General features: G+C 38.1%; 1 protein-coding gene across 1 annotated transcript; it reads right to left on the reverse strand.

Moving 5' to 3' along the window:
- Window positions 1-18,323: 18,323 nt before the first annotated feature.
- On the reverse strand, window positions 18,324-59,491 carry LOC306882152 (myomesin-2-like; the record flags this gene model as incomplete). The annotated part of the gene is made up of 35 exons (XM_079436634.1): window positions 18,324-21,774; window positions 26,421-26,476; window positions 26,572-26,594; window positions 26,745-26,781; window positions 28,760-28,923; window positions 29,680-29,785; window positions 31,030-31,068; window positions 31,173-31,260; window positions 32,330-32,443; window positions 32,544-32,611; window positions 33,117-33,179; window positions 33,295-33,439; window positions 34,696-34,832; window positions 35,628-35,672; window positions 35,992-36,098; window positions 36,254-36,416; window positions 39,951-40,065; window positions 40,194-40,372; window positions 41,891-42,017; window positions 42,118-42,305; window positions 44,976-45,097; window positions 47,937-48,111; window positions 48,371-48,554; window positions 49,812-49,939; window positions 51,248-51,301; window positions 51,395-51,594; window positions 53,586-53,727; window positions 53,900-54,061; window positions 55,597-55,761; window positions 55,850-55,900; window positions 56,031-56,119; window positions 57,531-57,617; window positions 57,784-57,938; window positions 58,171-58,228; window positions 59,406-59,491. 35 exons carry the CDS (start codon window positions 59,489-59,491, stop codon window positions 21,343-21,345), a joined length of 4,254 nt encoding a protein of 1,417 aa, XP_079292760.1. The 3' UTR covers window positions 18,324-21,342.
- Window positions 59,492-60,948: the final 1,457 nt, after the last annotated feature.

Raw genomic sequence — 60,948 nt, forward strand, 5'->3', positions numbered from 1 at the left:
AAAAAAGGATACATTGGACATTATGTAAAAACAATTCCATTTTCTACTCTTACCTGTGATGATAATCAAGACCAGAGAGGACGTCCTGCTCAGCATCCTGAAGCCCAGCCAGGCCATATATGATGGCCTATCAAAAGAAAATTGAAAATGTTAAACATTAAAAATGGATTCACATTTGATACCCACACATCCAACTTCGCTGATCCTCCAATTCGGTAGGTGGCATTGTCACTAAAAACCTAGGGTCCTAGAAATGTGGTCCTAGGACTGTGTTCCTGAAAATGCAGCCTCCGGTTTCGCAGGCATGTTACTCACTAGGTTCATGAGCACGTCACGTGACTCTCTCATATGTTCTGTGTATTTTAAATAATAAGGAACTAATTTAATATGCTATGTTCCTGTTCTCTTATTCTCATGTTTCGAAGGAACAAGATAAGGTCACCCTAATGAGATTTCACTATTAAAGCAGTTTTTTTGTTTTGTTTATTTTTTCCATCAATAATACACGAAAGGCCTGCATATTGAGATACTGCTGACCTCGAACCCAGAATTCTTCTTTAGCATCTGAGAACAATGGCTAATCGGTGACTGAATTTCCACAGTGAACCTGAACAACCTGAACTGGTTCACTGCCGAGTTATTCCTGAACAATTCTATCTGCATCTTCCCAAAACGCATAATGCGTGTGTGATGTATTTTTATGGCAGCCCACTCCCTGAGCTCAGAAACAATGTGCACACTGATCGGTGTTATATAACGCAACCTTTGTCTCCTATTTTAGTGGGGGCTTTGTTTTGGATATCTAACTGCAGATTTCACTGTCTATACCGTTTTCCTCCACTCTTTGTGTCTCTGGAGCTGTCTCTCTCCTTCGGAGGGCTCTGCAGTGCTGCCTAACTGATGGAGACGACCCACATTCCCTAATCCTCTGTATTGTTCCACTGTGCTGTGGAATTATGGCAGGAATTATGCGGAATTAAAACAATGGAGAACCAAAAGTCTCATATCCACGGGCCCAAACAACTCTGCATTTTATCTCCATGCTGACGGAAAACCTGCCCCAGATGACGTGACATAGCTCACAGGAGAACTCATTATGCATTGCTCTTCAACTCTGTATAGCTCAAACATTCCCTGTCAAGACTGCGACTCACAGTAGCATGAACATAACCCCGTGTTTCAATTTCAATTTGATTGAATTGTTTAAATTATCTGGTATTCATTTATTCTTTGCTCTTTTACCTTTCTGGGATGCTGATCTGAACATTTTATCTAATAAGTGTATGAAATGCACTAATGAACAGCAGATACATTCACAATACAAAGCATTCCTTTATACATCACAAGGGAAATAAGCTTAATGAAAGTAATAAAGCGCTCAGAGTAATAATGCAATTATTGTCTCGGGGAGGAAAATCTGTGCATGTTGTTGCTGGCATATAAAGTTGATGTCCATTTTTCAGGCCATGCACGTGCTAATATCTCTTCTCCAAATTGATTTTTGAAGCACAAAACAAATGATCAGAATATTACTTCATTATTATTATTATACTGTAAGTATACAGTATTGTGATTGTTTTCGTATAACATACAGTATGATCAAACAAATTAAATACCTTCCGTAGGGAGTGGGGTCGGAAGGTGAAGGGAATAATAAACAACATCTTCAATAATAAAGAGAATGGAGAATTAATTGGATATCACATTGAAATAATGGCATTTCCTCTCTGCCATAATTGTTAGACCCATTTATTTTTATTTATTTTTAAGTTTCCCTCCACTAGATTGAATTATTTTTGTAATTAGTTATTCATTGACTTAATAACTAATTGTGGTTAGATAAGCATAATATCCTTAAGTTACTATTACAAGCCCAAGCACTAACAGTTAATTGTTAAGGACACTTAAGCTGCACATGAAATGCATGAATGTGTCCAAATATGTTGCTTTGCATTGCATGCAAGTTACCAAGTCACAATCATTATTGACAAATCTGCCCCCCTAACTATCATCATAATTAGAAGCCTAAGAGCAATGCACAGTTTGAGAAATTCCATTTCAAAACAAGACCTTTAACATACTGACACTAGTGGGGGCAGAACTAATCTACAATGTAGCACATTTCCCAGGAACTCCATTTATCACTGACTAAATAAGAGCTTTAATATTAGGGAGTAGAGAGGCTGGCGATGCAATATTACTATGAATTACATGAAAAAGTAACCAGATTCAGTATGAGCAATGCTAAACAAGAACGATTCATGGTAATGGCATAAATGCCATGTAATATATCCAAAATAGACACATATGCTAATAGAACAATCTGCTGTTTAAAAAGTTTTCAAAGTTGCCTAACAGACAGTAGTGTCATTAGCATATGTTAAAAAGTTAATGAAAAGCTGAAAACAGGAACCCCTAATGCATCTTAAATGCATCCAAACCCAACCCCAGGTCTTAAATAGACAGATGGAGAGAGAAATGGAGAGTTTGAGAGATCAGGGATTTTTATAGAGATACCTTATTGCATAGCAGCGGGGTACAAACATTATGTTTAGATCAAACTGGGGGGAATGCAACTTCTTTTTATGCTGTGATTTCAAGAAAAATATATTGGAAAAGTGTCTGACACTCAGTTGTACCCTTGGGTGACCAAAGGCAATTATAGAAGATGATATATATCGCCTGAACTTCTTTGTAGCTTTAGAAATAATGTTTAAAGCATCTATCTAGACATCTGCACTTCAGCAACCACTTATGACCACATAGTGCCTTAGAGATAGCATAGCAGTCACTCAAAACAACTTAGCAACTGCATAGCAAGTGCCTAGCAACCACTTAAAACACCTTAGCCATAAATGCTTAGCATTGCTTGATAGCAACCACCTTTAAAAACCACTTATCAACCACCCTCCAAAAGAGTGTGAACATGTGAAACACAATAGCAAGTAGCAATGTAGCAAACATCTTTCTAGCAACCGCTTGCAACAAATTAGCAACCACATAGCAAACAATACAGCTGCTTTATTAAAACTTCACAAAGGTTTATATAACATTCAGACTTCAAATCACTCTTCAAACTGCACAAGTATTCAAACAACATCCACAATTTGTCTTAAGCTTCCCTTTTCTAGTTTTACTACACGTGCATTTCAACTGAGTTACTGACTATTAGCCGTGCTCAACAAACCAAATATCCAGAATCAAATAGCCTACTTTTTTTTGCAAGGATCATGCAAATTCTTGACAAAGTACTTGCTAGGTTTGCAAACAACTTTATCTGAAGTTAGCAAGCTAGCATGTTTTAAGCTGTCTGCTTAATACTGTAGCTGCGGCTGTCTCATTGCAAAGTAGAAGGCAACTCATAAGGGACAAATTGTGTCAGTAAGTCATCTGAGCCTTGTCTGGCAGACAAAAATCAATGATCAATTTCAGACAAGCACTACATGCACTAGTGCAGTCCAACTAAATTGTCACATTCACATGAAGCGCAAAAATGCTTTGCTAGCTGATCGAAGCCTGTCTAACATAACAGACTGACTGGCATCATCAGCCAAACCTGTCGAGAATCACTGAGAAGGACTTTTTTGAATTGCCCAACTTTTATACATTGACAAGCATAAAATTTGCTGCTGCAATTCATCATCTAAAATAAATAAATAAATCTAAATTAAAAAGGCCGCACTTGTCAGGAATAATCGATTTCTCAAAAACCCATTGTTTAATCTATTTAGTGTCTCTGCTGGTACTGCTAGGTTATGTTTTTTTTGTGTAATTGTGAATTAAGTATGAAACATAAACAAGTATGTTAAAATGGGCTTTCCAATATTACGTCAATTATAATGCTGAATATACACTACACATTTTGTTGCATTTAAATGGTCCAACATGTCAACTTCTGCTTCAAATGATGTGTAGGTTTGGGGCAGAAAAACCTGTTTGATCGACCAACATGGGAGTTCAAATAGTAACTCTTCATAAGTAACTTCTTATGGACTGAAAATGTAATACTTATTCAATGTTTATGAAAACGAGGCTGTGAGGGATATATTTGCACTCTTTACTACTGTATAGCTTCCACTGTTTAAAGGTCCTTGAATATACAGTATGTCATTTTAACAACTCATATATTTTTTGCTGTTTGATGAAGTTTTGGTCTACTGAACGTCTTTTAGAAAAATGTATTCAGCTGAACAATTGGCATGTTATTACACAACAGTACAATCCACTGATCACACTGTACTTCTATCCCTCACAGCCTCATTTTCATTCCTGTCAAAAATTAAATACAAGTAAATAGGGTGAGTGTTGCTTTCTTGTTGACTGTCACACTTCAAACTACGAAAGATTTTCTGTCATCTTTAATTGATGTTTGATGTTTCATGCACAGACCAAACACCACATGATCAACTAAAGGCAGTCATTAGGTGTAGCTCTGCAGATGGTGAGCTCTGAGCACCTAGTGTGGAGGCCCTTTGTTCCTGGATCGGGAGTGCTGTCAGATTGGAGGGGCCGTAACCATGGGAGATTGGTCGTAATGGGCGTCTAGCCAGGCCAGGCATGAGGACAGCTTTTCCACTGGCAGGTGCTATTAGAGCTCACCCAAGGTGGCCTCTCTGAGCGTGGCAGGGCTGATTGGCACACCCCAGAAGGCACAGCTGTTATCTCGCTCCACTGGGTGTGGTGGGCTCATGAAGCCGAGTGCTTTCTTCGGCAGTAAGACCCCCTATGACCAGAAGCAGCCTAAATATGGTTTGTGTCAGCCTATATTATGATTCCTTGTCAGTACAATAGACTTCTTCATACCTCACATCAGCATTACCTATTTCCCACGTCTAAATACTGTAAAGCTGATATAAAGCCACCCAGCTGTCCGTCTGTCCATCCATCCGCCCGTCCGTCCATCCATCCATCCATGTGAAGTATCCACTAAGAAAAACTTTATATAGTAACTGATTAGCAATTCAAAGTATTTATTTTTAGACCAATTCTCACTATTAACTAGTTGTTTATTAGCATGCCTATTACTAGCATATTGGCTCTTTGTTAGTACTTATAAAGAGATATTAATGCCTTATTCTGCATGACCATATTTTAGGTCCCTTAATTCTACCCCATACTTAAACATAACAACTACCCTTACTAACTATTAATAAGCAGCAAATTATGAGTTTATTGAGGGAAAATTCATAGTTAATAGGAGTTTTCATACACGGGGGAATTATACCTGTATTATATTTGGCAACCATATGGCCAATCAATTAGGAAATGCAAATTATCTTTACAAGATGCAACATGAACATTTCCTTTGGACTCTTACACACCGAGTACAACATCTAAACACGGCATGGCTTATTAAAAACCTCTTGTTTGATAAGAAACAATGGAAAACATGTTTGCATGTGATTAAATGCTTATGTAGCTTATTTTGATTGTTCACCTTTAAATGGTTTTCATCTGATGAATTCCCTTTTCCTGCAGTAATAAGATTACTCATGGGAAGTTTTCTCCATTTATATTTCAGATACAATTACTGAGTTGCTAGATTGTTTTTCCTCTTTTTTTTCTCCAGTGTACCTCATGCCATAGAGGAACCTAAATAATATGCTAACGTCATGTCATGTCACTGTCTCTCCATAGACCTATTCCGACTCTCCATAAGCCTGTCAAGAAAATGTCTTGGTCATATTTCAAAAAAGTATATAATTAGCATTAAAAGAAAATGGATTCTATTTTATTTTTAATTATAATTATTTTTTTTTTCAGTATGCTTATTTTCATTACAATTAAGTATACATATATTGTAGTACAGTTATTTAAATTTGATTTGAAATTGTTTTATGTCAAGTTTACTTAAAACACTTACAATTCTATGCAATTCTATACTATTATACAAATCTATGATTTTATGCAAGTAAATGTAAATGTATGGGAGGGGGAATGGGAAAAAATCTTAATGGTTCTAAAAATAGGCTTCATTTATATATAATTTCATCGTCTTTTTTTTTTTTTTTTTGATGTTCGAGTCACTGAGGCATTTCTTGACAGCTTTTACCCAAACACAGTTTTTTTGCGGTAATAATGAATTCATTAATTTGACAATTGTATTGAGCAGTGCTGCTGATGTAATGACATTCCTGTTTCAAATACATTCATATACATGCAGCCAAAATGCTAATTGGGGTCCTTCTAAAAACCTGTTTAATTGACAGAGGTGCTGGTCTACTTGTCTGTTTATTTGTTCGCTTATCAATCTGTCATTTTTTTGGCACAGAAAGCTTTTCTTTCTCTGTTCTGAGTGGATGTTTTATTTTTCAAGAGTAAATTGTGATGTGGGATTGCTTCTAGGTAAAAAAAAAAAAATAACTGATAAGCAAAATGCATTCATGGTGTAGACTTCTGTGTTACAAATGGAAAGGTTCGCTGAACCTAAAACTGTAATTTGCATATTACCATGGGTCCAAATGGAAATAATTATTTTAAATACTAAATGCCTATTCACAGTTCAGCTTCCCTCCTGGTTATTCTAATCAATGCTTCACAGACATTTACTTTTTTTTTTTTATCCCCCCTTTTTGCAGAATAAATAATGAATCCATCTGCTATGTTATGAGTATACTGTTTCTGTGCATAGCCACTGTACAGAGCTCAACATGTGTATAAATATATTTACTCTGATAAAAAGACCAAACACAGTTCTCCAAGCTTATGAAATTCAGCATAAATAATTAATATTCCTTCCAAGACTTTCAGTTATTCTAAAATAAGGGGACAGAAGGAGAGGAATCTTTACTCTTGTATGTTGTTTTAGTATCCCCCTGATTTTATTAATGCTGAAAGCATTCTCTGAAGCGCTGAGCAGGGGTTTCGCTTTGAGGGAACCAGCAACCAGAGGCGTGTAAGTGGAACTCAGTTTCTGGCATATTTCCAATAGAATTCTGGGATCAAATCCTCTGGATGGCATGAGTGGTGTGCACCATTGAACTACTGCTGATTCATTTCAATTGGTTTGAAATACAGTTTGAAAGCTACTTGTGCTGCTCTCAAAATACATTTGTGGACTGGTGTGAAAGATATTGATAATACATGAATTTAAGATGCTTGACCTGGTAAACATTAGCATATGCGCATATGAAGGACGGGTTGTCATGACATCATTCTCATACAGTCTCTTTTTCAAATTTTTGACTGATTTATGTTGCCAAAACACCATGAAAGTAACATAAAAGTATTTCATAAAAGCATGCACAATAGCCTTCTGAAATCATCTATGAAAAACAAAACTCTTAAACCATTCTGCCAAAGATCTTCTTTTATGTTTCACAAAAGAAAGAAAACTTTGGAAATTAGATTGAAAATTAGTTTGCAGTTCTGCATGTAGGAACACATTTTACCTTTAAAAATTTATAACATGCCATAATAGTTTTGCATATCATTTAATAAATATATTTTAAAGCTATATTCCTTTCATTATTCGTTCATAATTCTCATCATTATCTTCTCATTTTCTTAGTTTGCTTGATGGCAAGCATTGCTTGGGGCAAGAGTGGACCTTTTGAAATCAGTTCTCTTTATGTAGTTAAGAAGGAAAAGTCCATCATTTGGGGAATTGACGTGATTCGTAAAAGTTTAATGGTGTGTGGTGATAGTAGCTGAGATGCAGACAGTTGACTGTCATACACAACTGGAGTCTGCAAAAGGTCTGGGTGATTAACGAGCAGTTTTGTGAAAATAAATAAATAAAACAAAAAAATCTCAGTAAGTAGTAGCCATTCTCATTTGGGAATCTAATGCATTTTATGAATTTGTTCAAGGACAACGAGTTACAAATAAGAAAATGTCATTATATTTCAAATGTGCTGGGAAGCGTAAAACCTGAATGCTGCATAACTCTGTGAAGTCAGTCATTTGTCATGCTATGCGGTTGTTATGTGTCATTCTCTGTCATGGTGGGTGAATCTCATCATAATTTCCTTATTCGTTTAACTCAACAATAGAGAACACATTTTACATATTCTTAGTGCAGAAAGGCAAATGATCACTACAGTGTAACAGAACTGTTTGTTTAGTTTCCTTTTTGTCCTTATTTGGTTCTTCCTGTTTTAGTTTCTGACCTAGTTTTGTTAATTAGTTATATTCATCACCTCTGTTTGATTCAATTACCTTGTTTCCTCGTTTGTTCCAGCCCCTTTATAAGTCCTCAGTTTTGCCTTTGTGTTTGTCTGATCTTAAGTTAACTAATGTCTTACGTGTGTTGATGCCATTGATTAAAGAATATTCCTTTTTGTTTACTCCTTCGTATTGCGCCTCTATTGCTACAACCACCGACGCATAACAGAAGATCAGACCGACACAGAAGATGGGCGAGCTCGCGCAATTTTTTGAGCTGGCTCACGCCATCCAGGACCCCATCAGCTATGTGATGGCATTTGCGCCTCTCGCCCTCGCCAGCTCACTCGAAGATGGGACCCTCAAGATGCTGCTCCGGCTCGGGCTCACGCACCACCAGCAGCGAGAGCTCCCAGACACCTCCGACCTCACTTGGAGAGAAGCCATCATCCGGTGTTTGGAGAGTCTCCGACCCCGAGCCGGAGCCTTATCCACGGCGAAGGATGTTCCGCCCGCGGCGATGTGGAAACCGCCGCAACAGGCGATGAACGTTGCGCCGTTTACGGCGATGATGGTCCCGTCCAGCCCACCTGATTTCCCGCTGGTCCCATCCAGCCCTCCTTCGTCTCCGCTGGTTTTATCCAGCTTCGCGCCTCCCGTGCGCCCTCAAGTGTCCGCGCTGCAAGAGCGCCCTCCTGCATCTCCGCTGGTCCCGTCCAGCTCTCGTTCGTCTCCGCTGGTACTATCCAGCTTCGTGCCTCCCGTGCACCCTCAAGTGTCCGCGCTGCAAGAGCGCCCTCAAATGTCTTCGCTGCAAGAGCGCCCTCCTGCGTCTCCGCTGGTCCCATCCAGCCCTCCTTCGTCTCCGCTGGTTCTATCCAGCTTCGCGCCTCCCGTGCGCCCTCAAGAGTCCGCTCCTCCAGAGCGCCCCCAAGAGTCCGCTCCTCCAGAGCGCCCCCAAGAGTCCGCTCCTCCAGAGCGCCCTCAAGCGCCCGCTCCTCCAGAGCGCCCTCAAGCGCCCGCTCCTCCAGAGCGCCCTCAAGCGCCCGCTCCTCCAGAGCGCCCTCAAGCGCCCGCTCCTTCAGAGCGCCCTCAAGCGCCCGCTCCTCCAGAGCGCCCCCAAGAGTCCGCTCCTCCAGAGCGCCCCCAAGAGTCCGCTCCGCCAGAGCGCCCGCAAGAACCCTCTCCTCCAAGGTGGGCCCCAGAGGGGAACTTTCCCAAAGAAATTTTGGGGGGGGGCCATATAGCCGCAGTTTGTGTGGCCAGGCCAAAGGCCAAGGCCACAAAGGACCCAGATCCATCATGGCCTCCCGAGGACCCCGATCCACCATGGCCGTCCGAGGATCCCGATCCGCCAAGGCCGCCCGAGGATCCAGATCCTCCATGGTCGCCCGAGGACCCTGATCCGCCATGGTCGCCCGAGGATCCCGATCCGCCATGGTCGTCCGAGGATCCCGATCCGCCAAGGCCGCCCGAGGACCCCGATCCGCCAAGGCCGCCCGAGGACCCCGACCCGCCAAGGCCGCCCGAGGATCCAGATCCGCCATGGTCGCCCGAGGACCCTGATCCGCCATGGTCGTACGAGGACCCAGATCCGCCATGGCCGCCCGAGGATCCAGATCCGCCATGGTCGCCCGAGGACCCAGACCCATCATGGCCTTCCAAGGCCCCAGATCCGCCATGGTCTCCCGAGGACCCAGACCCATCATGGCCTTCCAAGTCTCCAGTTCCGCCATGGCCTCCCGAATTTCCAGTCCTGACATGGTCTCCAAAGGCTCCTGATCCGTCCTGGAGGCTTCACTATCCTAGCCTGGTAGTAGCTGAGATGCAGACAGTTGACTGTCATACACAACTGGAGTCTGCAAAAGGTCTGGGTGATTAACGAGCAGTTTTGTGAAAATAAATAAATAAAACAAAAAAATCTCAGTAAGTAGTAGCCATTCTCATTTGGGAATCTAATGCATTTTATGAATTTGTTCAAGGACAACGAGTTACAAATAAGAAAATGTCATTATATTTCAAATGTGCTGGGAAGCGTAAAACCTGAATGCTGCATAACTCTGTGAAGTCAGTCATTTGTCATGCTATGCGGTTGTTATGTGTCATTCTCTGTCATGGTGGGTGAATCTCATCATAATTTCCTTATTCGTTTAACTCAACAATAGAGAACACATTTTACATATTCTTAGTGCAGAAAGGCAAATGATCACTACAGTGTAACAGAACTGTTTGTTTAGTTTCCTTTTTGTCCTTATTTGGTTCTTCCTGTTTTAGTTTCTGACCTAGTTTTGTTAATTAGTTATATTCATCACCTCTGTTTGATTCAATTACCTTGTTTCCTCGTTTGTTCCAGCCCCTTTATAAGTCCTCAGTTTTGCCTTTGTGTTTGTCTGATCTTAAGTTAACTAATGTCTTACGTGTGTTGATGCCATTGATTAAAGAATATTCCTTTTTGTTTACTCCTTCGTATTGCGCCTCTATTGCTACAACCACCGACGCATAACAGAAGATCAGACCGACACAGAAGATGGGCGAGCTCGCGCAATTTTTTGAGCTGGCTCACGCCATCCAGGACCCCATCAGCTATGTGATGGCATTTGCGCCTCTCGCCCTCGCCAGCTCACTCGAAGATGGGACCCTCAAGATGCTGCTCCGGCTCGGGCTCACGCACCACCAGCAGCGAGAGCTCCCAGACACCTCCGACCTCACTTGGAGAGAAGCCATCATCCGGTGTTTGGAGAGTCTCCGACCCCGAGCCGGAGCCTTATCCACGGCGAAGGATGTTCCGCCCGCGGCGATGTGGAAACCGCCGCAACAGGCGATGAACGTTGCGCCGTTTACGGCGATGATGGTCCCGTCCAGCCCACCTGATTTCCCGCTGGTCCCGTCCAGCCCCGCACCTCCCGTGCGCCCTCTAATGTCCGCGCTGCAAGAGCGCCCTCTAATGTCCGCGCGGCAAGCGCGCCCTCCAATGTCCGCGCGGCAAGCGCGCCCTCTAATATCCGCGCTGCAAGAGCGCCCCCAAGTGTCCGTGCTGCCAGAGCACCCTCCTGCGTCTCCGCTGGTCCCATCCAGCCCTCCTTCGTCTCCGCTGGTTTTATCCAGCTTCGCGCCTCCCGTGCGCCCTCAAGTGTCCGCGCTGCAAGAGCGCCCTCCTGCATCTCCGCTGGTCCCGTCCAGCTCTCGTTCGTCTCCGCTGGTACTATCCAGCTTCGTGCCTCCCGTGCACCCTCAAGTGTCCGCGCTGCAAGAGCGCCCTCAAATGTCTTCGCTGCAAGAGCGCCCTCCTGCGTCTCCGCTGGTCCCATCCAGCCCTCCTTCGTCTCCGCTGGTTCTATCCAGCTTCGCGCCTCCCGTGCGCCCTCAAGAGTCCGCTCCTCCAGAGCGCCCCCAAGAGTCCGCTCCTCCAGAGCGCCCCCAAGAGTCCGCTCCTCCAGAGCGCCCTCAAGCGCCCGCTCCTCCAGAGCGCCCTCAAGCGCCCGCTCCTCCAGAGCGCCCTCAAGCGCCCGCTCCTCCAGAGCGCCCTCAAGCGCCCGCTCCTTCAGAGCGCCCTCAAGCGCCCGCTCCTCCAGAGCGCCCCCAAGAGTCCGCTCCTCCAGAGCGCCCCCAAGAGTCCGCTCCGCCAGAGCGCCCGCAAGAACCCTCTCCTCCAAGGTGGGCCCCAGAGGGGAACTTTCCCAAAGAAATTTTGGGGGGGGGCCATATAGCCGCAGTTTGTGTGGCCAGGCCAAAGGCCAAGGCCACAAAGGACCCAGATCCATCATGGCCTCCCGAGGACCCCGATCCACCATGGCCGTCCGAGGATCCCGATCCGCCAAGGCCGCCCGAGGATCCAGATCCTCCATGGTCGCCCGAGGACCCTGATCCGCCATGGTCGCCCGAGGATCCCGATCCGCCATGGTCGTCCGAGGATCCCGATCCGCCAAGGCCGCCCGAGGACCCCGATCCGCCAAGGCCGCCCGAGGACCCCGACCCGCCAAGGCCGCCCGAGGATCCAGATCCGCCATGGTCGCCCGAGGACCCTGATCCGCCATGGTCGTACGAGGACCCAGATCCGCCATGGCCGCCCGAGGATCCAGATCCGCCATGGTCGCCCGAGGACCCAGACCCATCATGGCCTTCCAAGGCCCCAGATCCGCCATGGTCTCCCGAGGACCCAGACCCATCATGGCCTTCCAAGTCTCCAGTTCCGCCATGGCCTCCCGAATTTCCAGTCCTGACATGGTCTCCAAAGGCTCCTGATCCGTCCTGGAGGCTTCACTATCCTAGCCTGGTTCTGCTCCAGCCTCCAGGACGCCCGCCCCCCCCCTCCCCGATGTTACTGTTACGGTGCGGGACGCACCTTCCGGGAGGGGGGCGATATCTGTAACAGAACTGTTTGTTTAGTTTCCTTTTTGTCCTTATTTGGTTCTTCCTGTTTTAGTTTCTGACCTAGTTTTGTTAATTAGTTATATTCATCACCTCTGTTTGATTCAATTACCTTGTTTCCTCGTTTGTTCCAGCCCCTTTATAAGTCCTCAGTTTTGCCTTTGTGTTTGTCTGATCTTAAGTTAACTAATGTCTTACGTGTGTTGATGCCATTGATTAAAGAATATTCCTTTTTGTTTACTCCTTCGTATTGCGCCTCTATTGCTACAACCACCGACGCATAACATACAGTGAGACGATCTATTCCTTTCAAACACAAATGCACACATAGACACCTTAGAAGACTTTTATATTTTTAAGTGAGCAGCTCTTAAACCATCAGGTTTGTTTTTGCTAAATGAAGACAATGATTGGATGTCAGTATCTTTGTGGTCTCTGAATAAAATGAATTTGAATTCCATGTTGATCAAGTGATTTGAGTCATAAGTTTTTTCATAAAGTGACACTAAAGCTTGAGTTTTTGTACAAATCGTGGATTTTTAAAAAGCAACAATAATGATGGTTTTAGTCCATGCTGGCTAGCCTTGAGGCTAACGTTTTATATATTCTTAAACGCTGCCAATATTGATTTTTTACACTTTTTATTGACCAAATACCAATTTTGTCCAAGAAAATACTGTCTAGATTGAGAAGGTTTCTCCCTGTAATTCCATCTGCCTCCAACTAGCAATTTCTTTTCAGTTTGTCTTCAGTTCTGCTCATAATTTTATTTTTTTAATCAATAGTGAAAAACCTGGGTCAAAAAGGGACAACAGTGTTGTTTTGCCTAGGTGGGTTGGGTTGAATGTGTATACATAACTATTGTTAAACGTTTTAAATGAGTTGGTAATTAAAGTTGCTAAATTACAAAGCTGCTTTTTAAAATCTTCCCTTGATCAAATTGAACCAGTTATTTCATTTATATTCTCTTCCACCAACAGTACAGTCCCAAACACTTCAGCCTTGAGTGCAGCTGAGAATCACACAGACTGAAAGCCTGTTATAAACACTGACAGTCAGAAGTAAAGTGTGTATTATATAGAATCGACAGGATTAAAGCATTTTAATCACTCCTCTCAAACACTATTTTGGCTTTCTCGGTTCCTGCTCACCAGTCACTGGTCACCGAGTGAGTGAAAGCACTCCGACAAAGCCCTCAAGTTTTAAAAGAACACAGTCCTCACTGCAGGCAGTTTCAAAGTTCTCTCCTCTCTCAATTTCGATTAGTTTTCTCTGACTTTTCACATGTTGCTGTCACGAAAACCGATAGACAAAGTGATATCGGCATTCAGAGAATGGTTGGATCTCGCTTAACTTGTTCTTTCATATCCACATTCCCAACTCCCAACACTGTTCGGTTACTGATTATGAAATATAATCAACCAAACTGGGTCAAATCAACCCATCATCTTTACCTATCGCTCTCAACTCAGCGTTCAGATTTTTTTAGCATGTGGTGAAAAGTTTAGGACAACCAATCAGAGCTGTAATATTAGTCATATGATATTCATGGCTCAGGTGATTAGTTAATCTAACTGAGTTCCCATGAGGAAAGATAAAACAATTTGAGATGAATGAGAATGCTAAAAAAAATATAGCTTTTTCCATATGGTCAACAAAGAAGAAAAAAAAAATAATAATTTCATGGAGAGTTCATGAGTCTTCTGTATAGGTTTTCTTACAACAAGACAACAAAGAAATAAGAACATATAATAAAACATGTTTTTATACTGTATAACATCTTGAAACTCCTTCATGTTAGCGATGATGAAAGCCACGACTGCAACAGTACGTCAGATTCACCAATGGTGTAGGACGTGGTTGTAAGACAGTGTTTTCAGTGTTTTTTGTTCCCTCAGATGTCCATGCTAAAATGCACATAAATAAGTCCCTTCCATTTGATAGTATAAATGGTTCGTACAATAGGAACGACAGACAAGTGAATACAGGCCGTAAAAGATAAGAGAGAAAGTTTGAGAGGAACTTTTAATTTTTGTTAATGAAACGTGGTGTAGTGTGATCAGCTGACAAGCCTCACAGCGCTACCACTCTCATTTTAGGCAGCCGTTCGTGTTTATAAGAATCTAGACATTTTCTGTTGGCATGGCTTTCTTTTTTACTCAGTGCAGTGGAAGCTAGCACATCTTCAAAGCACGCTCACCCACACTCAGATTATCTGCCAGTAAAAATGCTGTGTGCACTCAGCAGTGATAACAATAGCAAAGTTTCTTTACTTCAAAGTAGTCTCAGATTCTATTATGTATTATGTATATTTTTGTTGTGGGATTCCCAAGGGGCTCTTCAATGAAACACTACAGTTATAACTTTTTCCCATTTACGTGCCGGTTATTCAGAATGCATTTAGCAGGAAGTAGAATTGTTTTTAAACATGCTCTTGGATGAATAAACATAAAACAGAGCACCTACACACTAAAGAAAAGGAAAGATCAATTTGAAATAAAGCAGAAATACAATAAATCGAACTGCTCAACTGCTCAGTTTCTCAATTTATTGGTAAAAAACATGTGACACATCCTCCCTATTTCAGCCAATGGATTTGCAAGCATATGCTTAGTGTAAACTTTAGACTCCCTTAAGACCAGAAGTAAATATTGTGTTAAAAATTATTGGTAAATTTGATTTACTGCCCTGAATAACTTCAAACAAGTGCTTTCAATCAGTCTTATTTATCAAATTTCTTATTCAGTTTGCATCCTCACACAGCATTCACCGAAGTTTTAGTGTGTCATTTTACAGGCATTTTTTTTATTATTACTATGCATTGCCATATAGGTGCATATAAATGATAAAATTATTAATTAATAAAATAAGTAATTCATTTAGCTGGGTTTCAGTTTAAATTTACATCAACAGCTGTTTGATTGAAATTATAGTTCCTTTGATTTAAAATAAAATACAGCATTTGCTTTCTTTCAGATATTGTCTAGTCCTATCACGTAATGCTTTGTGTTCGATCATGTTCCCCATACTGATTCATCAAACCCACTGAATTACGGTGTTGGAGGGACCTTATTTTGTCCACATTACATACTTTTCAGGTTTGCTTTCTCACTGGAAATCCAAGTGTAAATCCGAGCCCAGTAATCTGGTATTGTGTCTTTTTTCTTCCATTGGTTGACAGTGGGTTGCAGAGATTTTGTAATGGGACACCAGTGCCACCATGTGGTGTTCATTCTCACAGATCCATGTTTGGTGGTCAGTCTGCCGTGAAGCACTGGTCAGCAACAGAACTACAACAATGACTCCATTAGAATTCACTGCGGATCATTTATCATGCAGCAATGGCATTTCCAGGCTGCATGTGGTATTGTCAATGCTTTCTGTTGCATAAAATTATGAACTAATGCGCCTCATGTCTTGGAAGGGATTTGTTGAGATTGTGTGTTGCCATAGAAATCTGTGAGTTCAAAGCAAATAATTCCACTGATTAAATTGTCATATTTTAATTAAAGTCACGTTTGAAATCAAAACAAGTTCAATTTCCTACTTTTTAATTATTCCAATCAAATTCCTATTGAATTGAACTGATTACTAAAGTTATTTAATCAGAAAAAATTGAAACACTGCCACTGCTTGTTAGTAGGCTATTAAAAAAAAAGACTTCATTATTTAAATATTATAGGAGGAGCTAAATTATGAAAAGCAACATTGGGAACATACACTCACCGGCCACTTTATTAGGTACACCTGTTCAATTGCTTGGTAACACAAATTGCTAATCAGCCAATCACATGGCAGCAACTCAATGCATTTAGGCATCTAGATGTGGTGAAGACGACTTGCTGAAGTTCAAACCGAGCATCACAATGGGGAAGAAAGGGGATTTAAGTGACTTTGAACGTGGAATGGTTGTTGGTGCCAGACGGGCTGGTCTGAGTATTTCAAAAACTGCTGATCTACTGGGATTTTCACACACAACCATCTCTAGGGTTTACAGAGAATGGTCTGAAAAAGAGAAAATATCCAGTGAGCGGCAGTTGTGTGGACGAAAATGCCTTGTTGATCAGGTCAGAGCAGAATGGGCAGACTGGTTAGAGATGATAGAAAGGCAACAGTAACTCAAATAACCACTCGTTACAACCAAGGTATGCAGAATACCATCTCTGAACGCACAACACGTCAAACCCTGAAGCAGATGAGCTACAGCAGCAGAAGACCACACCGAGTGCCGCTCCTGTCAGCTAAGAACAGGAAACGGAGGCTACAATTCGCACAGGCTCACCAAAATTGGACAATAGAAGATTGGAAAAACGTTGCCTGGTCTGATGAGTCTCGATTTCTGCTGCGATATTCAGATGGTAGGGTCAGAATTTGGCATAAAGAACATGAAAGCATGGATGCATCCTGCCTTGTCTCAATGGTTCAGGCTGGTGGTGGTGGTGTAATGGTGTGGGGGATATATTCTTGGCACACTTTGGGCCCCTTAGTACCAATTGAGCATCTTTTAAACGCCACAGCCTACCTGAGTATTGTTGCTGACCATGTCCATCCCTTTATGACTACAGTGTACCCATCTTCTGATGGCTACTTCCAGCAGGATAACGCACCATGTCACAAAGCTCAAATCATCTCAGACTGGTTTCTTGAACATGACAATGAGTTCACTTTACTCAAATGGCCTCCACAGTCACCAGATCTCAATCCAATTGAGCACCTTTGGGATTTGGTGGAACAGGAGATTCGCATCATGGATGTGCTGCCAACAAATCTGCAGCAACTGCGTGATGCTATCATGTCAATATGGACCAAAATCTCAGAGGAATGTTTCCAACACCTTGTTGAATCTATGCCACGAAAATTAAGGCAGTTTAGCAAGGTGTGCCTAATAAAGTGGCCAGTGAGTGTAGATACAGCGGCTCCAATAAGAGTTTGCATATCATACTTTAAAATGTATCAGGTTCTTAACATACAGAACATTTAACAGATTCTTATGAATTTATGTATTTATTTATATTTTTATAAAATCAAGCCTAAATAGCAGTATTAGTTGGAGTACTTCAAAACTGTTAATTGCGGTTTCTTTGAAATTATTTGTGAAAGCAGTTACTGATTGAAAACTGTTATTCCTACACAAAATTCACTGTATAACATATCAAAAGAAGTGGCATGTATATGACAGAAAGATACCACAAGCAAGCTTTTCATTCAAACACTTGACAAAAAAAGAGGTTTGTTGGGTTTCAGATATTAAAACAACAGATGTACTGTTCAAAATGAAGACAAAAAGTACCCCTTTGTAGTTGATGGATCATGTTCTTATTTACTGTGATGAATTATAGTATGCCTGTGAGAATTTAAGGAGAACCGACTTCATACATCCACTAAAAACCACTGGCAAGCCAGTTAATTAAATGTCAATGAACAAAACTGATCAAGAAATGTGAAGAGAAAAGGTCTGGCAGCAATTTTTGCCCACTTGGTTTTATAGTGTGTTATCTAGCACAACAAAGAACGTTTTTTAGAGTTTTACTTTGTGGATGCTGTAAACCAAATATATTTATTTCAAAAGAGGTAAAAGTGATTCTGATTGGAGATTTGCCAGGCACCCCAAATTGCCAAGTCATGCTTTGTGAATTAGAGGGTAGTGATGCATTCTTGGCAGCAAAGCACCTCATGCTAGGTGTTCCATATACATGAAATGATTTGTGAAGTACAACTGGCCCAAGAACCGAAGAAAAGTGCTGATGCGTTTCAGATTGGCCAGTAGCTTCTGTAATCACATTCATATTTTACTATCAGCGTCTGTGTGTGTTTGTGTACAATGTAAAGGCAGGGACGACACGGGTAGTGATTTCCAACTCTTTTAATAACACAAAACCAAGAGAAAAAGGTGAGGACATGAGACGAGGTTGAGAGGAGCACTGATGGTCTCGTGGCTGCCGCTGGGGGCTAAGTGGAGGTCCTGCACTCCCAGGTCATCCATCCACCGGAGAAAGCAAAATAAAATAAAAAAGCCTCTGGATTCCAGTGGCTAACTGAAAGAGCAGCTTTTAAACAGAGATTTAATAAACTAACATCAAAGCTTTTCCCCCAAGCACCTCAGGGGAGAGGGAGCCAAATTCATTAGAGGCCCACTCAGCTTAGGCAACCCAGATGACAAACTGTTTCACACATTTTCTCGTGGCACTAAATATAACTTGCCCCACCCTCCCTCACACATACTTCCTACTCTCTTTCTTTTCATATTAGATGCTTGCTCATTTTATGATACGATGATGCATTTGGGGTGAAAAATACTACCTACTTTTCAATTCTACTTTCTTTATTCACTGATTTATGCACTATAGTTCAATTACAGTGTTTGCAAGGCAGCATTATATTGATATTCCTCAAATATTCTGGTTTGGGTTTGAGTGATGCACAATACGTCTGTTGATTTTACAGATTTCTATGTTTTTTGGTCTTGATTAATATTGGATATTATTTGTGCATGTTTTCTTCAGACTAATTTTTATCTTTAGAATAACTTTGCCATCTTCTAATGCTCACTTAATTAACTAATTGCACACTAATAATTTAGTCTCTATTTTAATTTATAATATGATGATGCCTGTTGATTTTATTTCAGTGCATTTATTTATTTATTGCACAAAATACAGTTTTATTATCAATTATTTATTGGTTATTAGCCGTAACATCAAAATCATTTTCAGCTTATCGGTATCAGGCAGAAATCTAATAATAGCGAATACCTAAGGCTTTGTTCTCAAACCTAAAGATTTCTGCAATTTGTTCAGTACAAACCGCTTATCGTAGACATTTTGTAGATAATTTTCAGCCAATTTCTCAGTTACAGAGTTTTATTTGCAAACTGAATTGCAACTGGTCTTGTCTTCCTTGCTGTATTTAAAGTGTGTTAAATTCTGCGTCATTAGCATTACGAAACACAATAGTTTTCAAACAGGTTTGGTGAACCCATATTCTACTGGTCAGATGAATATCCCTTGCCTAAACTCACAACATTGGTTGTGCAAAAGTTGATGTGTCGAGCTGTTATGGATACTCAAACAAATAGAGCAACACAGAGTTAAAAATTGTGTGCAAATATGACTACTTTCATACTATATAGTATGCGAAAAACAGTAGACCAAAAGAGTAGTATTTCCGAATTCATAGTCTGAAAAACAGCAGGTAAAAAGTATTCAGATTATTTACTACTTCCACCAAGAATCTGGAGTGCATCTGTGATGGACATCTAACTTTCCCATGAAGCCACAGAATGGCAGTGTGAATGGTAGTAAACCAACAAAATTAATGCTCTAAGTCACAGAGACAGTAACAATATGGTGGCTGTAGTAAGTCTGAATTTCATTCATGCTACTCATAGAACATACTTTTTTTTTAAAGGGGTCATATGATGCGATTTCTTTTTTCCTTTTCTTTAGCGTGTTATGTAGCTGTTTGTGCATGTATACGATCTGCAGAGTTACAAAGCTCAGTCTCCCACAAAAGGATTTATTCTATCTAAAATAGAAGGCTGATCCAGACCGGGCTAAAACGCCTCATTAAAACACGCCCCCACATGTCTACGTCACGATGTGGAAATATTTGCATAATGTTCACACAAAGAAATAAGGCGTGGTTTCAGTAACCGCAGTAGTGTTAATGCAGCCATGTCAGGGAGACGCTGTGTGTTTCTATGCGAAAGCAAAAGCACTTTATTTGGCCTTCCGAAAGTAGATGCAATTAGGAATCATTGGTTAAGATTTGTTTACAACACAACAGCACAACCCAAATGTTCGAATTTGTGCAACGCATTTTATGGACTACAGTTTCGTGAACCTAGGAGAGTACAAAGCTGGCTGCACAAAAGCTATTTAAAAAAAAAAGGGTCAATTCTGACTTTGCTATGACAATCTTGTGCTTCTGAATCAGCAACTGTAAGTATGTTTTGTTATTAGTTTAAATATTTGCTATTTACTGTAGAGTTTTGCGCAATGCGTCGTGTGTGTGTGTGAGAGAGAGAGACAAGGTCACATCACAGTGGAGTCTGTCTTAATCTTGTGTGCAAACACATACAAGCATCATCGCTGTGTCTGTCACGCGACTCTGTTCCCCTCTCTGGCTTTTGAACTGATGGTAAAACTAAGGACGTTATTAACTGTCTTTACATTTACTTTGAAAGCTGAAGCTCGCGATTATGGTAAGGGGCGTTACATTTCTGACATGCGCTTGTGGTGTTCAGCCAATCACAATGCACTGTGTCCGCTGGCCAATCAGAGCAGACTGCGCTTGTCGGAAGGAGAGACTTTGTAGAAAACGATGCGTTTTAGAGAGGCGGGGCATAGAGGAACTATAATAATGTATAGTATTTGAAAAATAATGTGTTTTTTGAACATTAAAGCATGTCAGCATATTCTGTTACACCAAATACACAAAATAATGATCTTTAAAATAGCATCATATGACCCCTTTAATGGGCGTGAAGTAAGTTTCAAATTAAATGTAGTACCTATTAGACAGTATGTGATTTCAGATGCAGCTGTTTTACACTTTTTAGGGGAATCAACCTACAAATGATTTATATTGCCTGTGCATTTCACGATTAAAAATATTTTTAAAATCAGAAAAAACACCATTACTCCTTTAAAGCCATATAATAAACTATGTTGATAGACTGTCTACAGCTGGAAGAAAACAAGACGTGCCTATTGTCACAATGATGGCAAAACAGCATTATCTTACACCAAACCAAAACCTAAATCCAAACTTCTTTTGCTGCCTTGCAAACACTGATATTTCCTACCGGAAATGTAAATCTAGTTGTTTTTGTGCTGTTGGGGTGAACAAAAGGCAAGGGCTATGCGGTTACTTTTTCCTGGTGGGAGTGGGGGACTTCATGCCACGGGGCAGAGTAGAGGATTTGGCATTTTGAGGAGGAGCCGGAGACTTGGCCGCAGCAGGGGCAGGGGTGGCAGATTTAGCAATGGGAATTACGATGGGAACCGTGGGAGGCATGATCCTCTTGGGTGAGGGTGTTGGTTTGATGTCCGGAACCCTGTCGCCGTGTTTGTACACGCTGACGACGATGTCCACCGACTCACCGCCGTACTTGTTTTGAACTGTCATGGTGTATTTGCCGGAGTCCTCCAGGGACACGCCTTTGATAGTGAGGCTGGCGAACTTGCCCGAGTCCATGGAAATGACGTACTGATCGCTGGGTTCTACTTCTTGATCGCTCTTAGACCAGCTGACAAGAGGTTTGGGGTCACCGCAGACTGTGCAGGTCAGACTCAAAGTCTGAGGAAAAAAAAATAAAAAATTCATAACGCATATTTAATCTAAAAGCATTCTCAGAGGAAATAGATTGCTATTGTCATGCTAAAGGCATAAATATGAGAAATAGCATTAAGCAGATGCACATTATTCTGAATGATAATATGATATTTTGATGGTGCAATGGCAACTAAAAATCCTATGTATCTTTCTTTAACAATTATTGTTAGAATAAATTTATAAAAGATATTTGTATATAAATATACTTGACATTTTACATATATATTATATATATATATATATATATATATATATATATATATATATATATATATATACAGTATCTCACAGAAGTGCGTACAACCCTCACATTTTTGTAAATATTTTATTATCTCTTTTCATGTGACAACACAATGTATCAATGTAAAGTAGAGAGTGTACAGCTTGTATAACTGTGTAAATTTGCTGTCCCCTCAAAATAACTCAACATACAGCCATTAATGTCTAAACCGCTGGTCACAAAAGTGAAAATGTCCAAACTGGGCCAAAAGTGTCAATATTTTGTGTAGCCACCATTATTTTCCAGCACTGCCTTAACCCTCTTGGGCATGGAGTTCACCAGAGCTTCACAGGTTGCCACTGAAGTCCTCTTCCACTCCTCTTCCATTCCTCTTCATGACAACATCATGGAGCTGGTGGATGTTAGAGACCTTGTGCTCCTCCACCTTCCGTTTGAGGATGCCTAACAGATGCTCAATAGGGTTTAGGTCTGGAGACATGCTTGGCCAGTCCATCACCTTTACCCTCAGCTTCTTTAGCACGGCAGTGATCTTCTTGGTGTGTTTGGGGTCGTTATCATGTTGAAATACTGCCCTGCGGCCCAGTCCATGCTTCAGTATGTCACAGTACATGTTGGCATTCATGGTTCCCTCAATGAACTGTAGCTCCACAGTGCCGGCAGCACTCATGCAGCCCCAGCCCATGACACTCCCACCACCATGCTTGACTGTAAGCAAGACACACTTGTCTTTGTACTCCTCACCTGGTTGCCGCCACACGCTTGACACCATCTGAAACAAATATGTTTATCTTGGTCTCATCAGACCACAGGACATGGTTCCAGTTATCCATGTCCTTAGTCTGCTTGTCTTCAGCAAACTGTTTGCTGGCTTTCTTGTGCATCATCTTTAGAAGAGGCTTCCTTCTGGGACGACAGCCATGCAGACCAATTTGATGCAGTGTGCGGCATATAGTCTGAGCACTGACTGGCTGACCCCCCACCCCTTCAACCTCTGCAGCAATGCTGACAGCACTCATACGTCTATTTCCCAAACACAACCTCTGTATATGACGCTGAGCGCGTGCACTCAACTTCTTTGGTCGACCATGGCGAGGCCTGTTCTGAGTGGAACCTGTCCTGTTAAACCGCTGTATGGTCTTGGCCACCATGCTGCAGCTCAGTTTTAGGCTCTTGGCAATCTTCTTATAGCCTACGCCATCTTTATGTAGAGCAACAATTCTTTTTTTTCAGACCCTCAGAGAGTTCTTTGCCATGAGGTGCCATGTTGAACTTCCAGTGACCAGTATGAGAGAGTGAGAGCGATAACACCAAATTTAATACACCTGCTGCCAATTCACACCTGAGACCTTGTAACACTAACGAGTCACATGACACCGGTGAGAAAAAAATGGCTAATTGGGCCCAATTTGGACATTTCACTTAGGGGTGTACTCACTTTTGTGGCCAGCGGTTTAGACATTAATGGCTGTGTGTTGAGTTATTTTGAGGGGACAGCATTTACACTGTTATACAAGCTGTACACTCACTACTTTACATTGTGGCAAAGTATAATTTCTTCAGTGTTGTCACATGAAAAGATATAATAAAATAGTTACAAAAATGTGAGGGGTGTACTCACTTCTGTGAGATACAGTATGTATATATATATATATATATATATATATATATATTCTTTTTTCTTTTTTTGTGTACATATATGTGTACATATACTTTTAATTGAAATGTATACATATGAAAGCTGAATAAATAAGCGTCCCTTTTATGTATGGTTTGTTAGGATTGGACAATATTTGGCCGAGATACAACTAATAGCTTAATGTGGAATCTGAGGGTGTAAAAAAAAAATTAATATTGAGAAAATTGCTTTTAAAGTTGTCCGAATGAAGTCCTTAGCAATGCATATTACTAATCAAAAATTAAGATTTGATATATGTAGGAAATTTACCATATCTCTTCATGGAACATGATCTTCACTTAATATCCTAAGGATTTTTTGGCATAAAAGAAAAAATTATAATTTTGACCCACACAGTATATTGTTGGCAATTGCTACAAATATACTTGTGCAACTAGTTTTTTTGTGGTCCAGGGCCATTTACTTAAATTATCACATAAATAAAGAAATTTTAAATGTACTGCAGAACAGGAATGACCCTTTTAAATAATTTGTACATCTACAACTTCTTGCTGCATTTCTTTACGTTAAGAATTTTACAGTGAGAAACAGATTTCTGAAGAATGTTTTCTAGCCTCTACATGACAACATAAATCAAATGCTATCTTTAGATTTATGTTGCTTCTTTTCTAACAAAGTTGTATTTTTTCTAGTTTACATGACATATTTCACAGTAATGAATTTGAACAAAGTGACTCGTTTGGGCTTTTTAGGGAGAAGAGCAGCTCAAATGAAAACTCAGATATACAGTATGAAGCCCTACAGCGGGGAGCTCTCAATGGAAACCCACTGTGTACGTGACCTCTGCAGGTCATCTTGTGAAAGGTCTCCTCTCCCACATGAGTTCATCTCATGTTTGCTTTAATGGATCTGAGAGCCACTGACCTCCTATGTTTATTTGATCTGAAAGAGAAAAGGATGCTGGGCGTTTCCAGCATCAATTATTCAGGCGAATCCTAATCCTACCAATATCCTTTCACTGGCAGAATACACCATATTCCCCAAACTGGCTTCGTGCTGCTTGCAAGCAATGGATTATGAGGCCAAAGACAATGTACATGGATCTCAGGGAGCGGAGGAGTATGACGCCCTCCACCGCACACTCCCAGGGCTGAAGTGAAGAGCCGTGGAACGGCACTCACCGGCACGACTGCCTGCGACAATACAGATCACTAATGCATTGGCTACAGCTCTCTATGGGTGACTGAAAGGAATGCTCTGGGTGCAATACAAGTTTAGGTCCATTGACAATGTTTGAGGCATAATGTTGAGATAATGTTGTCTCATTGCTCAGTTTCTAATAGCAAACAAAAGCCATGGGTACAGTAAACCACTTTCAGTGGATGTCTATGGCGGCCGATGTTCTGGGGGTTTCTCAGCAGAAACGTGAATTGCATAATTTGGTCAAACTTTAGTTTGGGGAACAATTTTACCTATTATCTAACTATTAACTATGACTTTTTGCCTCAATAAAATCCTAATTTGCTGCTTATTAATAGTTAGTAAGGTAGTTGTTAAGTTTAGGTATGGTTTAGGATTAAGGGGTCTAAAATATGGTCATGCAGAATAAGGCAATACAAATACATATTAGTGTATATGAAATATTATGTAGAGATATCTAAAACATCCTTTTGATTTGTGACTACTTTTCTAAGTAGACTAACTTTTGTTTTACAGTAACACTTCATAAGTCACCGGAAGTCTATGGGTCTTTGGGTCCTTGAAAACTAGTGCATTCCAGCTGCAAAGATGCTTTTGTTGCACTACTTGTCTAGATGCATGAATGTGTGAGTTGGTTACTGATATAATTAGTTAATTGTTAATTAGCAGTTATTTCAGTTTATTTTATGCAAAAAGTCCATTTCAAGCTATTCATGTGCATATCATGCAAAAAATTCCTGGGTTTACTGAGTTTACCTGCTTTACTGGTGTGCTCAAAACATTGCAGTTGAAAGATTGGATGCAATTTCAGATAGACAAGGTCAGTAAGTTATTGTACCACTCTAACCTCATGCCAACACGTATCAAGTTTGGACACAAAGTTTGGCAGAGTAAAAGTTTGGACACACTTAGCTGAATTAGTTTCTTATGATCTTAAAAATATTTTGATCCAAAGGCTTTTGCCTAAATTCCTGAAATTAGGTTTATAGACAAATATAGATTGTGCCAACTTCACAAACCCATTTTTATTGGATGAGTTGGAGCAGATACTGAGGAAAAAGCAGCCAACAAATGTCCAGCATACATGTGAACAGCTGCGAAATTTGTTTAAAAAGAAATCTAGATTGCACCTTTATGAAAAACTAATTAGAGAACATCCAGAATAAGCAGAGCTGGAATCTAGACAAAGGGTGATGACTTTGAAGAAGCTCAAATATAAGATTTGGTAATATTATTCTGGTCACAACCTAATTTCTATTCTTATATATAGAGTAATTTCTATTCTCTACTCTTTATATTCTTTGCGTTGCGCTGTAGTTTAGTTTTTGTAATTACTTATTGTTACAAATAGTGTTTTATACATATATATACAATATATATATATATATATATATATATATATATATATATAATATAGTGGTCTTTTCAACATGATTTTCTTCAAAGGGAAGTCAGATCAGAATTCAGTTTCTTTATGCATTGTGATCTATTTTTCACTACGTGATGGCTTGCACATAACAAGCTTAAACAAACCTTCTTTTCCATGATAGTCACAACATCAGGAAGACCACCAACCACTTTGCCACGATCTGACAATGAAAACATCACAAAGTTAATTTTAGGAATATAATTACATATCAAAGCAGGACCCCCGAGAGTGTCGGGAGTGATTGAGTATACTCACTCTTTTCAGCATATGCTTCCGCTCTGAAGGGCAAAAGAAGAATAGCAATGTTGAGTTCATTAGCAGACCTTAATATTTTACCCAAACACTGATGTACAGCTCACATGCTTTGCATCTCTAAACATTTAGCATGTGGAAAGTCATGTGGTGGTCTGATGCACTGGTTATCTTACTTGAGTCTCTGGAATTCTGCGTAGGCGTTGTCGTAGACTACAGGGGGGAAATCAGAAAAAAAGAAGAAGAAAAGTTAAGAGCATATAAAACATGAATACAAAAAAAAAAAAAAAAAGGAAAACAGCACTGTCTCTCTATTCGCTGCGTCTTGTCCCGGAGGCATTGCATAAAAAGAAAATCAGCTCTCATTATTTTAATAGCATTGTTTTCCTACTTCGCTGGAAATAGCTCTTCTTCCCCTACTCATTACTGTCACCATTCGGCAAATCGCATGACCTGTCAGATACCAGCCCTTGATTATGTTTGTCATCAAACTGTCTGTTGACTAACTGAAACCGCTGCCAGTATCTGCACCTTTGATACTATGACAGCATTTTTTCATCCCTGGATTTCCCTAAATACATTTCCTGTGTGTGCAGCTGCAACACTGGCCTTTACTTCCAATTATAAACACGTCTACACAGGATCAATGCCAGAACACGAGTTTGAGTTGACCATCTTTGTTATAGCGCTTGTGGTGTAGTGTTGTGGAGTGGAAAAAAAGCCTTTAAAAATAGAGAAAAACACTTCACATGACAGTCTTGCCATCACCTCCAGCATTGATGTGTTTTTCTCATTAATGCCAATTCTGGTAGTGAGGTTAAAACTATTTGAGCTGTTGTTGAAGTATTTCACTTGATACTCAATTAAGTTCAGATGTAATTGGGTTCTTTTTCACAATGCTCCCCTTTAAAGACATCATACATTTTGCATATATTTCCCCCCCTGAGGTCCAATTATAATGTTTAGTCAAGGTTGTTGTATGCCAAAACACTTAGTTTCCTGTGACTATTTACAACGCTCTCTCTGGCCATTCAAATTAAACGAGGAATTATTTGTATTTATTAATTTATTTGTCTAGAAGATTACAGCATGACCTTTTTAAGGTCAACTCTTGATACCTTCGTTAATTATCAGAAAGCATTAATTACATTGTTTATTTTCAGATTTGTTAAAATTAGGTAAACGAAGTGGCATAATTGCTGAACATTTTGTTTGTTTTTAATTTAATTGTGTCCAGTCTACTTAAATATGTACAACTGAAGTTGGCTTAATTTGGTTGGTACTACCAAAAGCATTGTTGTATCATTAACAGATTTTTAGTTTTCAGAATTCTTTGCATAGGGCTGGATCAGACATGTCTTATTTTATGTGTTTTGACTAAAGGAACAGACCTGTTTAATGTTCAGTTAAGTTTTTGTGGTTACCATTGTGCTAAAGAGCTTGTAGTTAAATGACATTACCAAGAAATTAAGTTTACAGTGTATGTTGCTCCGTTCAATGAGCAATACTTACACTAACATTAATGCAGTGATAAGTAACTTCCTACTTGTTCACTGCAAACATTTGCCATGCTAGCTATAAGGTATTATTTGTGACCCTGGAGCACAAAACCAGTCTTAAGTCGCTGGGGTATATTTGTAGCAATAGCCAAAAATACATTGTATCGGCCAAAATTATCGATTTTTCTTTTATGCCAAAAATCATTAGGAAATTAAGTAAATATTATGTTCCAGGAAGACATTTTGAAAATTTCGTACCATAAATATCTAAAAACTTAATTTTTGATAAGTAATATGCATTGCTAAGAACTTCATTAAAGGCGGATTTATCAATATTTAGATTTTTTTGCACCCTCAGATTCCAGATTTTCAAATATTGCCATATCATAACAAACCATACATCAATGAAACGCTTATTATTCAGCTTTCAGATGATTTATAAATCTCAATTTAAAAACATTGACCCTTATGACTGTTTTTTTTTTTTTTTTTGGTCCATGGTTACATATGTGTACAATAAAAAGTGTTCGTATTAATCACTTTTTTAGAAATAATTAGTTGTATAATGTATTGATAAATGTTAATTAGACTTTGCCTTGTTTAGTTTAGTGTGTCATAGCTGGTAAATTTAGGTGGTCTTTAGTCAACACATGGGATGAATTGTAGCCTATAGGTTTGTTTTTACAACTCACGTTGTCCAGAGAGGTCAAGGGTACGAGAATGCGTCTTCTCAGGATCCACAATCTCAATAGTGTACATTCCTTTATCCTTATCAGTCGGTTCGACTATCTCCAAAGTTGCCATTGCTGGGTTGCCACCGGTTCTCATCCTTTCTGATGCAGCAACTTTAGAATCCCTTGAAGTACAAAGAGTAAGTGAATGCAAAGAAACCCATTATTATTTGTTCATCACTGAGAGAATGACAAAACCAATACGATCACATGCATGCTTCTAACATGTTAAAACGAAGGCATGTTTAATCCCAATCCCTTTTTAAGATCAATTGTTTGCTCATTTTCCACAGAGTAAATGGTCTCAAAACGTTAGACATGCTTTTTTTTTAAGTGGGGCATCAAATTAGCATGTCCCTAGTGTAAGATTAGACACGGCGTGTGTTTTTCTGTGTCGCGACTGAATGTGAAATTTCCCCTGCATTAATACCTGCTCTGCTTGTGATTAAAAACGTGCAACAGGAGGAGGAAAGACTCAGAATAGCCACTTCAAAATGCTAATACAGGGATTTGAGAAGCCATGCGAGCAGGAAGAGCCTTTTCTCACAACGTAAGATTTTCACATGCCACTGAATCACCTCCAGGGCAGAGCATTAGGCAACTGCAATCAGGATGATTTGTTTTGTGTCGACAACAGAGCGAGGAACAAGACAGACTCTTTATTCTTGCAATTTCATGTAGTTCAATAATCATTTATTTTGTACACCTCACACTGAACCAACACAAAACTATAGACCAGAATCTGAAAATCATGTTTACATGTAGAGTCGTTGTTATGCCTGAGGACATGAAGAGGCATGGGCATTTCATTTTTAAGGGTATTTGTGTATCTTTTTTTATTCTAGGAAATCGTTTCAAGTGCGAGTGGAAAATGTGCATACTTTTGTTTCCAACGGATCTTCATCTCCTCGGTGTAATATTTCATATGGCACTGAAGCATAATGCCCTCCGCAGTGCACTGAATCGACAACTCAGAGGCGCTGGATCCTGTCCAGGTCCAAAAAAGAAGAAAAGAGATCTTAAAATTCAAAAACACAGGACAGAAATCTGCATTGCTGTGATTCACCATGTGTTAAAGCTGAGATTCTTTTGCTCTTTATGCAAAGATTTTCAAGTAGGCACCCAGCCACAATGAACAAGTGTTTTCTCTTCAAGATGATCTTTTTACTGTTTTCATTTTATTGTTGTTGTTTTTTTTGGATGAAAGATTAAGAATTGTTTTAGTACAACTGAAATTGTTCCATGAAGATATTTTTGATTAGTAATATGCATTGCTAAGGACTTCATTTGAACAACATTAAAGGGGATTTTCTCAAAATAAATTTTTTTTTTGCACCCTCGGATTCCACATTTTCAAATAGTTGTATATCGGCCAAATATTGTCCTATCCTAACAAACCATACATCAATGGAAAGCTTATTTATTAATGTATAAATCTCAGTCATCCTTTATGACTGGTTTTGTGGTCCAGGGTCACATATTTAAGTCATATTTTACCTCAAATTCAGAAAATTTGGTACAATACACTTTTGTGTACATTGTGTACATACATGTTTTTACATTGTCCTTATATTTTAAAAATACCTGCATGTAATTACATCTGTAATGAATTTCCGTAATTCCATTTATAATTACACTGTTTACCCATCCCTTACACCTTAACCCACCCTTAAACCTACCCATACCACTAAACCTGCCCCTAACCTTACCCGTATCCCACCTCAATAGCAGAAAAGTGTTTTACAATACAATATGAACACAATAAGTGCATTGTTCTTATTTTTATGTAAGTACATAGTAGTACTATAAAGTGGGACAAACTTGGAATATAATAGTATCTACTGTGTATATGAATTTTAATCAGATGGATTTACTGTTTTGCTTATTCATGCTCTTTTTTTAAAATCTGAATATGTTTTAAGAAGAATCTTTTAAACACCAAATCAACATGGCATGCATTTTAGCATAAGAGTATCAGAGTCACCCTTGGGTTACAGTCATACAATTCATCACCAAGACCCTGACAGCTCCAGCACAGCACTAAAAATGAACTATGGGAAACCATAAAAAGTTCATAATTGAAGTTCTGGTCCATTTTAAGTTAGATGACCAGATTTAGACTCCATGGATAGAGAAGGGTGGAAGACGGTTGATTTAAAATCAGTTGATGTTAAAGGCATGCTGGCTTTGGAGAGCCAAATGACGAGCATGATGATACATGTCATACACACCAGCGATGCGACTGAGCTCGTTAATGATGTCATCAAAAGCTGTGGGCGAGAAAAAGATATCTTTAATACACGTTTTATGGAACATTTTCCAGCACACATTTACATTTTTCTATATTTGATAAGACAATACTGAGAGATGGTACCTTTGCCAGAAACATCAATCTGTGACACATCTTGGCCTCTGTCATCGGTGATGGTTGCTTTATATAGTCCCACATCCCTCTTGGAGAACTAGAATATCAGGATAACAAAAAAATAAATACAGCATCTCACAAAATCAGGCCACCTGAGTGATGCTTTTTTAGAGCATTACCGGCAGAATAGTTTTTGTGCTACATTGCCTTAGGAGTAAAATATAGCTTTTTCATATAGTTTTAAAAAATAGTTTTGACAAAAAATCTCAAAGAATAACCAGCACTATACAAAAAATTACTACGGCACTCAATTGATTGAGACCCCTGGTTTCAATCCTAAGGAGTCAGAAGCTCTTAAGTTTATTTTTCATGTGAAATGTTCTTATGGTAGTTCTCATAAGATGTCAGGAGCGATTATAACAAACGCAGTAAAATTTTGTCATGCATCATTATGGAAGTTGCACAAGCTGTTTTACTTTGTAACTGGGAAGAATATCGACTGTAAAAAAAAAAAAAACAGAGCAATTACCCATAACAGTCCAGCAGGGATTATTTGTCTTTTTACTGAAATAACCTTAGCTATGGCACTTAGCGTCGAGCATGCTTCAGTACACTTTTGATACATTTTAAACTTTGATTTTGGAAAGCACAAACACAAATATCTGTTACTGGCCTACACTAGCGGTCACGAACCCATAAATGGGTCACAGATCTGTTCTGCTCTAAGGACATGATGGAAAAAACAATTGTAAATGCTGCTAATAAATTGCAATTAGCCATATAAACGTGTATTGAATCACAATATCAGGATACTATGCATAGTAAAAGATTTAAGAGAAGTATAAGCTTCCCCTTATATTGAGTTGTTGACATTAAAAGGCTGTGCATTAAACTTTTGTTTTTTTAAGCAAATTTACTAATGCTAATGGATAATACAATTTAGCCCAGAATTTGTTCCATGTGTAAGGCTTTTAGATCACTGTTGTATTGTTTGTGTATTCACTGGAAATATTAAATAACCTGGAATATAATATTTAGGTGAACTGCTATTTTAATAAATTTCAATGTATAATGTTAAGGCTTTTTGGTAAACTTAGACATGCAGGTTAGAGTGATATTTGACCAAACGATTTTTAGCTTCAATGTCTATGAAATGAAGTGCTCACATTAGTCAGGGGGAACTTGCAGACTCCTGAGTTCAAGTCGGCAGGCACCTCAGAAATCACCTCTACATCGTCCTTATACCATTGGAACACAGAGTCCTTCTTCAAATTAGCCACCTGAAGGGGGTCAGGCATGCAAGACAACACCATATATCATCAGTCAGTCTTTAATTTGATATATAATTTGCTTTGGCTAAATCCTTCCCATTCAACTTGCCTTGCAAACAAGAGTGACAGAAGCATTATCACCAACTTGAATGGAGAGGAACTCCGTAAAGTGAGGGCCTGGAAAAATAAAAATGGAAAATTAACATTCTCAAATCATGGGAAACTCAAAGAATCAGTGAGCAACTATACTGAAAAACATCAGCTAAACCAGCCTAAGTGGTCTGCTAGTTTTAGTTGGTCTCAGCCTAGATGGCCAAGACGGTTGTTATCTGGTTTAGCTGGAGATTCAAAATCTACTAGTCTAAGAGGAATCTACTACATAATACAGTATAAAAACTGTCATATTATTAAAAATATTATTAAAAAAATGGAAGCAAGTCATACAGGTTTGGAAAAAAACATGAGGGAAATAAAAGGACTTTTTATTTTTAGGATGAACTACTCATGAAAGCATTTATTTTTTTTTTTATCAGGGAACAAATAAGAGATTTTTTGATATAATGCAAAGCTTGTTTGTAAACCTCAAAACGTAATACCAAGAATGGATTACAAAACCGCAGGTTGTAATTCACTCTATCTGAAGGTTATTTCAACAGCTACATCAACAGGGTGAGTGCAGTACCCTCTTTCACACGAATGTACTCCCTCCTTTGGTATTCCGCCTCAGCCAGCGCTGCCTTGAAGGCTGGAAAAGGAAAATAAAGCAGGAACTATAAGAGGTCAATGAGTGGAGTTCAACAGAGGAGCACAATATCTCAAGATGAGAGCTGCAGAAGCCCTCGAGCGATGCTGGCTCTCACCGTCTCCGATCAGCACCAGAGAAGACTGGGCCTTGGCTCTGCCATCTTGAATCTGCACGGTGAAAGTGCCCTCGCTGTCGTCAGTGAAATGATCCATCACCATCTCAATAATGCCCGTAGCTGCGTCGTGACTCATTTTAGTTTGCTGTGAAAAAGCCGGAGAGGTAAACATTTCTCTCCTGGGCTTTTCATAGGAGGCTCACGCAAATGGAACAGAAAAACATAACAGATGGTAGTATTGCAATAGAGCTGAATCTATTTATTTGGATTGGTTATGTTTTCCTGCACAGCAAAGGTTGGAGCTAAGCTTAAAGGGATAGTTCACCGAGAATGACAATTCAGTAATCAAATACAAAACACGTATGGCTTTCTTTCTACCACAGAACACAAAAGGTATTACTTATAGCAGAAAGTTCATGCTGGCCTTTTCAGTTCAGTGACAGGGATGCACCAGTACTATTTTATTAGAAAAAAAACACAACATTAAAATTTAAAATCACATAATTAAAAAAAAAAAAAAAAAAAAAAAAAAAATATATATATATATATATATATATATATATATATATATATATATATATAATCGAGATTGTCTAAAGGTTACATTTAACAAGTGTTATTAAATTATTTGAGTTTGTGAAGTTATATGACAAAGGATATTACAATTAGTGCTGTCAGATGATTAATCACGATTAATCACATCCAAAATAAAAGTTTCCGTAATATATGTGTGTGTACTGTGTATATTTATTATGTATATATAAATACACACACATGCATGTATATATTTCAGAAAACAAATATTTTTATATATTAAATATATTTATTTATAATATAAATTATATGAATATAAATATAGACATGTAAACACATGTACAAATGTTCAAAATATATACTTTATGTGTGTGTATTTATATATACATAATAAATATACACAGAACACACAAATATATTATTCAAACAAAACTTTTTTTGGATATGATTAACCATTTGACAGCACTAATTATAATATAATATATATATATATATATATATACATACACTACAAATATAATAGAATATTAAATATACTATATCAGCCAATATATCTCCAAAATAATCTGATAACCAATGTTACTGATATTTTGTGTATACGTAAAATATTTTAAGTACATAATGACTTAGAAATTAGTATAGAAGTCATATGGACCCTGTTTATGATGCTTTTACTCTGCTGTTAAACAACTTATTTTATGTTTCATAGAAGAAATAAAGCCATATGGGGTATGGAGGATCCTAAGGATGAGTAAATTCATTCATTTTTGGGTAAACTGTCTCCTTTTATATAAAACTCCCTGCTTTCTGTTTATGAAATAATGAAGATATGTGGTTGCCTGTACCACTTTATCTGCAGTTGTTTACCTCACAGTTGACGAGCTCCTTGTTATTGGCAAAGAATTTGTAGGTCACAGCAGAGGAGATGCCCTCAGCTTGCAGCCAAAAGCGCATACGGCCTCTCTCTAGAATCTTATAGGCCAGTTCAGTCTTCAGAGGAATAACTGCGACACAAGAGAGGTGATGTGTGACAATCTGACATGTTGTCTTGTGTGTTGCCACTGTTCATACGCGTGAAATAACACATGCCGATCCTATATACAAATAAATATCAGAGTTTATTTTAAGCAATAAGCCATGTCCCTTGTTACAGTGAATGTACAATGGTTAAATGCTATTGTCAGGCACAACATGAAGTTAAACCAATTTAACTTTGGTAAAATCACGGTAATAGCCTCAAGTGTTTTATAAAACAGTGGTACTAGTAATTTGAAAAAAAAAAAACAGATAATAGATGTTCAATAGCTAGTCACATTATTATTAATAATATGTCATGTAATGCAGTTTATTATTGCAGGGTCATCTATGGTTGCCAAGCAATTTAGCAACTAGGTAGATTAAAATCCAGGGTTCCCATACTTGAATATTGCCATCTATCTAGATAAAATGATAGATTAATGATACATTTCTAAACTCAGAAAGAGTCATTTTTAGCCAATTAATTTTTTAGAGCCAAGAACAACTAAAAATGTATACACACTATGGAAATTTTGCAAACACTTGAATATGAATATGAATCTATACATTATTATCTATTGCATAATTACCTAATGTTACTTACATTTTTTGACATTCCAAATAGTATAACAATAACTATGAATTAACATGCCACAAAAAAAAAAAAAAAATTGTGAAATGTTACAATCATTTCCAACCCTGAATACGCTATTCAATTAAAGTGTCAAGTACACATGTTGACCATGGTTTGTGTTCAATCGCTACTATCCAGGGTCACTCACTTGGGTTGCGTATGTCATAGCTGAGGGCCAACATCTTCTCCAGCTCTAAAATGAAGGACAGAGGCAACTATCATCATTATCAACAACACTTTCAAGGACATAGAAGACAACACAAATCTCATTAGCATTCTTATTTTTATTACTAAGGTTCTTTTGACAATATGTAATATTACAGCAATCACTTCACTGCAGACGATGTAGCATCCATAATACAGATCAACATACTGGCAAGTATCCGACAGCCAAATCAAATAAGATTCCCATCTGTCTGTGGAATGTTTTGATAGTGTCTGGTTCTCTATATAATTTTGAGGAAGGGCATTAATAATGAAGGTGATAGTCATAATATATTAACAGGCCTCACCTTCTGCTGAGATCTTGTAGCTGGCGGAGACACCATCAGTTTGTGTAACAGACACGGAGTATGTGCCCAAATCCTCTTTGTCTGGGTTCTTAAAAAGCAAAGTTGAGCTAAAGAAACAAATGAGCAAACATTAGTGTCTGTTCAGTGGGACAACAATGGAATTAAATATGCACAGACTGTGGCATTGCCCTAAATATGCTTTGAGCTAATATGTATCTGGTCCAGATCTAGTTAGGACACATCGTACGTGTGTTTTTCTTACTGGCTGCCTGATGTCTTCACGACGATTCCCTTAGAGAAGTCAGTAATTTCTTGGTAGGACTTCTTCCACACAAACTTTGATTTCTCCGCCATTTGGCAGCTCTCAAAAGAGATATAAATGTCACCTGATTCCTCATCGACGCCACATTTGATTTCCTGGGTGCCTTCAAAATAACAGTAGCAGAGAAGGATTTGCACACAAGCAAACAAGATGTACAGACTACAAAGCAGGTACTGTAGGATATGCCGCATTTGGGAGAGAGTGGGATTATTCAAAAATACTGTTCCCTAAAAATTTTAATCATGAATATTATCTCCATATACTAATTCATATATTTAATTACTAATATGGATATATACATATGATCTTAATATTAATTAGATGATATTTTGATCCTCAGAAGATCTAAAATGTACTACAAATGTCACATATTAAAACGTCCCATTGTTGACATTTAACACCACTGACGTCAAATGCCATTGGTTCCAATGTGTCTTGTAACCAAATGTCATTGAAATCAAACCTGATGGAGCACCGTATTTCACTTTCAGTAAAAATCAGCTTATGTTTCTGTCTGTTTGTCACACAAAGCTATAGAATGGCTTCAGAAGACTTATTATAAGGATATTATATTATATAATATTGTGGGCACCACTTTTATGATGCGTCTCATTTTGTGACTTTACAAACCCAATTCATTTTCATAATTTAGAAAGTGGCCAGGATATTCTGGAAATTCACTTTTACTACACAGAAAATAAAGTTATACTATTTCGGAATAAGTTTAAACCAAGAAAATAATAGCAGTATTTTCATTTTAGGCGAGTTATTGCTGTAAACTGTAAACAGTTGTGACTTGCAGTTGTGACCTTAAAGAGATATTTCTACCTGATTTAAAGACTACTTTCATTAATTAGTTGGTATAAATCAATTTATATAGGTGGATATTATATATATATATATTTTAATAAAGCCAGTTAATTTGGATGCTACCATTTTCAGTGTAATGGTGCATAATGAACAAAATTTGTTTAAAAAAAAAAAGAAAAAATAGTGTGTGAAGAAGTTTGTGAATGATTGTTGCAGACATCTGTGGAGTTCTGTAGCCCTGATTATGACCAATCAGCCTACACAGGGCTTCCCTTCTCGGTCGTGCTATAAGGAGAACATCTCATACAACATTACACACATACTTTATAAAGACAGATGAATCCACAGTGCACTCTACTGGCTGACAGCATTTTATCAGCCCCAAAACCTTTCAGGCTGCTCGGAATGAATCATCTTGGATCATCCCGTTTTCCTTATCTGTGAATGTGCAGGCAGCTGCTCCCCAAGACACTTCAGAACGCCTCCCATGGTGCCATCCACACTGCCCCGCACGGCTCTGAACTCCGCTCGTTTCATCCAAAATACAGATCCCTTCTTTCAAATGCACTGATATTCAGCTATTCTGGGTTCTGGGTGGTTTTGTAAGTGCTTAAAGACTATATGAATTTACAACTGACGAAACTGAATGCAACTTCTGGTTTTACTGTGCACAATTCCAAAAAGCCAATCTTCATACTCTAGTAATAACCACCTCTGAAATGTAACTACTAGAGGATCATGTCATCTCTAGTCAAGGGCAGGGAAACACCCCTGGATGGATGACCAGTGTCACCAAAGCCAATGAGGTCTATACTGAAGAAAGCCATCCGTTCATCCCTCGGAAGTATGTGAACTATAATCAGCCATTTTTGCTCATAGTCACTCAGTTCTGGCCACAGACATTTTGAGCCAATCTGGAGCCATTCCTAACCATCCTGGTGCTGCAGCAAAAATCTGATTGGCTGACTAGTCACTATAGATGTGACATCAAAGTCAGCAGACATTTTCCATTTGCAGCTCATTTCATGCTTTTAATGGCCTTCAAGAAAAAAGGGCAGTAGAAAAACATCTATATGCAAAAAATGATAATAAATAAATAAACATTTTGTCAGAATATAGGCTACAGTAATAAGCAGTCAATTCAGAAAAACTGGATTAACTGCATCTACCATGAAAGGCTAGTTGGGCCATGCTAATCAGCTAAAATCTTCACCCCTTTCCAAAAACATAGCTCTATTCTGTTATGTAATGATTTCCCCAATATTATTCTTGTTAAAAATCCTGTTTCATGTGTAAATGAATTGCATTATGGAAGTAAAAAGGGGCCTGCAAAAAGCATTTCATATTGACTTGGAACAAAATTCCCCTCGAGGCAGTGATTCTCCACAACTATAACAGCTAAAATATCATTATCATTAGTTTCCCAGGGATGTAAATAGAAATGACTTTTCTGATGGTTAAACAAATGCAAAGCAATTTGACATTCAAACTTTAATTAGATTATCATCACAAAATGCAGCCAATCAGTAAACAAGAAGCATTCTTCTTCTTATTATTATTATATTATATTATATATGGTATGGCGTGTTTCTGGATTCTAGACACTAAGTTGCTTTCACAAGTCTGATAGCTGCGCTACACAAAGCTGACAGAAAAACTGAAGTAAATAGTAGTTGCTATGGAAACAATACTTCTTCTCATCTAGTCGCATTGGTGTAAACTGGCATGTGTTAGAATGAAGTTTACTTGTCTTGGGTGTGAATCTTTTACTGTGAACAGAACCCCTTTCAAAAATATATCTTCCAGCAACCCCAATGTTGAGAATCCCTGCCTTAAAGGGAGAGTTCACCCAATCCAAGACTTGTGAAGAGATTAGGTTGTTTTATTTGATGAGAAGATATCATTTAGTCTTTTATTCACATATAAACACATGCATAAACAGAGCTCATCACACATTGTAAACATGTAAGCTTGTGCATGTGTTGCTAGAACAAACCTCATGCACCACATGCGCAAATTTGAGCTTTCGTGTTTACCATATGTGATGTGCTCTATGTATGTGTCAATCACTGTTTAGATGCGCATAAAAGCCTAAATTAAACCATATCTCTTCACGAGACTTGGATAAAATCACTTGATTCATATGGATTTATTTAACAATGCATTTATGACTTCCAATGGAGGGACAGAAACCTCTCAGTTTTATTAAAAATATCTTAATTTGTGTTTCGAAGATGAATCAATGTCTTATGGGTTTGTAATGACATGAGGGAGAGAAATTGGTAAAAAGAGAGACATTTTCTTTAAAAGTACTTCCTGTCAACTATGTCAACAAACAATCTATGTATGAATCGGCAAAAAATCCAACACTAATTGTCTCGTAATTGTGATTCCTTAACTCAAATTGCACAAAAAATGCTTTTCATGCAATGTGCATACATGCTCTAGAATAAACAGATGAAAGTGATTGTCTTTTTAATTGTAAGTTTAGTTTAGGGATCAATTCTCACTATTACCTAGTTGCTTATTAGCATGCCTATTATTAATATAAAGGCTGTTTATTAGCTCTTATAAAGCACATATTCTGCATGACCATAATCTACATTATTAATTAGTACCTAAATTTAACAGCTACCTTTCTAACTAATAATAAGCAGCAAATTAGGAGTTAATTTAGGCAAAAGTCCTAGTTAATGGTTTGTTAATGTAAGGTTTTTCCCATTCATATATGTACAAGTATTCAGATTCATATATTCCCATTCAAATAAATATGCATATTCATTCACAGGTATTTCCTTAAACTGTCAGCTCTACAGTGCTGGTTTACCTGGCAGTGCCTTGATGCACACAGAGTCAGAGAGTGTTGAAGCCACGCCGATGCCATTGGTGTTCTCTGTCCGCACACGGAACACATAAGACTCGCCTGTTTCTAGACCCTTGACCTGCATACATTCGAACAATACGTGTGATAAAGCCACAGAGAAACACACTGGTATTCATACTCCCATGTCTAGCTGAAGTAATAGTACAAAATGTCTGAGAATGTGAGTTTGACAGAACAAATCGATACCTTAAGATAGCAGTGGTTGACTGAGCTTTCGTTGACTTTGCTCCAGTTATCCGAGCCTTTCTTGGATTTCTCAACAAAGTATCCAGTGATGGCACTGGCACCGTTGTAGACAGGAGCCTTCCACTCCACCACCGCCGAATCATCCCTTACTTCAGTGAAGGTCATGTCATAGGCTGGACCTACCGAAGCCAAACACAAGGAAATCAAAGTTTTTCTTGCTTTCAATCATGTTTTATATCAATTTTGGCGAATCTCATGAAAATATGTGCAGATGACATTTCAACCTAAAACGAAACAAAGAAAAAGTGTTGTGCCATGTAAAATTCTCATCACTGTAATTAATCTGGATTATTAAATTCTGATTTTCAGATGTAATGTGAAATATAATTTCTTTGGTTTTAGGGTAAAATATAACTGGAACACATTCTTCACAGCTTCCATGAGAATCACATTGGTCTGTATTTTGTGTCTGGTCTTGACTGTTCAATACATGAATGTTGAGAGGCAGAAAGAGGAATATAATCAGGAAATAATGCAGGCCAGATCCGAACAATGGCTTTTTGTGTGAAAACAAGGTAACAAGTTACCAGTGACAAGGTAACATGTTTTAAAACAGGTACTACTAATGTTATTAATACTTCAGTTTTAATGATAGTGATATAGCGGAGTTGTGGCTGGCAGCATATATAACCAATCCAATTTTGTAGCCTTTAAAAGGGTTTTTAACCATGCAAACAAGACATCTTGCCGCAGAGGATCTGTGCCTTTAATAAGAACACAGTAAATCTGCTAAATAACAAGTACCCGTGTAATGTTTGCAAGAGTTGTGGTTTGGAAGTCTCATGCATGAGTGTGTTTTGCACACATAAGACTTTTACTTCCTCTAAAGTGTTCTTAGGGCAGCAAATAAAAAGACCTAAATTCACCATATTCATATCGTGCCAAACATATATGCCTTTATTCTGTGGAAATAAAGAGATACAAGATTCTTCATTGAGTTCTTTTCCACCAACATCAGTTCACTGAGATAAACTCCAAATAGTGCAATGCAATGAATAAGGATGGCCTGTTGGCCCGGGACCAATGTGAGAAAGTTTTGTGCCAGTTTGCTGTCAATTGCCCTTTCAGGCCAGTGCTGCACTGCCAATGAAAATCTTACATTTATTGATCTTGTAAATCCTTTGTTATGCCTTGGAAACTTAAACATTTGGCTTTCTGTGATCTAATCTACATTGCTGATAAAACATGAAGTGAAGTGGTAATACTTTACAATATGGTTCCATAGTTCACATTAATTGATGCATCAACAAACTTTAACTAGCAATGAGCAATACATTTGTTGCAGTATTTATTTTTCTTTCTTAATGTCAGCTAAGAAAATGCGATTATTCAATTGTTAGTTTATGTTAGTTCAAGTCCATTAAATACCAGTTCTGCTCACCAGGATAATAGCTGGTTAACACAGATGAAAAGCAAAAATGCCTTTGTTTTTCATTGTTTTATTTATAGATGTAGATTATAGTGGGGGTAATTTCCAGCTTATTCTACATTTTCTTTTCAGCTGATGGAAGATTCTTTACAATTTCTTCTTTTGTGTTACACAGAACAAACAGCAGCATGCAGGTGTTCATCGACATGAAAATGAGTAAATAGTGATAGAATTTTAGAAGTAAAACTATGTGCACATGTCGCATTACCTGGCTCAGGCATGGTCCAAGCCTCGCATTTGAAGGGAGTACTATGGGTTGAGGCATCACCCAGTCCAATCAAATTAGCTCCATAGACCCTAAACTGATACACTGACCCAGCTGTCAGACCTCCAACCTTCGAAAGGAAAAGTTCATTTTAGTAATAATATTATGCATATTATAAATCAATCAATATAAGCTGATAACATGCACAGGATGCTGCAATACATGGCCACCTTGTGTAGTCTTTCCTTAATGGGTGGGATGTTGACCTCCTTCCATGTCTTCTTGGCCACATTGCATTTGTCAATGTAATAATCAGTGACGTCTGCTCCTCCAGAATGGAGGGGCTGCTTCCAGTTGAGCACCATGGATTCCCCATCACAGTAGAGAAGAGAGACGTCATAAGGGGAAGAAGGCAGCTCTGTGGAGAAGACAGATTGATTTAGCTGGTCCTCCCCATTACTCAATATCTTGGACTGAGAGGAACATGCGCTGGCGTGCAAGCCTCATCTCTGGCTTATACTTATGCACATTTCTGAGAGAAGCGTTGCATCTGGAGGTGTAATACAGGAGGGTGGAATGCATTGGTGTAAGCCTCAAAATATGGCAGTGTTTTCATCAAGAGAATTTAGGGCTTTATTCTGAAACAGCTGCTTTGCTATCTACTGCCTACATAAACAACTGTCTTGTAAAGCAGCATCACAAGCTAAAATAGAACCTAAGGTTTTTTTTTAGTTTTTTAGTTTTTTTAACGGAACAAATACTTTTATCCAGCAACGATGCATTAAACTAATCAAAAGTGATATTTGTATTTCAAATAAGTTCTGTTCTTTTGAACTTTCAGAAAAAAAATTGTATTCCCTTTTCCACATACAGTATGTTATAGACTTTTCATTAAGACCATAAAGAATCATATCAACTTGTGTAAAATGGGCATCCGATGACCACTTTAATGGCTTATTCTATATGACCTTATTCTACATCCCTAATCCTACCCAATACCTAAACTTAACAACTACCTTACTAACTATTAATAAGCAGCTCATTAGGAGTTTATTGAGGGAAAAGTTGTAGTTAATAGTGAATAAGTGTTCCCTATTCTAAAGTGTTACCGAAATATTTTTGAGCACCAAATCGGCATATTAAAATAATTTCTGAAGGGTCACGTGACAGTAAAGACGAGGGTAATAGCTGCTTAAAATTCAGTTTTGGAATAAATTATATTTTAAAATATGTGAAAAACAATAAAACAGCTATTTTAAATTGAAGTAATGATACTTGTTTTACTATATTATTTATCAACTAAATAGATGCCAAAATTTTTAATAGAAGTGTAAATGGAGAGTAAATTAATAAACAAGTAGTTTATTCTTAATCAGACTGAACTACTTATTTTAATTAGACTGAATTTTGATAATTAAATAATTATATTTCTAACCTATTTTTTAGCCATCTTGAACTGAGTTCAAAGCATTATGGGACTGCATTATACACAAAGAATACCACACTACCTTACAATTGACCAAAAACACAGCATCTCCAGGACATGGTGCCGGCGGCAGCTACAATACTACAGCGTGAATAAAAGTTACAGCTTCTTTCATTGTGTATATGTTTGGGCGAGGTTATGCAAATCTTCCCACACCAACATGTTTTAGGAGGGCATGGCAGAGTCTTAACTTTTATAAAGAATATCTCTCTGGGTTTGAGACTTTATCTTTGGAGTGTTACAAGCTGTTTGTGCATAGAAAAGATCTGTAAAGTTGCAAAGATTAGAGGAAAACATGAAATCGCTTCATATGGCCCCTTTAAAAGCAACATGAACATGCTGACAGTCTCCATATCAGAAGTGAAGGGGAAGGGGAAGGGGAAGAGGAAGGGGGAAGTGGTGTTTGGCCAAGTATAGTGACCCATACTGGGAATTTGTGCTCTGCATTTAACCCATCCAAGTGTACACACAGTAGTAAACATACACCCGGAGCAGTGGGCAGCCAAGTGAAGCTATAATGCTAATGGTATGATGAAGGTTGTGGTTGTTGCCCATACAAAAATTGTTATCAGGGTGTTATGACAGAATTTTAGTGCAGTTGCTAGGATGTTTGGAGTTGTTGCTAGGTGCCTACTGGTGCAGGTGAAAAGAGACCACCTTGAATATTCCCATGAAATTCTGGCCCCTGATATGGCTTGGGTCAATGTAAGGCTACATTTTATTTTATTTTATTTTTTACAGTTTTTGACTGGCAAATTCAGTAAATGAAACACTCTCCTCAAGCCACACAAGTTATCAATAATGTTCATAGGAAAAAAAAATATTAGAGATTAGTTATACTTCATCAGAGCTGCTTGATTAAAACATCTAATTCTAACTAATAAATTAATCGAAATAAATCATCTAATTTAATTTCCTAACCACTGTTTTGACTGGCTCTGTACTACAGACAGGCCTGCACTCTTAGGATAAAAAGTTTAATCTTTTGAAGTCTCCGAGTATGGAATTGTCCCCCAGAGTCCAAACAGAGGATTGCTGTTAGCTAAAGTTAAAGACTTACAAAGCAAACAGCTCTACAACTCATCCAGATCTGTTAAAAATAAATGGTCTGCTGGCTGAAATCATTTCTACTTGTTGACTAAGTGTCCCACAGAGATAAGGAAAGAAAAAAAAAACATTCTGACTCATTTGGTATACATTATTAAACCAATTTAGCAAATGCTATGAGGTTTCTATAGTATATATATAGTAATGTAAACAATTTTCATTCAAATGGAATCTTATCAATCTTTTTCTTTTTTTTTTTACAAAGGAAATCATCTTTTCTATTGTTGTTGTGTGGAAACTTTCCTGAGCACTCCTATGAATAAAGATAAATAAAGACCTTTTCCAGCCTGTTGTAAAGTCATTAAAAAGAAGTCTGGTAGGCCATCTCTGGTGGGTGCTTTTCTTTTTGTCATTTGTACACCATGGGTTTATCAATAACAAACGCCTCCTGCTGAAAAACAGCTTTTGAATATGTTTGGCAAGAGGAAAAGGATCAAAATAAATGGTTTCTTGATGGAATATCAAAGGAGACTGGATTGTGAAAGGCAGACTTACTAAGAGCGGCTCTCACAGAAAGAGGGGCCGACTCCTGGGATTCATCGCTGAGACCCAGCTCGTTGATGGCTTGAACACGGAAGACATACGTTTCACCGGTGGTCAGTCCGTGCACAACAAACCTGTGAGAACCCAGTAATGAGGCAGTGAAAGAGGAAGTTTCTAGTTCATTATTTAGGGAATAGCATCCTCAGAAGAGGCATGTCAGCAACACAAACTCCTGATGCAAGCTTTCTGGTTTTCCAGTGGCATTTAATATTGTAATGTGATCACATTTTGTTTTTATGTTTGTCAGTTACCACATTCACAATCATGCACTTTATGGCACTTTTTGCAAATCGGATTTACTTCGGTGTCCCATTACTTTTTTTTTCCAAGCGTAAGAGATACAAATGTAAAATAATGTTAAATATTAAGTTATTGCAAAAATGAAGTAAAATTGTAATTAAAATGTATAACATTTTGTGCTAATTCCTGAACATTTGGAGCTTTTATAGTTTAAGGCTTTAGTGAACGTGACTTGACATACGGCCAAGTATGGTGACCCATACTCGGAATTCGTGCTCTGCATTTAACCCATCCAACGTGCACACACACAGCAGTGAACACACATCCGGAGCAGTGGGCAGCTATTTATGCTGCGGCGCCCGGGGAGCAGTTGGGGGTTCGGTGCCTTGTTCATGGGCACCTCAGTCGTGGTATTGAGGGTGGAGAGAGCGCTGGACATTCACTCCCCCCACCTAAAATCCCTGCCGGCCCGAGACTCGAACCCGCAACCTTTGGATTCCGAATCCAAATCTCTAACCATTAGGCCACGACTTTATTAGGTGGTTACACTTTATTTTGATAGTCCACTTTAGACAGTCTACTAACTATAAGTAACTGTAACTACATGTCAACTAATTCTCATTAATTTGTAACTACATGTCTACTAACTCCCAGTAGGGTAGGTTTAGGGTGAGTAGAATAAGTTGACATATACTTGCAAAGTTTCTCATAGTCAGTATGCGTAATGTGATAATGTGTTATTTAAAGTTATCATCATATAGAGATTAGTGTTCCTGTGAGCTAAATGCTGCTGAATAGCAAATCATTTAATTTGAAAATACCTGAATGGATAAATCCACAGAAAGAATGTACTTTTAATAATGTACTCTTAATAATTGGCTGAATGTCCATACAAAAGATGAATAAGGCAAACTATTTTAAGCAATGTAACTCCTAATTCATCAATATAGTAACACCAAGGGGTACTATACTGCCATACAAAGGCAAAAGACCTTAACTCGCTAGAGTGTGAAACTGAGAAAAATTACTTTAAAGTTTTTTATTTGTCCAGCCAAATTAATTATAGGTAGGACACTGGACATTTGTCAATTAGATGTTTTAGTAATGAAAATGATCTACATTAAAAAATTGTGAGCTCAAACTTGATTTTTACCCCTATTTTGAAGTTAATGTACTCTGCCTTTGCATTATCTGCAAAAAGTGAGATGTCACACCAAGGCAAAAGACAGTAACTTCCACATTATCAATATTTGATTGCTGATCACCATTTACAAAATCATTATAGTAACACCTGTATAACATCTATTGATCATGGGCTATCTCTTATTGGCTATATAATAACTGTATTATTTATTTATTTATGTATTTCTTTTTTTGACCATAACAAGCAGACTAAAAGTTAAACATGTGAGTGGATACCGTTTTGCAACCAATTTATTTGCTATGCTCAGTAACGTAAAAGAATAGCATAATTGCTTATATTTACTTATGAAATAGCCTAACCTAAAAGAACAATTTGTGGATTTATGTGAACGCCAGCAAGCAGGCATGATCAGAAATGCATGTGAATTAAACATCTCCGACGACGTTCAGCGCTATGGATTGATTTTATCGGGTTACAAGAAAAGGTAAGATATGGATTTAATTGTGAACTGTTAGGCTACTGATTTTATGATTGATCAGGCTACATGCATTCAAGTACACATGCATCAAACTAGAAGTGAAAGCCTGGTGAATAATCTGTATTACAAAAAGGGAAAAAAAGAATCTTTAAAGGTCATTCACGATTATGTATTGCTGCCAAGGTGTCTAGTCTTTACAGTGCTTTGTTATATGGAGCTGTTTGGTAGATCGCAATCTAATTTGTTTGTCTACACTGTAATTAAAATGCGGCAGATTTTAATGGACAGTAACAAAAGGCAGAACACCGTAACTTCATTTTGATACGCGGCTAAACAAAGGCAGAACGCCGTAACTCAATTTGAGCATTCCAAACAAAGTGAAATAGCCGTTAATGGTGTTATATGGTGTTCTGCCTTGGTTTCTCCTTGGCTTTTCGAAGTTACAGTTGAGACGACCCATTATTATCTCAGAAAAACAACGAAATTGACTCAAGATAATTATGTACATGATAAAGGATGTCTTGAATGTCCCAAAAATATTAATAACTCAATTTTGACAAAAATCAAAGTTAAGGTCTTTTGTCTTTGCACGGCAGTATAGCATTTTTATCTCAACGCACAATGTGTTTGACCAGTTTTTGCTTCGGTTTTGGATGCCTGGGAACAAGAACAGCTTGTTCACATAGAGTGAGCCCATACCTGGGCTGTGTTTCCGAAAGCCATTGGCACCAATAGCCTCTACGATCTATATAGGCTTACAATGCCTTTGAGAAACACAGCACTGGTCTGTTTGTGGGGCTTGTGATTGGATTAGGTCCGGTTCTTAGATCTTTCACACGAGAATCAATATAATATTGAATAAGGTTAATGAGTTCCTTTGGAGGATGAAAACAGGTTAAATCAGCAACCCTTTTATTTTATTTATTTTTATTTTAAAGTTCTTTAAATGTTACAAATCTTTTCCAGTTTTTCTCAGACCTGAGTTTCAGATGCTTTCGTACCCTATTCATAGGAAGTGCCTCAAATCATTTCACCTAGACTAAGCACATACCTAGTCTGCTTATGGGGCTTGTGATTGGCAGAGGTCCAGTCCTTAGATCCTTTCACACAAGAATCAATGTAATATCCAATCAGGTTATTGGGATCCTTTGGAGGTGCCCACTGGATTAGAACAGACGTGTCTGTCTCTCTGGTTGCAACGACTTGTCCAGGAGCTGAGGGCACACCTGAATGAACACAGAATTTAATTTCAGGGGTGATTTCACAAACCAGTCCAATCAATCCCTTGACGACCTATCATGCATGAATTAGTTCCACTACAGAAAGGCAGATAAAAAATCATTACTGCCTTAATGACAACATCAAAGTCAGAGCAAACTTCAAAGATCTATATGCCATTTCATATGCATTTCAACATATCAATATCTTAAGTGAATACATCAGAGGCACTGTGCCCTCTGTGACATGCTTTTTTAGGGCATTTACCCTTCAGCTGCAGGGTTGTTACAGTGTCAGTGGGCTCAGAAGGCTCGCTGACGCCGTACATATTAGCGGACACCACACGGAACTGATAGTCCTTTCCCTCTAGCAGGTCGAAGACGGCATAGCGAGGAGATCTGATGGGTACTTTAGTGTTCACTCTCTGCCAGGATCCAGCTCCGACCTGAAGCTATTAAAGTCCAGAATGAATAATAACACACTATTACACAAATATGTGACCCTGGACCACAAAAGCAGTCATAAGGGTCAATTTAAGCTTTCCATTGATGTATGGTTTGTTAGGATAGGACAATATTTGGCCGATATACAACTATTTGAAAATCTGGAATCTGAGGGTGCAAAAATGCATATTACTAATCAAAAATTAAGTTTTTATATATTTACAGAAGGAAATTTACAAAATATCTTCTTGGAACATGAACATAAAAGGCATAAAAGAAAAATTGATAATTTCGAACTATTCAATGTATTTTTGGCTATTGCTACAAATATACCCCAGCGACTTAAGACTGGTTTTGTGCTCCAGGGACACATATATTGTGTGAGAAGTGATAATGACTGCTTTAACCTCTCACAAGAAACAACAACAACAACGGTTGTCTCTTCTAGACAGTAATTAAATTAATTAAATAAAGATTGACAATGGATTTGTCACATTGCCAAAGTCTGCAATCACAACACATTTATTTTTGTTTTTATTTTTAGAAGGAACATCTGAGACAACTGAGAACTGAAATAAATGAGAACTCTGTTAATTTAATATTGGGACAACAGATTAAATAAAATTACAGAAAATTTACTTTGATTGCATATTTACATAACCTATTACAGCTATTCATAATTCATTACAGCTATTATAATACATAACCTATTATAGCTACTCAAGTCAAATAAACATGTAGCATTTGAGACAATTAGACAGCCCAAAACAAAAACAAAATTACATTTGCAACCCTTCAGTGCAGCACACAACTTGCCTGACTATTATTATTGCATTAATAATAATAATATTAATATGCTTGTACTGTAATTTTTAGTTATTGTCAAAAAGCACGAATAATACAAAAACTAAAAAAGGGACTTAGATATCAGTTATTGTAAAACTACAAAAAAAAGGACATTGTTAAAAATATGTATTAGTTTTAAAGTATACAATTAAAATAACAATACCAGTCAAATATCTATCTCTGAGCTACGAAAGATTAACTTCTGATAAATAAATTGTTCCTGTGGGCTGTACTGCTTCATTTAATGCAAAAAATAAAATAAAGTAAAACTGATTTAAAAAATATTCTCATTAAATATTCTTACACTGTAGGTGTTTTTAATGGTGACAAAAAGGTGATAAAAGAAGAAAAGTAAACTGCTGAAATAAAGTTTGTGACCATTTGGCTGGGTTAACGTCTGGCAGTGAGCTGAAACTAACCTTCTCAATGTAATACCACATGGGGGCTTTGCTATGGTAGACTGGAGGGACCCAACTGAGCACAACATATGTTCGGTCCGTCTCTGAAGCACAGACTTTAGAGGGAGGTCCCGGAGCTTTTCCCTCGGCTGCAGGCAAAGCACATCAAACAGAATTACTGTTTCTACCCTGAACACATAGACACACTCCAATACACACACACTCACACACACTTACACACACACTAGGAAATATCCTAGCAATTTCGCTAGCTTTAAAAGCAACTTTAATATTATGGACTGATATGCGAATATCATCTTTGCTGCCGCCACCGCTTTATATATATATACACACATACACATATGCATGCATATGGGTGACACTGGTTGATGTGTTCATTTCAACTTGAAAAAGAACCACAGATGTTTGTACGTTCCCTTCCTGATGGAATTCTCATCAAAAACTAATCAGTACCTCTCAGAAGAGAACCAATTATGGGCTAGATAATTATTGCTAATTTTGAAAGCAAAAAGCATGAAAGAATAGGGGAGAAAAGCACTAGCTGCTGTCATCTAATACATAATACAAATACAAAGACACGCAAACTTGATTGAGTGACAAAAGGAAGAATATTTTAAGGCAGCTCCACCCAACAATATGTAAGGATGCTTTTTGGGCTCTTGAAGGTCACTGAAGGACAGGAACATATCCGTTGGACCGTCCAATGACAGAAAGCAACTGGGCCAAAGCCGTATACATGCATTGGTCACTATAATGCAGTAGCCATTAATGATCATGTGATCGTGCATTTATTGTCAAAAAATGAATGCATTTTGAATGTATAAATAATAAATGCAGAGTTCTGATTGTGATTCTGATTATATTGACAGTCCTGCTCAAAGTGCTATTCTTTTTAGGCAAACAACACCATTTTACTTATTATTATTATTTTACTCAACAGAAAGTGATTTATACTCTATTAAATATTTTAGAACTTGCCATATGTCAGTCCTTGTCTTGTGTTTCCCCTCCTCCCGTGCCCATATTTGGCCTTCCTGTTCCTGTCCTCGTTTGTCTTCATTAGTTTAATTAGTCCCTAGCCCTATGTTTGATTAGTCCACACCTGTTCCTTATTTCCCTGTGTTTATAAGCCCTGTGTTTCCTAGCCCCTGTGTCCGGTCTTAACGTCATTTGTGTTCGTCTCTCCCCATGCTCCTCGTCTCACCAATAAAAGGATTATTGGTACTCCTACGTCTCCTCGCTCCTTGTCTCCCGAGAGGGAACGTGACACCATAACTTCCCATTATTATTTTTTTTGTATTATTATAGAAATGGCCAAGACTTTACCACTCTTTTTAAAGATTTTATAAATTTCCATGGTTTTGACATGCATTAAAATGAAAATTCACAATTTTTCAGTAAATTAAAAATATTAAAAATAAATAACTATAAAGTACCTTCAAGGTCATCATAGTAAGTCACAACGTCAAGTCGTCCACCAAGTTTTGTGGCTGTTGAAACAAACAGCAGTACATAAAAGGCATTATTAACACATTCAGAGTTGATCACTAAATGTAACTTCATGAGGACTTAGTTTTGCTCACCATGAAGTCTCTCAAACTCTGTAGGGTCCAGAGAGGCAATTGGCTCAGACATCCTGGAGGGTCTACCAATGCCGCGAGAGTTGACGGCACGCACGCGAAAGTAATAAGAGTGTCCTTCAAACAGGCCCTGCACAGGATACTTGCAGATCTTTACAGGGGAGTCATTACACTGAACCCAGTTCTCTGTTCCAACTTCACATCTGCCCAATAAGAGTGAAAGAATAAACATGAACAACAATGAATATGGACAGTAATCAAGACTATCCTATCATTACTTCCACGCTGCTGTGTAAGAGTGAAAATTACAGCCCACTTTTACATTCCGAGGAGATGATATGAGCTAAGGAGCGTTCATACGTAATTGCAGATCCATGCATCACTTAACAGTCTGATTACCGTCCGACGAGTAAATTTCAGCTCGATACTAATGCAGCTCAAAGTGACAGGGAACAAAATAATCACTGCATCTATTAGCATATGCAAAGCATGTTTCTGGCAAAAATATGTGTTGGTAAGCAATTTTCTAAGTAGCCTATATTGGAAGAGAAAACAAACTGTCTTTTGTATTACAAAGAACCTACAATTAAGCAACTTTAATATAACACTTAAAGCAGTTAAACTGTAGACATTGTGCACATGTTTTCTTAATCAACAAAAGCTGAATTTATTTTAAAGGAACATAGCACAAGCACAGTTCTCAAGCGATACATTCCATAAGAGGAAGTTTAAGTTTTAAACAACAAAACAGAATACAGGGGGAAAGCAACTGAGAAATGACACTATCCTTTTTGGGTCCACAAACAGCAATTTGCAGGGCGCTATGATTTGCGTGATGCGTCATAAAAATTTACTGAATAACGCAAAATGTCAAATTTTGGATGTATACAAAGTAAGTCAGTGCAAAATACAATATGGACTAGTGTCTGTAAATATTAAGCTGCAAAAATACCATTTAAAAATGAATCCTGCATGTTCTGCGTGTCTCTGTGAATGAAGGGTGCAAACGCGCGGTTTCGTTTGCTACTGAATCACGCGTGAGCTTTAGAACTGCTCTGAGAGTCACTTTATGAGCATTTTACAGTTTTTTTTAAATAAATCTATCGACATATCATATACAAACAGAAACCTAAAGGTAAAAGAACCCGTCAAAATAAAAGTTCGGTTTAACTTGCAGAAACGGTGACAGAAATATTCCTTAATGTAATGCAGTGGTTCTCAAAGTGTGGGGCGTGGGGGGGGGCGCACGGGTACTGCAGGGGGGGCGCGGGCCATCAGCAGAAAAAGAAACGAAATAAAGAGAATGAAAGGAAAACAGAATTTGGTAAAAAATAACTATTAATAAATATAAATATTTTTGTTAAACTTGTAATAAATTGCTGTTTAATATTGTAAGTTTCATAATTTCAATTAATTAGACATGCTTTCACAAAAGTGGAAAGTGAAAAAAAAAAAAACGTAATTTGGGAAAAAATTAAATGTATTTCATAAGGCCCTAAATTTGCGACAAGGCAAATATAGGAGGGGTCGATCAAACATATGTTCTGTATCAACCGGCCCTTACTATAAACAGCCATTTCAAATTAGTACTTTACTGGTGATATTACAACAACTCATCCTGGGCAATAGAAAAAATAGAGCCCAATATTTCAACATCCAACATCCCTTTCAATTTACGGACTAGTTTCTGTGGGTGGCTAGTTAAGTGCATCGGGCACATTATGATAACATTTGTCAATCAGGTAGATTCTATAATAATCCTCATTTGCATAGAAAGACGGCCTATTTGCAAAGAAAAGACTGACAGTGACTTTGTTTAAATACTCTCAGTAGGTTGTTCTAGCGCATTTAGCACCTGGTTAAAATGGATTGCAGGTGGAATGTGGATAAGATGAACGGTTCTGCAATGAAACACTGCACGCTAAGCTAGTTCAAGTGTTATTCACATAGTAAATTCATGTTGTGCAGTTCAAAAATGTATTGTGACAAACCAGTTAATGAAAAGCTACTGAAAACTGGCTCAGAAAAGTGAAGTCCAGCATAGAGTCGAGCAGATATTTGACATTTTCTTATCTAATGCAATGACATTTTAAAGTGTCCAGATACTTTTTGGGGCCACTGTATCAAACAACTTGCATAAATTTATTCCATAAAATAACTCCCACAGGGAAGACACCTTAGTCAGCGCAGTCACCTGTCAACAAAGTATCCAATGATAGGGCCTTCAGTGGTGGTGTTAGGAGGTTTCCAGGACACAATGACATAATCTCTATTTGCATCATGGATCTTAATGTCCATTGGGGCTCCGGGAGCTTGAGGAACTGGAGGTGGACCATCTGCCAAGAAAAAAATGATGACTCCTACACACCACTGATTCACTGAGGACATCACTCCGAAACAGATGTATGTGCTTTATGAGATGAATTATGCTAATCCAGACCTTTAAAGGCCAGCAAAAGAATCACATAAGATTTTCAACAAGCTTTGGAGAAGTTCACAACTCTTTACCATCAACGAAGACGTAAGCCCTGTGGACCGCATCGCCTCCCTTGGTCACCATGCGGAGGGTGTAAAGACCCTCATCATCCTTAGCGAGCTGAGTAAGCGTGAGCTTGGCAACACCTCCGCCAGACTCCATTTTCACCCACCTAGACTCTTTCAGGAGGTGTTCTGGAGGGCCCAAAAAACAACATAGGGTATCAGAGGAGAGAAAATGACACATTTCTTTTGCAGAATAGACTGCAGATCTGGAAAGTGTAATCTGATGATTCAGGAAATGAGATTGGAGTGAAATGAGTCACAAACTACAAATGGACATAAAAAGTCATTTTGTTCTCTACACGACTCGACTGCAAAACAAACACCTACAGAACAACCGGAAAATTAATACATGACCAGCGGTGAATGCCACAATAAATAAATGATGTCATTTGTCATTAGCACAGTACAGTATATAGCAATATGAAATACAGTATTTAATATAAAATTATTTAAAATAAAAATAATTATTTATGCATTTCTGGAGGTAAAATACACTGCAAATGTAGAACAAATATTAATATAACAATAAATAGCTATAATTTCCTAAATATATTTTATTACAATTAGTGCTGGACACTAATCGCGATAAATCTATCCAAAATAAAAGTGTGGATAATATATGTGTGTGTACTGTGTATATCTATTATGTATATATAAATAAACACACATGTATGCTGTGTTTATATATTAAATATAATATAAAGTATATTAATATAAATATATACATGTAAATATTTACTGTATGTGTGTGTTTTTATTTATACATAATAAATATATGTATACAGTGCACACACATATATTATATAAACAAAAACGTTTATTTTAGATGTCATCAATCGCGATTATTTGTTGCGCAGCACTAATTAAAATATTTGAATACATGAAAAATTCCACTTTTGTGAACTTCCATTACATTTTGAGTGATGACTGACACAAATCATGAAATAAAAGTAATGATTCTTAACACTGTCATACGCACACGTCCCAAGACAATGAAGGATTGTGAAACTACTCTAATGGCTAAATGAAAAGCATTTGAAATTAATTGCAGTATTTACATTGTTGCATATAGGCAAAATGCGTCATTTCTGCATCATTTGCAGCATAAAATGGAATTGCAATCTGTTTGTTTGAGTAGCCATCATAAAACACTAGCTTTGTGCATTTGGGGCAGGACATCTGTTACCAACAGATAATAGGGGATTGAAAACAGTCCTTTTTTCCTATTCTTTTTGGTGCAAAAAATACTGTCCATTTCATATTCAGCAGCTACTGTAAATCTTGTAGTCATATGTAATCCATGAATTATTTTGTGAATATGTAATGCATGCATTTCTCTGTGTTCCAAAGTTCAAGTTGATGGTGAACTCGAATTCGTATCATGTGACCAATAGAAGATCGGTATGTCACAGCATGACCTCGTAGCTGAATTAAAAGAACATACATTTAAAACTGCAGGAAAGTGGGGTGGCTTGTACGTTTTTGCATATTGTTTTTATTATTGTTGGTTATTTGTTGAATTTAGATGCTGCAGAGCGTGACGTCATATCACGACCGTTGCAGCATCACATGCTCAAAGTCTAGTATGACCACAGCTTTATTAACAATAACTGCACATGCATACAAAACCGTATTTGTGTTAGCCTTTATTGGACACTTCCTACCATTTCTGTACCACATCGCCTCAGGCTGCAGGTTAGCCAGGTTGGGGTTAATGGTCATCTTGCAGGTCAAAGTGGCCTTCTCGTTTTCTTTTCCAAAGGTCACGTCAAACGCCTCAGTGAAGGTGATGTTAATCTTCGTGTACTTGATCTCAGGTAAAATGGGATCTGAGAAACACCAAAACAGTTCCAGTCGTTCATGACTTGTTTTTAAATCCTACCAGATATTCTAATGAATAGAGGCTTTCACACTTACACTGGTAAGGCATCCAGGAAAAAGGAGTGGACGTTTCTTCCTCTTTGCATCCTATGAAGTCGACACAAAAATAAAGTATGACTTTGTAAAGAAAAGGATTCATAGTTTAAATTTGGTTCTCCAGCAAATGTATCTCACTTAGCTATGCTTAGATTCCAGAAAACAGGAGAAAAAGTCTTACTCTTCACAATGATGGAGGCCTGGGAGGAGGCTTGTCCATGCGTGTTTGAGGCTACAGCCGTGTACATCGCAGTGTCATCAGTTGCACACCTACGAAAGCACGCAAAACTCATTCACAGGTGTCTACAACTTCAATCAATACATGGCTGGATCGCAACACCGCTTCACCCACTCCACTAATTAATCAGTCAATAAATAATCAACATGATTGCTATTTGATTGGATATATGCCACAGTCATTTCCTAATTGACATTTGGAAAGCACATAAAGTGCTTCCCCCATCATGATGGATAAATTGGCAGTTAACTAATGCTCTAATGTCAAGAGGATAATTGCTCCAAACTAAATGCTAATGTAGACCAGCGCCTGTTTTCGGAACGTGTTCAACACAGGAGTCTCTGAGGCTTGAATAGCAAACACGAGACAAGAAAATGAGAAGACTGTAATGTGACCTTCAGAGTGACCGTACTATATTAGAGCCTGCTCCCCTGGCCCCTGCGGTCTTGAGGAGAACGGCTGTGTGTCAAAAAGTGAAAGGTTTGGCCATTTTAGATGAAATGCGGAACGCCCAGCTTCACCTGTGAGGCTTGGGCTCTGAATGCAAGAAGCCGTCAGGAATGTGACATAAGGGCCAGGGTGAGGTTTTGTGGGACTGACAGGGTGACAGCAGGGAAAGTCATCTCTCTGTAAGGCGCCGGAGTGTCAGATGACACCAAACTCAGCACTCTTGACATTAACAGCTGACAGGAGCTCAAGACGTAGGCGGCGCACCGAACGGTCCTGGACTAAATTGGAAAAGTTCACATGCAATCCCAGTGACGTGACTTCCTTTTGTGGAAATTCACTTGTTAGTTACATTTTATTGTGTTTTAGAGGGTGAATCACATGAAATCTATCAAGAGCTTGTCCTTTGGGGACTCGCTGCACCCCAAAATATTTTGGGATTATTAATATGTATGAGAATATTAATGTCATTACTGTAAACAAATCATGCCTTATTTTAACTGGGAATTATTTGCTCATTATTTATGTATTTGCTATACTCCCTTTAATTTAATTAGCTGATTTATATAAAATAAAGATAATAACCAAAGTAAAACTTTCAGGCGCATTATGAGTTTAGGGGGATTTTAATTTATTTATTTTACCTAGTTTTGAAGCTATAATAATATCTTCACAATGCAAAATCTAAACAAAGCCTATGATCTACATGCAGATTTATTTATATATTGTAGGTGAAATGTAACCTGGACATGTTTTTTTTTCTCTCTCTCATATTCCTGCTAGACAAAATGTTCTCCAAAGTTTAATATCTTGTAAGTCTCTATTTTGAAAGTTCCCTGCTTTCTGTGGCCAGTTAATAACTAGGAAGTGAGCATGTAATGCGCACTCAACCTGAGTCGTGTCACTCATTCTGTTCAATCCAGATCATCAGTAAACCACATTCTGTCATTGCATCACTAAAAAGTCCAAAAAGTACACAAAAAAAGTTCAAATTACTTGAGGATGGAGAGGGTATGGAATCCAGCATTGCTCTCCACAAAGTACTTTCCAGAAGAAATGTCCAAGATGACATCATCCTTGAACCTGTAGAATATTTATGGTATAATAACAATAGATCCTCTTGGATCCAAATATTATGGAATGTTTGATGCATTTACAAAAACCTAAAGTTAAAGTGAAACTGTATAACACCAGAATAGATCTAATGTACAGGAAGCATGGCAGGCCTGTTTGTGTGCCGAATCCTCACCATTTGATATGTGGGGTGGGATATCCCTCCACAGTGCAGAACAGTTTAATAGCACTGTTTTCATACACTGTATGGGACCTCAGTCGAACCACAAACTTGGGGCCCCTGATCATGGACTCCTCACGGATGTATTTCTCAGGCATCTTCTTCTCCACCTGATGAAAGGAGACAAACAATTTATTGAGCTGTTGGATCATAAGAAGTTATCACGAAAAAATATATGTCCCAAGATAGAGCCAGTCCTATTTAACCTTTGTTTCACTCGGCCTATTACAGGTAACAGCAAAAGTCTTTAAAGTACATTAAAATACAGGTTGACTAATGAAAATACTATAACAAAAACATGTCCAAAAAAAAGGAAAGGAATGATTGTTTAAATGGCTTTACCACTCCCTGGATTCTCTTCTGTGTTCGGAATTGATATTTCACCTCTTCTGCAGCAGAGCTAAAAACACACACATTTCAACACACTCTCAAAAAAGGTACAAAACTGCCACTGGGACAGGACCCTAAGGTACAAAAGTTAAAAGTTACATTTTGTACCTCTAAATGGTACATATTAGTACTGTAAAAATATGTTTTAGTGCTTAAAATACACACATATTAGTACCTTTTAAAAGAGCACCGCCTCAGTGACTGAGTTTTGTACCTTTTTTTCTAAAAGTGTATAATAAAATGAAAATAGTATGCTCAAAGCATTATTCTATACAGCCAGAATGAGAGAAACAGAGATCAGGATTCATCAACGCTCCATGTCATCTCAGGTTAATAATCGGTTTATTCATTTTGAAATGCATTCAAACATTTTAAAGCATATCATAATTCATGCATTTCAAGCAACACAGTCTTAAATGGAAAGAAAAAAAAATTGATATTAGATCATCTTTACCCATGGTTCACATGAATTAGCAATTAGAGGTTTTAACCTAAAAAAAAAAAAAAGAGTACTGACCTTTTGACCCCTCAGACGGCAAACAAAAAGTAGCACTATATATCTAATTTTGATAATAGTTTTAGGGTATATTATATAATTAATTTTAATGGACAAAAATAACTATAATTTCCATACCACGTTCTTATTCTTAACCAAATGTCAAAGCTTATATTATATTTTAAATGTATTATTATTCCCAGGTGGTATCTGGGTATTTGGGGCAGTATGTGTCCATAAAATATCAACCATAAAATACCTCTGGCCCTGTAACTGATCACCATTTCTTTTCAGTTCTTCAGCATTTTAATCACCTTTCAGTTGAGTTTAAATGGTCCTGCAGTGTGATAAATGTAGCCTGTGGTCTCTCTCTCACTAATATGAGGTGACATAAGCCACATGCATAATTAGAAAAGAGTATTACATGGAGTATAGCGTGTCACACTGCAGGCCATTTCAACTTCCAAGTATTTCACGTCAGCTACCCAGAGGACAGTAGCGACATGAAGGGATCAGTTATAGTTCAGCTACTGTAGGTAACAGGGTGTATTAGCAGAGCTCCAACAATGTTATTATATGTTATACATGATGTTACTATTTTACTATAAGTAGTTTTAGTAGTCATGATTAGCTGCGGTGATTCATTAAGCTTGAACTTGCTGCTGTATTTTATTTATTTTTTTTACCTTACCTGGAGTATTCCCGAACAACACATTTAGACTCAGTATTGAGGTATTCTTGACTGAAATGCTTGTGTCTGGTAACAACTGCAGCCATATTTGGCAACCCCAAGAACCTATGAATAAAACCTGGAACAAAAACATGCAGCGTCTTTGCACACAAGACAAAACAAAATGCATTCATTGACAGATGCATGAATTCCAGTTTCAGTGTTTCACATTATTGGGGGCACAGTTGTTTAGCACATTGTGCAGAATGCGGCCTACTCCTGATATGATTTAGGTGTTTGGAAAGTGGACCTGTTTGTGGAGATGAAGAGGAGGGGGTGTTCTGGAGCTTTGGGCCACAAGGAAGCCAAACCTCACGGCTGTTTAAAATTAGAGGTTGGGGGTTGGGATGTCAGACAGTCCAAGGAGATGGGTACATGATCATTTCTACTGTGAAGTGTACTTTAATGGCAAGCTATTATTGTGTAAATGTCCTGAAATACTGAAATATAACCGCTCATTGAAATACTGAAATATAACCGCAAAATATAACTGCTCATGACTGTTTATCTTCTAGTATGGTTAATGAAATACTCTACAGCACAAACAAGAACACATTCCTCATTTCTTTTTGATGAATAATTACACAAACAAATAATCATGCATTATCAAATGCAGCATTATATTATCTCATTTCCATATGAAGCCAACATAGCATCTACTGTGCATATTAAACATAATACAAAAAATATATATTTATGCACAGTTTCCATTAACATATTTGGCAGACGAAGTGTAAAAACGAACTGATTGTTCTTTGCATAATGCATCAACAAGTGCGACAAATATTTCAAAGGTCATTTCATTCAACATGTCACGAGACAATTTTTCCACAAACAAAACAGTGTCAAAATGTGTCCAGTTATTCATTCACCCATATTCACAAAGCACTGAAACTGGTTGAATTGACAACTTTTTATAACTCCTTTCAAAGTCAAGTGCAGCGCCCAGTCAAGCAAACATCATTCGAGACAGATCAACATCCAACCAAGGTAAAGTTCAAAAGTTTCCTTCAGCCTCAACTATTTTGTGTTTCCACAAGGACAACTCTGCATTATAATTTCGGATCAAAAGTGTGGAAATAAGGGGCCAGACATACTCACCCCAGGAGAATACAAGAGCGCGACGTGGAGGTAGATGAGCCTCTACCCGCCTGTGAGGAAGCAGCTGATGAAAAGCAAAATATTACCCATGCGGAATGTTGCCTCTCCCGCATCCCATTTATGGATAGGCACTAGACTATATATAGCATTTACACTGACTTCCCACATCATTTCGCACAGATATTAAGATACCAGACAGACGTTTTAAATTGATGCTGGATACGAATGAGATATAAAACACAAGAGATAGCCTAGTTTAAGGTGAGTCGAATGGAAATCGTAATAATGGTTAAAAGTCTACATATTAATTGGTTTGAAATAGTTGAAAGACTCCATGGCCAAATACAGCCTAATGCACTCTGGCCATAATTTTTGAAGCCAGTTTTAACACTTTTTAGTGATT

The sequence above is a fragment of the Barbus barbus genome (genome assembly GCF_936440315.1).
Source record: "Barbus barbus genome assembly, chromosome: 16".
Taxonomy (NCBI): Eukaryota; Metazoa; Chordata; class Actinopteri; order Cypriniformes; family Cyprinidae; genus Barbus; species Barbus barbus.